A 67,734-nucleotide genomic window follows, 5' to 3' on the forward strand; every position below is an offset into this window, starting at 1 on the left:
AATTACCTCATTAACATAACAAAACACACCTCTATCGCCCTCAGCACGGGAAGTTCCAAGGGTTTTAGGAGCTCTGGGCCAGAGACAAGGATGACGACCAAAGAGGTATTTCTTTCTTCAAAAGTGTCAAGGTTGGGATTTCATGTTGTGGCTCAGCTGTAACGAACCCGACTAGTATCCCTGAGGACACGGGTTCGATCCCTGGCCTTGCTCTGTGGGTTAAGGATCAGGTGTTGCCGTGAGCTGTGGTGTGGCGCAGATCCTGCGTGGCTGTGGCTACAGCTCTGATTCGACCCCTGGCCTGGGAACTTCCATATGCCACAGTTGTGGCCCTAAAAAGAAAAAAAAAAAGGTAATATGTGGAGACAAAAGGAAAGATTTGGGGATATGAAGGTAGGAAAAACAACTCACGTTGTCACATGATATAAATAAGTAGATGTGAGAGCAGATGGGGTGGCTGGGCAACCAGGCAGAAATACCCAGGGTGGCCCCAACTTTCACTCTTCTGCTTCAGATTGTTCTTCCAACAAGACTCTGCCCAGAAATCCACTTCTGCTCCCCCTGCCCTCTGGTCTCCTCCAATCAAGAATTCCTCAATCAGGGAGTTCCTGTCATGGCTCAGTGGAAACGAATCTGACTCGTAACCATGAGGATGCAGGTTCAATCCCTGGCCTTGCTCAGTGGGTTAAAGATCTGACTGTGGTGTAGGTCGCAGACGCTGCTCGGATCTGGCGTGGCTGTGGCTGTGGCGTAGGCCAGGGGCGACAGCTTCAATTTGACTCCTAGCCTAGGAACCTCCATATGCTGTGGGTGTGGCCCTAAAAAGACCAACCAACCAACCAACAAACAAACAAAAATATGAATTCCTCAATCAACTGCACTGGGGAAGACATCTCAGATTCCAACATGGAGAAGCAAAAACATGGCTTGGACCCGGGAATCCTGGTTCAAAACAGCCTGAGAACAAGAGGCAGGAAATCAAATGAGAGAAAGTAGGTGACTGGGAGGAAATGGTTCTTCCTGCTGCAGGAAGGGCCCGTATATCCTGAGGAAGTCACATGTTCTGCAGAGTCTGGGCTCAGCCTGGCCCAGAGGGGCAACGCACACATTTGCAACATTCACAGGCAAAGCGGGTGACATCTGAGGCTTTCCGTGATCCAGACAGAACTGACCCAGGTTCTCGGGGAGAAGATTCGTAGGGGCGAGGCATGGCACCAAGTGTTCCAAGCTAGGCTTGGCAAACCCAGGTACAGACACCCGAAAAGAAGCCAGAGGGCCAGTGTGGAACTGAACTACTGTGTCTACCAGGCTGGCACCCTCGGGGAAGAACCCTGCTGTGGGGGTGGGGGTGGGCACAGGCTCAACCTTCAAGAGAATGAGGATTCCCTTTGTGGCACAGCGGTAATGAACCTGACTAGTATCCATGGGGACGAGGGTTCGATCCCTGGCCTTGCTCAGTGGGTTAAGGATCTGGCATTGCGCAGAGCTGTGGTGCAGGTGGCAGACTTGGCTCAGATCCCGTGTTGCTGTGGCTGTGGTGTATTCAACCCCTATCCTGGAAACTTCCATATGCCACAGGTTCCCCTGTGAAAAGAAAAAAAAAGTAACAAATGAAAAACAGGTAACTCACTTGTAATGAATCAAAATCAGGTTCACGCCCACTCCGACACTCAGTCAAACCCAGCGTGTTGTCCTCAGGAGAGAGTCTGCCAGTGTTTCAGTCACCTATTGCCACATAACAATAAGCTAAAATTTAGTGGTTTAAAACAACATTTATTTTGCTTCCAGATCAGCAATTTGGACAGGACTTAGTGAGAGCAGTTTATGTCTGGAGTGACTTGAAGGCAGGGAGCGGGAATCTTCTGAAGTCTCTCTCACTCTCGTGTCTCAGTTGGTGCCAGGACTCCTGCAAGGGTGTAGGGGTAGCTTCTAGGTGGCTGCTTGGGCTTCCTCACAGCATGGGGCTTGGGTTCATGATGCCAGGAGCATCCTGAGAGAGCAAGCCATCTGGGTGTGTCACCTGTTATGACTTAGCTTTGAAAGTCACTTAGCATTACCCCCGCCAGAGTCTCAGGTCTGCTAGATTCAAGCGAAGGAACTTAGATCCCATATCTTGACAGAGAAACATCAGAATCTTATCAGAAGAGGGGCACATGGGATAGGATTCATTTTTGGAAAAATACCATCTGTCACAGAGAGCAAACTAGCCCTTCTCCATCCTTAAGTTTTCATGAGTGTCAATGACAGCTGACGTCATAAAGTGAAAAGAAGTGTGCAGTCATGAAGAAATAAGACAGCAGATATAATTTTTTTTTTTTTGGCTGAACCTGCGGCATGTGGAAGTTCCCAGGCCAGGGGCCCTTGCTACAGCAGCAACAGAGCTGCTGCATTGACAAGGCTGGATCCTTAACCAAGTGCCACAAGGGAACTCCTGGCAGCAGATATAATCTTGATAAATGAGAAGTACTATCCTTTCTGCCTCTTACGCCACTGGTTGGAAGTTAGGAACGTCTCTTCTCTAGTCCAGAATCCATCTACCTGTGGGCCTGGGATTCTCATTTGGCCTGCTATTGTAAAGCTTATAAAGCTTCCTGTATTAGTTTTGTATTGCTGCATAACATATTACCCAAATTTAGCAGCTTCAACAATACCCATTTATCACTTTATGGTTTCGTAAGTCAGGAGTCCAGGGCGAGTAGTCTAGGCAGGCTTGTGTTCACGGCTGAAATGAAGATGTTAGTGGTCGGGATCTGGGGAAGAATCCGAAAAACTCCAGAAATTCTATCTCTGCAGGCGCGTTTCCAACATCTGTTCTTCTCAGCGGGGTGCTGCTAGGGAGGCTCTGACCACCAGAGGGTGTAAGAGTTCCAGCTGTGCTAGAGTTCCAGCCTCCTTCTGCCACCTTGGTCCCATTATCAGAAGCAAAAACAGTTATCGCCTGGGAATTTGTTAGAAAAGCAGAATCTCAGACCCCAAACCCAGACCTGCTGAATCAAAACTGCATTTTGTCAAGATCCAGGCAATTCGTGTGCACACTGAAGTTTGGGGGCACTCCAGCTCAATGCTTCTCCACCTTGGCTGCAGGTTAGAATCACCCCAGCAGTTTAAAAATCCCTTGATGCAAGGGCACCCCCTCTCTGGCAAGAATTCTGATTCTGATTATAAAGGTCCTGGAGTCTGGATTGCTAAAAGTGCCCCTGAGGATTTTAATGTGCAGCCAAGAGCTGCGAGTGTAGCTTGTTCCACCCTGTAAGAATGTGTGTGGGCTGTGCTTCCCCAGGGTGTAGACACTTGAGAAGGATATAAAGCCCCACCCTCAGGGATCTCCTGGAATGCAAGACGCTAGATCTCAGGGCCCTTCAGGCTCTAGTGAAGTCTGGGCAACATGAAAATGTAAAATGTGAGGCAGTGTTTTCAAAGTGCTTCAAAGACACAGGTCGACACCTGCTTCTCAGGCAGAAATTCTACGCCGCCCCCAACCATGCTGATGATGCTCCCAGACCAGTGATGGTGCCTCCTGAGCTCCACCGGAGGCTCCTTGAGAGCAGGAAATGTATTGATTCTCTCCTGCAGCGTGTTTGCTCAATGAAGCACCCTCTGCAACGTTTATGGTAACCTGGGCAGACCCCTGGCTGGTGGTGGAACCAGTGAGCTGAACTTCAAGAAAGAAGGTGCCTGAGGACAGAGGAACTTAGCAGTGTTAGAATGGACTTTTAAAAATATTTATCCAGTGATTTCCCATCGTGGCTCAGTGGGAACGAACCCGCCTAGGATCCATGAGGATGCAGGTTCGATCCCTGGCCTCACTCAGTGGATGAAAGGATTCTGTGTTGCCGAGCGCTGTGGTGTAGGTCGCAGATGTGGCTTGGATCCTGCGTGGCTGTGGCTATGGTGTAGGCTGGCAGCTACAAATCTGATTTGACCCCTGGCCGGGGAACTTCTATATGCCGGAGATGCGGCCCTAAAAAAAACAAAAAACAAAAAAACCCAAACAACAAAAAACAAAACCCCAAAAAATGTATCCTTCCTCATTTATGTAGTGCTTTACAATCCAATGCACTTTCATGTGCATTATTTCATTTTCACAAAACCCATCTGTGTCAGGTTAGAGTAGGTTAACCAGTAAAGTAGTGGAAAGCTGAGAGGTACATAGATAATGCTGAAAATTGCAGGATGAGTCAGGCAGAATTAGAACAAGAAATTGGCTTTCCTAACTTTTCTGATTTTCTAAGTGCTATTTCCAGAATGTGGCAATATCCAGCTCCCTAACCTCTTTTTCTCCACTGTTGGGAAGCCTTTCTGGGGAGTTTTTTTTTTTTTTGTCTTTTTGCCTTTTCTAGGGCTGCTCCCACGGCATATGGAGGCTCCCAGGCTAGGGGCAGAATGGGAGCTACAGCTGCCAGCCTATACCACAGCCACAGCAATGTGGGATCCAAGCCGCATCTGTGACCTACACCACAGCTCACGGCAATGCCTGATCCTTAACCCACTTAGCAAGGCCAGGGATCGAACCTGCAACCTCATGGTTCCTAGTCAGATTCGTTAACCACTGAGCCACAGAGGGAACTCCTTTTCTGGGGATTTTGAACAAATTCTTCCTTCTCCATTCTCCTCCCCCAAGCAGAGGGTTTGTTTTGTTATTCTGGAATTTTCCATTTCTCTCCTACCTCCTGTCCACCGATTTCTGTGACTTCTCATTTTACACAGAAGACTCACCACGTGTGGAATATGTTCGCAAAACACACCAGCAGTGATGATAAGGATTTCGTTGTGTTTCTTCAACGCAAAGAACTTTTTTTCCCACTGCATCGCTGGTGCTTTTATGAAATATTTGTGGAATGAATGAATCACAAAGGAAGTGAAGGGATTTGAGAACTTAAATCTGCGATGGGAAGAGGCAGACGCAGATTATTAATCCAGCCTTGGGTGTGCAGGTGGGGTGGTGGGGCGGGGGTCTAACCTATGAAGCAAGAGCTGCGAAGGATGGTGGAGGTAGAAGCACTGCCAGCACCAAGGGAAACGAGTCGGTTTCACCTCCTCATGTAACGGCCCACCCTCCTATCGGAGCTCTCTCTGGGGAGCTGAGAGGGAAAAAGAAGTCAGAAGAAGAAGTTGACTCTTTCAACGAAGTTCTTCCTTCCTGTCGCCCCTTCCTTCTGTCACGTGTCCTTACCCCTCTGGGCTAGACACCCTTCTCCTTCCTGAGCCCTGAACAGCTCTTCTCCTGCAGACATGTGAGGTGTAGGACGGGTGTGACAGGGTGGGTTCTGACTGTGTTTTTCTGTCCTGTCACAGTGTTCTGAGGCCCCACGGCCTAGGCCCACAGCTCCCAGACAAGCTACCCTTTTTTACTTTTTAGGCTGACTCTTTGGCGTATGAAGTTGCTGGGCTAGGGGTCGAACGTGGTATGTCTGCACCAAAGCCACAACCACTGCAATACCAGATCAGAGCCGCATCTGTGACCTATGCTGGATCCTTAACCCACTGGGTGTGAGCGAGGCCAGGGACTGAAACATCATCCTCATTGACACTATGTCAGGTTCTTACCCTGCTGAGCCACAGTGGGAACTCCTGGACTGGGTGCTTGTTTAAGGGGCTGCTAAATCCTCATGCTGGGACTTCGCTTCCCCATCTTGTTACATTGATTTCCCTATTTTCTCTCTCCTGGTTTACTCCCTCCACTCCTTTTTTCATTTTTTATTTTTATCTTTTTAGGGCTACACCTGTGGCATATGGAGGTTCCCAGGCTAGGGGTCTAATCGGAACGGTAGCCGCCAGCCTATGCCACAGCCAAGTCTTTGACCTACATCACAGCGCATGGCAACACCAGATCCTTAACCCACTGAGAGAGGCCAAGGATCGAACCTGCGTCCTCATGGATACTAGCTACTCAGGTTCCACTACTCAGGTTGCCACGACAGGAACTCCTACTCCCTCCTTTTTTTAGTGGAAATATCTTCCAGGAGCTCCCTGACAAAGAGTGCTTGGAAGGTTGTTATCTGAGATATTCTATGTCTGAAAATGTCTAACCCTGTTTCCAGTTGGCTGCTAGTTGATAGACGTTTAAGCTAAGTAGCATTTGTTTCATATTTCCAATGTCCTTCCAACTATGATCCTTTAACTGGTTTTTTTTTTTTTTTTTCCTTTCTGGAAACTTTTAGAACTGATGTTCTGCTGTACTATTATCATATTTTAACAACTGTGCTTCATGCTCTGCCAGCCCCTCCTACTTTTCAGTTGTGGGGTTTTTCTTGCAACATTTCTCTCTCTCTCTTTTTTGGCTGCCTCTGAGGGGTGCAGAACTTCCAGGGCCAGGGATCAAACCCATGCCAAAGCAGCAACCTGAGCCACAAACACAACAGTGCAGAATCCTTAACCTGCTGAGCCACCAGGGAACTCCTAAGATTTCTCTTTTTTAATTACAATTTTTTTAAAAATTGAATTTTAGTTGATATATAATGTTGTGTTAGTTTCAGGAGTACAGCACAGTGAAAATATATAGAAAACATATTTTCTATATATGTGAAAAGAATATATATATATATACATTTTTTTTCAGAATCTTTTCCCTTATAGGTTATTACAAAATATTGAGTACAGTACCCTGTACTATACAGTAGGTCCTTGTTGGTTATTCATTTTATTTTTTTTTTTATTTATTTTTTTTCCTTTTTAGGGCCACACCTGTGGCATATGGAAGTTCCCAGCCTAGGGGTTGAATCAAAGCTGAAGCTGCCAGCCCATGCCACAGTCACAGCAACAAGGGATCTGAGTTGCCTCTGCAACCTACGCCACAGCTGGCGGCAATGCTGGATCCTTAACTTACTGAGTGAAGTCAGGGATTGAACTTGCATCTCACAGAGAGTACGTTGGGTGCTTAAACCACTGAGCCATAACAGGAACTCCCTGGTTATCTATTTTATATATAATAGTGTGTGTGTGTGTGTGTGTGTGTGTGTGTTAAAACCAATCTCTTAATTTGTTCCTCCCTTTCGCCTTTGGTCAGTTTGTTTTCTTTGTCTGTGAGTCTCTTTCTATTTTGGAAATAAGTTTGTGTGTGTGTGTGTGTGTGTGTATTCTAAATTCATATACACACGTACATATATTCTAAATTCGTCAGCATGTGCTCCTCTTCTAGTTTCCTCTGACCCATGAGTGAGGGGAGCTCTTCATGCCCACCGACAGAAGAGGGGTGTGTGCGTGTGCGAGTGCCTGTGCGTGTGAGTGCAAGTGCATGTTGCGGGCAGGGTGGGGAGGCTTTTGTTTCTGCTACCAGGAAATCTCCCTGGGTTCCCGTGCAGTTCCTCACGCAGAGAGCTGCACGCATGTTGGAGCTGCTCAAGCTGCCTTTGCCCCAGCAGCCAGGAGTGGCAGCAGGAAAGCCCTCACAATACACCTCATAAGCTCCTTACACGTGGCTTCCTATCCCCGACTTCAGTGCCAGCCAGCTCCAGGAAAGTTCCAGCTTCCAGACGGTACATCCCACTCTTCCTATTCCAGTCAAGCGACTGTCCTTTGCCCGTCAGGAGGAGCCTCTGGTGCTTTGTGGGCTCAGCCTGAGATGCTGGTTCCTTGATCTCCCCCTAGACCCACTTGGCTTTCGTTACATCCGCAGCCCTGCCCCTCAGACCGAGGTCTGGGCTTTCCGAGTCCCCTGTAGTTACGTCGGAAGTGGAGACGGCATGCACGCTTCTAGGATGATGCTAGTTTGGCGTGATGCCTGAAAGAAAGCATTGAACAGTAATTTTATTTGTGAATATTTTAAACATAAAAATGTTAATGTTGTGGGGAAGAGGGGAGGGTGTAGAGGGCAGGAGGGAAGCTCTGGGAGCTGAGGCCTGTGTTGGTCAGCTTGGTGGTAGAGGTGGTTTTGGGATTCTGTATGTGTGTCAATAGCATCAAATCGTGTGCTGAAATAAGTGCAGTGTCTCACACATCAGTTATGCTCCAGTAAAGCTGTTAAAGTAAGTTTAATGTTGATGATACTAAAGCTTTCCTTTTTTTTTTTTTTTTTTTGTCTTTTTAAGGCCGCACCTGTAGCACATGGACGTTCCCAGGCTAGGGGTCTGATCAGAGATGCAGCTGCCGGCCTACACCACAGCCACAGCAATGCTGGATCTGAGCCACATCTGCGACCTACACCACAGCTCGAGGCAATGCCGGATCCTTAACCCACTGAGTTGGCCAGGGATCAAACCCAAGTCCTCATGGATACTAGTTGGTTCCTTTCCACTGAGCCACGATGGGAACGCCTAAAACTTTACCTTTTAAACTGCTGAGGTAAACATACATATAGTAATGTGCATAAATCTTTTTCTTTTCTTTTCTTTCTTTTTCCTTTTTTAGGGCCGCATCTCTGGCACATGAAGTTCCCAGACTAGGGGTTGAATTGGAGCTGCAGGTGCCAGCCTACACCACAGCCACAGCAATGCCGGATCCGAGCTGCGTCTGTGACCTACACCACAGCTCGCAGCAATGCGGGATCCTTAACCCATTGAGCGGGGCCAGGATTAACCCAGAATCCTCATGGATACTAGTTTGGTTTGTCTCCACTGAGCCACGATGGGAACACCAGTGTGCGTAAATCTTAAGTATATAGCAAAGTAATGTTTCCCACGCATACCACCCCGTGCACATGAAAATATAGAGTCTGTCCAACACCTCAAAAGCTCCCATGTCTCTCCCAGTCATTACCCCTTAGAGGGAAGAATTATTCTGACCTGTAGCCCCATGGATTAGTTTTAGCTGTTCTTGGACTTCATATTAATGGAAATGCATCTACGTTGATGCTTGTGGTGATAGTCTGCTCATTTTTTTTGTTTGTTTTTTGGGTTTTTTTTTGGCTGTGCCCACAACATGCAGAATTTCCTGGGCCAGGGATTGAACCCATACCACAGCAGTGACAATGCTAGATCTTTAATCTGATGAGCCACCAGGGAACTCCAGTTTACTCATTTTTCATTGCCACATAGTATTATATTTTATGGCTCTATCACAATTTCTTTAATGATTCTATTGTTGAGAATGACTGAGAACAGAGAGTGTTTACTCAAGGGTCGAGGGTACAAGAGTTGAGGGTGGCCCAAGCAGGCTTGTCAGTGTGTATCTGCGAGCTCACTGGGCGCAGTGTGTGTGGTTTCTGTGTAGAGACACCTGCTCCTTAAGCGGCCTGTGCCTCCTCTGCTCTGCCAGCAAGTTCCCCATACTGCTGCCCTTCCTTTTCTCAGGCTTGCAGGGGCGAGGCCAGTTGTTTCCTATTAAAGTGAGCCATCCTTGGAATTCTCTGGTGGCTCAGTGGGTTAAGGACCTGATGTTGTCCCTGCTGTGACTTGGGTGGCTGCTATGGCGTGGGTTTGATCCTGGCCCTGGAACTTCTGCATGCTGTGAGTGCAGCCAAAAAGTAATTAAAGAAATGAAGTTAGCCATACTTAAATTTTTTAAAAAGATTATATGCGTATGTATTTGTATATATTTATTTGGGCTGTGCCTGTGGCATGCGGAAATTCCTGGGCCAGGTATCAAACCTGAGCCACAGCAATGACACCACCACATCCTTAACCCGCTGAGCCATCAGGGAGCATATATATATATGAGTTTTTTAATTGAAGTATAGTTGATTTACAATGTCATGTTAGTTTCAGGTATACTGCATAGTGATTCAGATATATATATATATATATATATATGTATGTGTTTATATATATATATGCACTTTTTTTCAGATTCTTTCCCCTTATAGGTTATTACAAATACTGCATATAGCTCCCTGTGCTATACAGTAGGCTCTTGTCGATTATCTATTTTATATATAGTGTGTATATGTTAATTGCAAACTCCTAATTTATCCCTTCGCCTTTCTTTTTCCTTAGGTACCCATAAGTTTCTTTTCTATGTCTGTGAGTCTATTGTCTTTCTCTGTCTGGCTTACTTCACTCAGTATGATAACCCCTAGGTCCATCCATGCTGCTGCAAATGGCATTATTTCATTCTTTTTTATGGCTAATATTCCATTTATAGACATACCACATCTTTTTTTTTTTGGTCTTTTTTTTGTCTTTTTAGGGCCGTACCCGCAGCATATGGAGATTCCCAGGCTAGGGGTCTAATCGGAGCTGCAGCTACCAGCCTACACCACAGCCACAGCAACACAGGATCCGAGTCACATCCTCGACCTACACCACAGCTCACGGCAACACTGGATCCTTAACCCACTGAGCGAGGCCCGGCATTGAACCCGCAACCTCATGGTTCCTGGTTGGATTCATTTCCGCTGTGCCACGATGGGAACTCCTACCACATCTTTTTTATCCATTCCTCTGTCGACAGACATTTAGGTTGCTTCCATGTCTTGGCTATTTTTAAAAATATTTTTTTAAATAAAAGCAAAAATACGTGTAATTCTGATATATAAAATAGGAAAAAAAATTAGCCGTATTAAAGTGGATCTGTTTGGAGGGCTCTCCTTCTCACTGGTCTGATGTTGGAGCCAAATGAAATCTTTCCACTTCCTCCCTTTGGTCTCTTTGCAAGCAAGCAAGCATCGCCTTCTCATTTAAAGATTTGCCTAATAAGTGATGTGGAAAAACACCCAGAGCTAAACAAAACCAATGCGGGGAGAGGCCCGACATCCTAGAATTCTTATACTTCTAGCTGTGTTTCCCCACCATCTGGTTTCCAGCATCTCGTGCAGTGTGGTTGTTGAAATTATGAGCTATACATGCTCATTCAAACACCCTCCCACCCAGAAACATAAAATAATAGCTAAAACAGTAATTGGGCCATCGCTGTGTACTCAAACCCACATTTTGCTTATATTAACTCATTAGATTCTCTCAAAACCCTTGGAGGTGGATCATTTTCCACACTTCACAGATGAGGGCTAGAAGCTCATTGACCTCAGGGACCATGTCTATCTGTGACAATTCCCGTTTTCTAGACGGACAGCTGTCAGTGCGTATGTCCGTGGGAGGGGAGACAGCCTAGAAAATCACTGCAGTTTATCAAAAGGCTCTCCCCGGTCACTGCTGAAATGAATCCTCCAATATCTAGAAGTTTCCTTGAAGATTTCCCAGTCCAGGTGAAATACAGAATGGAAGTTCCACTGGGCCTTGGAGAGTCCTCCAAAATAGTTATTTGCTACATAAAACGTTATAGTTGGTACTGACAAGTCCTGCCAAATGTTCGGGGCCGGGGGGCGGGCGGCGGGGGGGAATATGATGCTTTACATTTTAGAACAAGCCATCCTTTCTTAGACTACTCCTGGTGTGTTTTTTTTCTTTTTTTTTCTTTTTTGCCGCCCCATGGCATACAGCAACACCGAATCCTTAAGGCAACACCAGATCCTTGATCCACTGTGCTGGAACAGGGATGAAACCTGCGGTTCCAGAATTCCCCAGGCTGTGGCTCCCGTTGCGCCACAGCAGGAGCTCCCCCTCCTGGCGGTTTTTAGGGTGGCAATAAATACATGAAATTGGCGAAAACAGGACACTAAGGTGCTGGGGAGAAGGAAGGAAGCCCTGGGAGGCCCAGTTCTTAATGCAAATGCAAATGCAATGCAAATTCATTTCTTGAGGAAAACGCGAAAAAAATCCATGTTCATCTCTCCTGCCCGGTCCTTGTCGTAGCGCCCATTTCTTGGAAACTCAAGGTCCGCCACGCTTCCTTCTTTCCCAGAGAGCCCCAAGTTTAAGGGCAGGAAATGGTCTTGGACTGAGTGTCTTTGCTCTGAGAGCAGAAGCACCAACATTTTGGCTCAGAAGGTGGTGAGACAAAGCAGAAGTTCACGAGAAACAGACGTCCCAATGGCACCTCTGTGTGGGAGGTCCAGGAGGAGGGTGGACCTCAGACAACCAATTAGCACCTGTTTTCTCGGCATCTGTTTGGTAGAAGAGGTCAGCCTAGCCCAAAGGGACACTCTTCAATATGCAAACAGAAACCTAAAGGGAAGAACAGCAGATAATTTGGGACTTTCCAGGGTGGAGGATGTGGGAAGGGATTTGTTAAAATCAGACACACATGGGGGTTGGGGGGAGAGCCTTGCATATACAGAGAGTGTGGGAGAGATTGGGTAAGAAGTCAAAACTTACCAGGTCCATACAGATACACTCAGAGAAGAAACCAGAAGTCACAGTTCGTTGGAAACAGATGCAGCCAGGAAATCTTGAAGCATCTGTGGAGGGCAAATAGCACATTATCGCTGATTATGTGTCAGAAATACACAAGCCCACACTCTCTTGAGCACCAGCACCGGAGGAGAAAAAGGAAGTCAGCACAGACTCTATCTGTTGCATCCACTCTTCACTGTGGAAAAATGCTACAGAAATGGTGCCCAATCTGGGACACCCCCCCCCCGCCTCGCCCCTCAACTCACTCCCACCCCAGCTGGGAGGAGACACTAGTGAGGAGTTTCATGGCTCTGCTACTCTCTTGAATGTGAGGAGGGTAGAAATAGTGGAATAAGAGGCAGGTGGTTTTCAACCCACAGAGGTTTTCAGATGGGAAAACCTGGGGATTTTCACCAGGTGGGGGGGTGGGATGAGTTCATGTGAAGTGTTCTTAGGTGGCCCTGCTCCGTTCGAGACTGCGTGTCCACACACTAACCCTTCCTGAGCTTCCAGGGACATCAGGTTCTAATGAGCCTTCTCTCCAGAGTCCTAATGCCAGCCATGAACTTCCCTCAGAGGTCTGTCGGCAACGTCAAAGATCAGAAAAGATAAAGATAACACGAGTTCCCTTGTGGTGCAGAGGGTTAAGGATCGGGCATTGTCACCGCGGTGGCCCGGGTGGCTGCTGTGGCTCAGGTTCAATCCCTGGCCCCAGAACTTCTCTGCACTGTGGGCTCTGCCAAAAAAAAAAACAAAAAACAAAAAACAGAAGACAACTCTGACTGTAAGCCCAAGTCCCCCATATCACTCAACTCTCGAAGACAGAATCTGAATCAAGCTCTCTTTCTCTATATATATTTATTATTATTATTTCATTTATTTATTTATTTATTTATTTTTTGGTTGCCCCGAAGCATATGGAGTTCCTGGGCCAGGGATCAGATCTGAACCGCAGTTGCAGCCTACAGCCTACACTACAGCTGCAGTAACACCAGATCCTTAACCCACTGTGCTGGGCTGGGGTCCTGGCCCAGCTGCAAAAATGCTTCTGATTCCACTGCACCATAGTGGGAACTCCTCCATGCTTCCTGAAGACAGTAATCTTGTGTAGAAAGAGAAGGGTGGGTTCTGGGAAAAGTTGCTCCAGGGGAGGGGGGGGTCTTGGGGTGAGTGATCACCATCCGAGGCTTGGGACTCCCAGGGCCAGCCCTGATCTCTGTCTGCCAGCTGCCCACTGGACCTGTCCATCGGGAGCTTGCACAGGTATCACTGACAAGTTGTCCTAAATAGAGCTCTTGATGTTTTTCTGCAAAACACATTTCTTATTTCAATCTTCCACAGCTCCCTCAGTTGTTAAACCACTGGCTGGACCCCACTTCTAAATATGCACTGACAGGTAAGGATCATGCACATTTGAGGAAAACCTCTAACATGAAGAGCCAAGAGACTCTTAAAGAAGAGCAAAATGGGAAGGCTTTCCATCCCAGACACCAAGACTAGTTGTAAAATCACATATACATATTACACATGTGAGTATATGTGGATATAGTATTTATGTATTAACATAGTGTATATGTCTGTTTATATAGGTTTATATATATAGGTGTGTGTGTATATATATGATAATTAGGTGTATGTAAGTAGGATAGTGTAAATTGCTTTTTTTCCTTTTTCTTTTTCAGCTGCCCCTATTGCATATGAAATTTCCCTGGCCAGGGATCAAATCCAAGCCAGAGCTGCCATTGCTACAGCAACACTGGATAGGATAGTGTAGTTTTTGCACAGGGTTAGACAAATGGACCAGTGAAGCTCTCTGAAAGACCCATGGATGAGTGGATGGGTGAATGGATGGATAAATAGATACTTGATGTGTGACAGAGAGGAACACAAAGACACACACAAAGAATGTTCACGGCAGCACTATTTTTAGTGGTCCAAACTGGGAATGCCTCAAATAGCCATCAACATAATCAGTAAATTAATAGTGGAATTTATCTACAATAGTTTTTACAGCTGAGTAGTATTCCGTTGTATAAATATACCACATCTTATTTATCCTTCATCTGTGGATGGCATTTAGGTTGCTTCCATGTCTTGGCTATTGTAAATAGTGCTGCTATGAATACTGGGGTACATATATCTTTTCTTCCTTTTTTGGGGGGGGCCCACACCTGCAGCATATGGAAGTTCCCAGGCTAGGGGTTGAATCAGAGCTGTAGTGAAGGCCAATACCACAGCCACAGCAACACTGGATCTGAACCGCATCTAGGACCTACACCACAGCTCACGGCAATGCTGGATCCTTAACCCACCAAGCAAGGCCAGGGATGGAACCCAAGTCCTCGTGAATCCTGGTTGGGTTCATTACCGCTGAGCCACAATGGGAACACCTGCATGTATCTTTTTAAATTATGGTTTTTTCCTCCAGATATATGCCCAGGAGTAGGATTACTGGATCATATGGTAGTTCTATTTTTAGGTTTTTTGGGGACTCTCCATACTGTTCTCCAGAGTGACTGTACCAATTTACATTACCACCAACCGTGTAGGAGGGTTCCCTTTTCTCCACACCCTCTTCGGCACTTACTGTTGTAGACTTTTCGAGGATGGCCCTTTTGAGGTTAGTGTAATTTTGATCAGCATTTCTCTAATAATTACCAATGTTGAGCATCTTTGCAGGTGCCTTTTGGCCATCTGTATGTCTCCTTTGGAGATTAGATCTTCTGCCCACGTTTTTTTATTTGATTGGAAAACTAAATATTAAAATTTTAGGAATGCAGATCGATCTGATGTTTAGGAATGATCCCTGACAAATAAGAGGGGATGAGGACTTCTGGAAGGGAGGCCAGGGTTGGGTAAGCCAGTCCCGGGGGCACTCGCAGTGATGTGCTGGCTCTCAAATTGGCTGTGTGTATGTGGGGGGGGTGAGTTATGGGGTCCTCTTTCTTGTTAAACTTGTGGGACTTCGAGGCTTCTTCAAGGAAATAAAACTCAAAAAGCCTCCAGCTGAGATAAGAATTGCCAGACCCTTATCAGCCCACCTGAATCATTGTAGCTGTTACGATGTTCCTGAGGACTCCCCACCCCAGCCACCTGGCCTACTCCTTCCTGCCTCCTGCTAGGAAAGGTATGTAGCCCACTCCTCAGCCCGCCCCTAGAGGAGCAACATATGCTCCCAACCAACCAGCAAGTATATCCAAAGACCCCATTGTTCCCCAACCAATCAGCAAGTGTGTCAGAAGACCCCATTCTTCCCTAGCCAATCAGCAGGTCAACAAGTGTATGGCAAGACTACTCCTCACACGCCTTTGGGCTGTAAAAACAGACTCGACCACGTGCCCAGAGTCAGCCCTCCCTGATTATCAAGGAAGTTGACCCACTGTGTTAACAGCATCTCTTGTGTCAATAAACTTGTCTTTCTACACTTTGGTTTAAATCTGGAAAATTCTTTTTCTATCTGCGTGCAGAGACCACAACAAAACTCACAACTGGGATACAGACATCTTTTAGCATGTGTCCATTATTATGTAATATATTGGAAAAGTGCCCAGACCTAAGCCATGGGAAATGCCAGCTCTTTACAGGCCAGGTGGAGCAGACAGAGTCGTGCACAAAAGTGAGATGGAGCCGTCAGTGGGGTGCCCTTGAGCACCAAGAGAACCCACCTGAAGGTTCAGGCCTCTAAGAGCAGGACTGGAAGGTGAGGATGAGAAAGGCTCAGCCTTGGCTGGCTGGGTGCGAGGGGGGTGGATCTCTGAGCTTGGAGGAGCAGTTCTGGGGAGAAGCGGGAACAGAAGCTACACTGTGGTGGGCCGGGCGACAGGAGAGATGGAGAAGTGGAGGCCTGGGGTGAGGGCAGCCCCTTCCTCCCCAGGCTGAGGAGGGAAGGGCCCCCCGCCCCCACCCATCCTTTCTCCCAGGAACAGCTGGCCAGAGGGGAACATGACTCCAGCCGGCTGTGCTATTCTGGCTGGCAAGGTCATGACTCCCTGGCCTGGCCAGGACTCCCCACCCACCCCGGGGTAGGGGGGAGGGTTGAAAAGGGCCTAGTCACCTGCCCCTTCCCCTGGAAGTCCCAGCAAACACCGAGAGGACAGAAGGAGGTGGAAGCCATAAGGTAGGGGTGCCTGGGAAGGATTCTGGGGTCCAGGCCTGGCCTGTGAGGTTCAAGTCTTCCCAAACCAGAGGATACTCTCTCTGGGTTCCATGGGCCCTGCTTCCCTCTTCCCCCAGCAGCTGGGGCCCAAGTTCTGCTCTGAGGACCGGACGCCACTATCTCCCCAGACACAGGCAAACCTCAGGAACGGGCCTGGCTCCCTCCCTTTGTTTGTCTTGGGAGGGGTAATTGCTGAGCAAACAAGGAAGGGAAATCCTGGATTTGGCCTCTCTTCTCCACTTGCTCAGCCATTGTAACTCAGCCCCGTGGCCTCTGGGGCCCACTTGGGCCTGGCTCCTTCCTGGCCTTGCATGAGGAGGGGGGTGGAGATGGATATAGAGAAAAGCCTGGTCTTGGCTTTGGTGAATACTCAGGAAAAAACACACCCCATCCAGGGGCATGAAGGGACGTTCCCTGCCCACTTCTGTGCTGGGTCTGGGGCTGGAGCCTCCGTTGTCAGAGCTCCCTGGCACTGGCCGGCCCCTCTAGGCTGTTGTCATCAGGATCTCTCTCCAGTTTCCAGAAGAGGAACTTGAGGTTCAGGGTCACGAAGGAGGATGTTGCAGAGGTGGGGGCCCCACCCCGACCTCTCTGACACCCGCCGGGCTCTGAACTATCAGTGGTGCAGCAGGGGGAGGTGATGGGGGGCTTGCACAGGAACTCTCCCCTTCACCTCTTTTTTTTTCTCCCCCAGAGATCACACCGTTGTCTAAGACCCCCAACTGGGCAGGCAGAGCCCTCTCCATGGCTGAGCTTCTGCCTCTGCTGCCTTGCCTGCCCCCACCAGCCCCGGACGGCAGTGCCCAGGACTCACCTGTCCCCCCAGCTGAGGGGCAGAGCTGGCAGCCACAGAGTGGCAGGGCCGAGGGCCTGGCCCCTAAGTCCCAGAGGCTCCTGGAGGTGCCCTCCATTCAGATAACACCAGCCAGTGATGAGGAGTCACCCCCCTGCACCCCACCCCCACAGCGCCTGCAGCTGCCGAGGACCCAAGACCCGGAGAGTTCACCCCAGGACAGGTCAGATGGAGGCGGTGGGATGGGAAAGGGGTTCTCTCTCTCTAGGGGTTATGCTCGGGGGTGGGTTCCCTGTGGCTCTCACTGTCCAGGTGGGGGGCTGAAGGTCATTTAGGATGCACAGATAAAAACCGTAACTGGGAATATGTGTTGGGATAACCAGCTGAGCTCGGCTGAGTGCTGCTTATCAAGACCTGAGGCAAACACCTGCTCAGTGTTTTTCAAACTGTGGGTCACGACCCATTTAAGGGCCAAGAAACCAATGGAGTGCCCTGCCACCAGCACTTTTTCCCAAATAGAACCAGGAGAGAATTGAAAAGAGCACAGTGTTAAAAAAACAAAAAAAAGGAAAGAAAAAGAACAGAAGAAAATAAAAGTGTATGAGGCACTGAATGAGTGTGGCTTCCTGTAAATTTTGTGACATGACATACACGGTTGTCCCTTGGTATCTATGGGGGCTATTCCAAGACCCCTGTGGACACCAAACTGTGCAGATGTCTCATAGAAAATGAGGTAGTATTTGCATATAACACTCACATCCTCTTTGTAGACTTTATCACTAGATTACTTCTAAGATTGAATGCAATGTAAATGCTATGTACATAGCTGTAGATACAATGCAAATACTATGTCAATAATTGCCAGCCAACAAATTCTAGTTTAGTTTTCTGAAATTTTTTTTAAATTGAAGTATAGTTGACTTACAAAATTCTGTTTGTTTCAGGTGTATAGCAAAGTGATTCAGTTATATGTACATATATACATATCTAATTTTTTTTCAGATTTTTTTCCCCATTATAGGGGATTACGAGAAATCGAGCACAGTTCCCTGTGCTATACAGTAGGTCCTTGCTGTTTTTTTTTTTCTATATAGTAATCTGTATTTGTTCATCCCAAACTCCCAATTTACCCCTGCCCCCACCCGGGAATTTAAAAGAAAATCTTTTTTTTTTTTTTTGTCTTTTTAGGGCAGCACCCGAAGCGTATGGAGGTTCTCAGGCTAGGGGTCAAATCAGAGCTGTAGCCACTGGCCGATGCCACAGCTACAGCAATGCGGGATCCAAGCTGCATCTGCAACCTATACCACAGGTCACAGCAACACCGGATCCTTAACCCACTGAGAGGCCAGGGATCGAACCCCATCCTCATGGATTCTAGTTGGGTTCTTAACCTGCTGAGCCACAATAGGAACTTCCCCATTTCTTTAAAAAAAAAAAAAAAAAAGGAAGGATCTGAAGCGAGAATGTCAAAAGGTCCACATCTATTCAATATGGCTGGGGGGAATTGTTGTACTTTTTCCTGTTTGAAATAAATTTTTCCTAATTAGACATTTTAATGTACGTCCAGAGAAGAAACAGGCAGAGAGAGAGTGCAGTGAGACAGGGAGATGGTGGAAGGAGGGCCTCTCTGAGATCCCCCTGAGATAACTGAGGGTAAATGGCAGTCGCAGGAAGAACTGGGGGAAGAGCTTCCCTGCAGAGGGAGAGCCAGTGCAAAGGCCCAGGGGCAGGAATGTGTCGGAGGAGTTAGAGGACCAGCAGGGTAGCTAGAGGCAGTGGTCGAGAGAAGTGAGAGTGGGCTGAAGAAGTTAGAGCAGGGCCTTGACACTAAGAGGAGGAATTTCCTTCCAGCTGGAGGGACATGGAGTCCCAGGAGAGAGCTGCGCCAGGAGGGCCCTGACCTGACACCATTTCACGGACTCCCTGGGGCTGTGTGTGGGAAGCAGACTGTAGGAGGCCTGGACTGCACCAGGGAGACCAGGGAGGAGGCAGTGTGATGGTCCAGGAGGGAATGGAGGCTGGGCCGGGCGGGGGGTGATGGGGGAGGAGGGCTTCCATTCTGCATAGATTTTGTGGGCTCAGCCCACTGGGTTTGCTGAGAGACTGGATGTGGGTTTGAGGGAAAGAGAAGGTCAAGAAAAGCTGAAGTTTGGGGCCTGCTGTCCACCAAAAAGGAGAAGCTGGTGGGTTTGGGGGGAAGGGAGGGGGTGTAAGGGTGGGAGAGCTGTGGGAATGGAGGTTTTCCAAGAGGCAGGAACAGCCTGTCTGGAGAGGGGTGGTGAGAAGGCTCCATGCGGGGGCACCTGTGCTCAGGAGCTGTGGGGCAGGACTCACTCACAGGCACAAGGAATCCAGGACACTGCAGACTCAGGCGGCCACTGCCAGACAGGTGCAGCTCATGGCGTCAAAGGAGGGTTGCGTCCATTTGACGTCCAGCAACGTGACCTCAGTAGTGAGTTACTTCCCAGCTTTGAGGCCCGGCTTCCTTTTCTGTAACAGGGCTGCCCCTGACCCCACTGTCAGGTGGGAGAGCTCTGACCACAGAGTTAGTGGGATTTGCAGGACTGGGGTGACTTGCCCGACCTCACAGCACAGATAAGGGCCAGGAAGGCTGGATTTTAACTTAGGCTGGGCCCAAGACGGGGTCCGCAGAGATCGAGGCGCTGGGCCTCCCTGAGAGGACAGCAGGGCCTCAGAGATGAGGAGAGGGAGGCGTCTTAGGGTCCCGCCCACTTCCCGCCAGCTGCGGTTCCCCAGGTACCCACAGCCCCAACACCTCCGTTTCCCCAATCTCCATCCCACCCCCAGCTCCGCCCCACCTCTCAGGTTCCCCCCGGGGTGGGGGGTGGGGATGCCGAGAGCGCCCAGCCAGAGTCTCAACAGGGGCCAGAGGACCCTTTTCCGGGTACCAGGGGAGCGGGAAGGGCCTGGGCGGACAGCTAGCTGCCATGGCGATATTTTGTTTTAATTAAGTCTGTGTTTTCCTCTTTCTGCGCCCCCGCCTTGTGCCCCTCCGCCCCAGGTCCATTTCTCATCTCTCTCCTTAGATCCGCTGTCTCTCTTTTTCTCTTCCTCTCTCTTGTTCTCTCTGGGTCTCTGGCATCCCAGCCTCCCCTCTCAATGTGTGTCTCTTCCTGCCCCAGCGCCCGGTCCCTCCATCTCTGATCCCTCCTCCTGCCTCCCTCTCCCTGGGGGCCTCGCTCTGTCCCTGCCATCCCTCCGTCGCCTCGGTCACCCCTCCAGCCCCGGCTGTGTCCCTCTGGCTCTCACCTCCTGCTCTCCCGCCTCCCTTCGGTCCCTTCTTCCCTCCCGGTACCGGACTCTCCGGCTAGGCCCCGCCGCCCCTCCCCGCCTCGGCCGGTCCCTCCCCTCCCTCCCGCGGGCGGGCGGGGGGCGGCGCGGTGACGCGACGGGGCGGGGAGGAAGGGGGAGCTTACGCTGCGGCGGCCTCCGGCGGCCCCGGTCTTTTGTGCGGGGCTGCGGGCGGCGGGGTCGCGGGTCGGGTGGGGGCGGCGGCCGACCAGGGCGAGGCGCCTGCCCCGCGGGGACGCCCAGCGCAGCCCAGTCCCGCTCCGCCGGGCCCGGCCCTGCCCTGCGGCTGGGCGCCCGCCGCGCCGCATCCATGTTCGAGTAAGGACCGCGGGGGGGGGGGGGAGGGGGGAGGCGCGGGGGCTGGGCGGGGGGGGGGGGGGCCGCAGCCGAGGTCCGGGAGTTGTGCACCGCTGCCGGCCGTGGGGAGGGAGGCTTAGGGGGTGGGCAGGGGTGCGCTCGGGGGCCGGCCACTGACCTCTGGGAGGCCGGCACGTCACTGCCCCGGCGCGATGCGCGATGCGCCGGCTGGCGGGGCTGGGGCCGGGATCCAAGGCTCTTCCTACCGGGAGTGCGGCCTGCGGGAAGCGCCCCCAGCCCTGCTTCGTCCCTGCCTGGGAGGCAAGAGGTGGGCGCGAGGCCGACCGGTCGTCGGGCCTGCGGTGGAGGCAGGGCAGAGACAAGTCCCCGCCGGCCCCGGCTTCCAGGCTCCGGAGGCCGGGCCAGGCCCAGGGGCAGCCTCTCCGGGTCTGGGCTCCCTCCGGCCATCCTTGTCTGTCGCGAGTCTCGGAGCTGCTGGGGAGGGGGCTTCTGCGTGGCCGCAGACCTGGTGCCTGAGATTCTCTGGGGTCGTGGGCAGGGAATTGACCTACTTGTCTGGGCCCAGAGTGTTTTCAGTTGTAGGTGTCTTGGAAGTGTGGATGCCATCTGAGGCCCTAGCGAGCAGGCAGCTGTGATCCTCTTTAGCTCTGTGTGTGATTTAGTTCCAATTCCATTGTGGCTCCATGTGTTCCTGTAAGCTCCCTGCGTGTGTCTGATTGTGACTGTGGTGTGTGTCTGGGGCTCCACGTGGCTGTGACCTGTGGTTGTATGTCCGTGTGCAGTGTACTCATCTGGTCAGACCTATGCGTGTCTGATTGTGACTTTGGAATGTGTGAACATATGTCTAAATCTCCTAGTGTGAGGACGGCTGTGATCCTTCTTGGCCGTGTGTGCATGTGTGAATGTGTGAATTTATCTCAGATTCCATCTGTGGTTCCACGTGTCACTCACTGTAAGTTGCCTGTGTGTTCAGTTGTGACTTTATAGTGTATGTGTGCATACGTGTCTGGGGCTGCGTTTGCTGCTGTGACCCTCTGCTCTGTGTGTGCCTGTAATTTACCTCTGCACCTATTAGCTCTGTGTGCAAACCCAAGTCACTTGTGTGTGTCTTTGTGCATCCAGGACTTGGTGGGTATGACTGAAACCCCTGGGGCTGTGCCTATAATCTGCTTCTGATTCTATCTTTGTGTGAATGTTCCTGTCTGTGTCCCTTTGTGACATTGTTGAGTGTGCCTGGGCTTCCATGTGAGCAGCTGGTACCCTCTGGGGCTTTGTGTGTGTACAAAGCAAGAGAGACCCCTTGTGGCTCTTAGTGGGCTTGGGACCCTCCCTGCTGAGACCTTGGGTGTACCCTTGACTCTTTGGAGCAATAATAAGTGACATTGCTCCCGTGTTATGGTTTATAAAGCATGTTCCACACGTGATTTCAATACCTGGTCCTTGCATTGTTGAGGTGTGTCCACAGCCTCCTGGAGCTGCATTATTCCTGAGTCCTTCATGACTGAGTGTCAGGGCGACAGAAGCTGATATGTCCATCCCTCGCCACGGAAGGGCAGGCCTTTGCTCTCTCTTCCCCCCTGGGGGAACACCATGAGAGCTGAGCTGACCCTAGACTTAATTTCCCTGGCTTGTGCACAGGTTAGCCGGGGTCCTCTGTCCCTGTTCTTTCCCTGCATGGCTCTCTCAGTGACTCTAGGAATGTTACGTGCCTTCAGTTGTCTGAGACTTTCTTGTGTCTGTATGTGTGAATGTAACTTACCCGGGACTTTCCCTGGATTTCTGTTCCTGGGATCCTTTGCAGCTGCGCGCGTGCGCGCGCGTGTGTGTGTGTGTGTGTGAGAGACTTCTGGGACTTTGTGGGTGGCTGTAGCACACTTGTAGCCCTGCAGGTGTGTGTGGGTAATTGTGCTTGGATGCTGTGGCTTTGTGTGTGCCTTTAATATACCTGTGATGCTGCTAGGGGGTGGGGGAGACTTAAAACTGTAGGAAACGGTCATTTGCCTGTGACACGGGCTGTGTGTGACCCCTGTTGAAGTTTCCTTTTGTGCACACCTGTGTGTGCCTCTGTCCCTTTCTGGCCAGAGGGAGCTCTCAGCCTGTCTAGGCCCAGGAAGCCGGAGGTGAGGTGTGCGCAGTGGCAAAACCGCTTTCCCTTCCAAGTCCCTGCCCCCATAACGGTCCTCCAGCTATGTCACCGTGTGGGGCTGGGCTCCTCCCTTTCCTCTACCGTGGCCTGCCTAGTTGGGCAGCCTCGGGGCTGTCAGGCTTGAACACTTCCTCTTTGTCCTGCCAAGGAGCAAGATCCAGGGGTGCAGGCCGTGCCCTGTGTGTGTCACACTTGTCCTCAGGCACCCTTCCCTAGATCTGTGGCCGCAGGGACAGGAAGACGAGGCAGGGGAGGACTGACCCTCTTTCAGGACCCTTCCCCAGCTCACCAGGACCCTCAGGGTGAAGCCTGAGCTCCTGCCCGGGGCCCACAGGGCGGGGCTATGCCCGCCTCTCCTCCTTCTCCAGCCCCACTGGCCGCCTGGCTCCTTCTCAGAGCTGCCAAGCTCAGTCCTGTCCTGGACGCACTGTTCTTACCCCTAAAACAGCCTTCCCTGGCCATCCGCCAGATCTGCGCCTTGTTCTCCAGGCTCAGCGCAAGTGCGCCCCACGCACCACCCCACCCCCACCCACTCGGCCCTCCTTTATCTCTGAGGTCCTCAGCCTGAAACATGCAGTAGACACTCCCGGGCCCCTCCCCGACTTCCCGATCAGAGAGAGGGCTGCTCTGAGTCCCAGACTGCCTTTCTCACAACTTCCTGGCGCTGCTAGTGCTGCTCCTGTGAGCCATGCTGCTTCATAGCCCTGACTGGGGTCCGAGGGATCTTCACCCCTCAGTCATTCGCATGTTCTCTTACCGATCGGTGCTGTTCCCCAACCCGAGTGTCGAGTCCCCCTGGGTAGACGTTGCAAACGTTTTGCCCACTTCTGTGTCCCCAGTTCCTGGTGCAGGGTGGGTGCTCCATACGCACTTAAGGCGTGAATGTCTGGAGTTTGGGGGCAGTTGGGGCAGCAGACTCCAGGCTAAAGTGTTGGTGCAGTGCCTGTCAGGGTCATTGTGGCATCTTGGCTGCAGGTGTGCGGGTGGTGACAGGGCTGTGTGTTCCACCGGGGAGGAAGGAAGTTTGGATAGAGCAAACAGCCAAGGCAGAGGCTGGGGGAGAGTGGGTGGGGGTGATGAGCGGGTCCAGCCCTGGCCTCTTAGCTAGAGGGAGGTGCCACCAGGGGAGGGCTCACCAGGGGGCGGCTGGCCTGACTGGGCTGTTCACTGGCTCCCTCCACGGCAGGTGGGAAGCAGACAGACAGAGGGAGCCAGGGCCAGGGATGGAAGCACGGGTACCTGGGAGAAGGCAGCTGCGAGACACTGGGGGGAGTGGTGGTGGCACAGGTCACCATCTATTTCGTTTACGTATTTCTTTTCTTTTTTTTTGTCTTTTTGCCATTTCTTGGGCCACTCCCTCGGCATATGAAGGTTCCCAGGCTAGGGGTCTAATCGGAGCTGTAGCTGCCAGCCTATGCCAGAGCCACAGCAACACAGGATCCAAGCTGCGTCTCGTTTACATATTTCTGTTACTCCACAAGGTCATTTCACAAGGATGACAAAAGCTCCTACTCTGGGCCCCATCCTGAGCAATACTGGGTCATGGTATGGTGACCAGGGCCACACCAAGGCTTGCTGTCGGGGAGCTCACAGGCCTGTGGGGGAAGTGGCAGCCCAGGGTAGTCCGGGCTGGGCTGTGGGCGGAGTGGTTAGGGATGGGGTGGGGACTGCCAGGGGGTGGCGGGGACCTGCAGAAAGGATGCAGCGTCCAGGAGGGAGGGGGTGTATGAACAAGAGTCCCAAAGGCTGCAGAAGAATTTGCTAGGCACCGAAGAAAAAGGACATTCTGGACAGAGGGAACAGCATGTGCTAAAGCTTAGCGACAAGAGGAGTTCCCATCGTGGTGCAGCGGAAACGAATCTGACTAGGAACCATGAGGTTTCGGGTTTGATCCCTGGCCTTGCTCAGTGGGACAAAGATCTGGCGTTGCTGTGGCTGTGGTGTAGGTCGGCAGCTGTAGCTCTGATTAGACCCTTGGCCTGGGAACCTCCATATGCCTTGGGTGCAGCCCTAGAAAGACAAAAAGACCAAAAAAAAAGAGAAAGAGCTTAGAGACAGAGTGGTTGAGGGACTCCCCCCTCCGCCCCAGGGTAGATAGAGGCCCCCCCACCCCCACCCCCCGGCCGCCTCATTGGAGTCCTGCCTTGAATTATAACAGCTGTGTGTTGCCTTGGGCCTCAATTTCTTCCTCTTTAAAGAGTGGTAATAGTTTGAAATGCACAGGGTGTGTGAAGAATAATAAAATTCAACATATGAAGAGCTTGCCGTAGTCCTGATACAGAGTCTGCACTAATTTGTTCAGTCCTTTGGGGTTCTGTTCAACATCTGCCTCCCCACCGGAAGGCTCATTCCCCAAGGTGGGCCCACTGTCTGGTCTCTGATGTGTCCAGTTCCAGCCAGCACGGATGATTCCTGTAGTCAGCAATGCTAATTGAGAGTTGAGCATGTGCCAGGTACAGCTTGGGGTCCTGGGGACACAGGGGCAACCAAGACCTGGTGTTCACAGTCTGGGACAGACATTAAACAAGCCGAGTAAGTGAACAGGACGAGACGAGTGTGAGGGGAGCCCGGGGCTGAGGGGGGGACGCCAGGCTGGGGAGGAGGAACAGTGGAGCTGAATAAGATGAGCTTGTGACGCTGGGGCTGTGGAAGGACATTCCAGCCAGAGGGAACGGCAGGTGCAGAGGCCTTGAGACGGGAACACAGGTGGTGAGCTTTAGGGACGAAAGGAGCCAGGGATGGTTAGAGCGAATGGGGTCACAGGGACCACACCAGGGCCTGGGCTCCAAGGGGAGGAACTTGCTTTCACCTAGAGTGAATTATACCTGCCGGGGGTGGGGGTGGGTGTGGGGGGCACAACCAGGAGGGCCCTGGCTTGACCAGAGAGGAGGCTGCTGAGATGTCCAGGAGGGAGAGGAAGGAGGCTGGGCCCGGGCACCGGGGCAGGGGAAGTGGGCAAGATAGGAAGTAATGGACAGGAGTTCCCGTCGTGGCTCAGCGGAAATGAATCTGACTGGCATCCATGAGGACGCAGGTTTGATCCCTGGACTCGCTCAGTGGGTTAAGGATCTGGTGTTGCTGTGAGCTGTGGTGTAGGTCGCAGACACGGCTTGGATCCTGTGTTGCTCTGGCTGTGGTGTAGGCCAGTGGCTACAGTTCTGATTCGACCCCTAGCCTGGGAACCTCCATATGGCGCAGGTGCAGCCCTAAAAAAAAAAAAAAAAAAAAGGCAAGGGGAGAATGGACATTGTGGATGGGACTCACTACCCGATTAGAAATAAGGGGTGAGCAATGAAGAAGATGCTTAGGTTTTTAGCTCAAGTAACTGAATGGGAAGTGGTTGTTCAATAAATAGTTATTGTTTGCATGAATTAATGAGTTAATTTTAAAAATAGCGAATGTTATTGAGAGCTCACTATGTGCCAGGCTCTATTAGAAGCACTCGACGTGCATTGATTTAACTCTCCAAACAACCAAACGAGGACATGTATCTCTCACCCCTGGATTACAGACGAACTAACCGAGGCACAGGGACTCAGGGAACCCGCTCTGGGTCTCAATGCTAGGAAGTGGAGCAGGGGTGGGGCGGTGGGGATCAATGGACTGATGGGTGCCCCCCAAATAGGCCTGTCCTCACGCCTGAGCCTGCGTTTCGCCGTGACACCCCCTCTTCCTCTCCCCTACAGCACCACTCCCCACTCCGGCCGGAGCACGCCAAGCAGCTCCCCGTCTCTCCGTAAGCGGCTCCAGCTCTTGCCCCCAAGCCGACCCCCGCCTGAGCCAGAACCAAGCACCATGGTGGAGAAGGGGTCAGACAGCTCCTCAGAGAAGGGCGGGGTGCCCGGGACGCCCAGCACCCAGAGCCTGGGCAGCCGGAACTTCATCCGCAACAGCAAGGTTGGCACAAGCGCAGGTGGGTGGGGAGAGAGGAAGGGCAGGGGGGTCCAGGGGCTCATTCTGACTCCATTCCTTTCCCTTGCAGAAGATGCAGAGCTGGTACAATGTAAGTGTCTGGGCAGGGGGTCTTGCTGGAGGGGTCAGAGGGAGGGGTCAGGGGCTGCAGGATCAAGGAGTGGGTGCTGGGGCAGACCTGTGGGGATCCCATCCTGTGTGGCTTCTTAAATGCGGGGTGACCTTGAGTGAGTTGCTTAACCCCTCTGGGCTTCTCTCTCCTTGAGAAACCATTCTGACCTTGCAAGACTGAAGGGAACATTCACTGAGTCTGTGATGCTGGTGGGTATGTGGCCCAGGGCCCGGCTTGTGCAGCTCTCGTCATGGTTTCCCTTGGGTGACAGGCAGTGGGAGCCAGAAGGGAGCTAGACCCTGAAGCCTCAGAGAGCCTGTCCCGGGCCGAGGACACTGGGGGGTGCTGGAGCTTTGTGGGATGGAATGAGGGATCCGGGTCCTCACCTCCCAAACTTCCCCAGATGCTGAGCCCCACGTACAAACAGCGGAACGAGGACTTCCGGAAACTGTTCAGCAAACTCCCTGAGGCCGAACGCCTCATTGTGGGTGAGTCCCCCGCAAGCCAGAGCCTGAGCTCCCCGTACTGCCCTCCTGGCCCTCCCCGTGCGTGGTGGCCTGGCCAGGACGGCCGTGTGACTTGGGTGTCTGCCGTCTCTCCCCTCGGCCGCCTCAGATTACTCCTGTGCCTTGCAGCGCGAGATCCTCCTCCAGGGCCGCCTCTATCTCTCCGAGAACTGGATCTGCTTCTACAGCAACATCTTCCGCTGGGAGACCACAGTGAGCCGGCCACCGGGAGGCAGGGAGGGGCCCGGGGGGGGGGAGCGCCTGGCCCTGGCCCCTCCTGACCTGCCTGTTGTCCTCAGATTTCCATCCAGTTGAAGGAAGTGACGTGTCTGAAGAAGGAAAAGACGGCCAAGCTGATCCCCAACGCCATCCAGATCTGCACAGAGAGCGAGAAGGTGGGCGGCCAGCCAGCTCATGGGGGCCCTGTGGCCCCTGAGCTTAACTGGCTCCTCGCTCCTCCCCGCTCCCCGGGGCCCCACAAGGGCACCCAGCTCCTCAGCCTTCCCTTCCTCTTTATTCTCCCAGCCCCTGCTCCCGTTGTCCCCCGAGCCGGACCCCTGCGCCCACTCTTATCTCAGGCCCTGCAGTCAGTCTGTCCCCTCACACAACTGCTCAGGGATAGTATTCATAGAAAAAGTCTATCAGTTCAGAGGCCTCCTCCAGGAAGCCTTCCCTGATACTCCTTTCTATCATGACTGTCACCTTGGGGTCCCAGACGGCTGCCTCGCACTGGTGGCCCAGACAGGACAAAGAGAAGGAAATGGGGAGGGAGGACTTCACAGCCTCCCTTTGCGTTTTTATTGGCCAAAGTGGGTCTGTTGGGGCATGGGAGACTGGGAAAGTGCCCTGGGCTTCCCTGAGCCACCCAGCCACTCTGGGCTGACCCCACCTCCTGCACTGGACTGTGTGCCTCGGGGCCAATGCCTCGGGGCCAGGGCCAGGGGCTGTCTCCCGGTCATGGTGACTCCAGGGCTGTCCTCTGCTGGGCTGGGCACAGGACGGAGATCCAGTGGACTGAGTGGAAGGAGGAGTGAGTGGCCATCTGGGGATGGAGAGCTAGGAACACAGTGTGCACGGGGCCGGGGGGAGGGTGGGGCAGCCTCCTCCTCCCTCAGCCTCGCCTCTCCCTCCTCACACCCCTCTCTCTCCTGCAGCACTTCTTCACCTCCTTCGGGGCCCGAGACCGCTGCTTCCTCCTCATCTTCCGCCTCTGGCAGAACGCGCTACTTGAAAAGGTGGGCCTGTGGAGTCCTGGGCACAGGGTTAGGGGCTGGGCTGGGGGCGACTATGGAGTCAGGGGTGCCGGGACTTGGGGGTCTTGATGGAGGACCCCTCCAGCTCCTCTCCATGGGCACCAGACCCAATGCACCTGTAGCTTCCTCTATAGGCTCCAGTGCCAGACCCTGCCCACAGGAAATGCGTCCCCACGGCCCCTTAGTCACCACCTGCAGATCAGAAATGCTCTGAAGGGAGTTTTCGCTGTGGTGCAGTGGAAATGAATCCAACTAGTATCCATGAGGATGCGGGTTCAATCCCTGGCCTTGTTCAGTGGGTTAAGGGTCCGGAGTTGCCATGAGCTGCAGTGCAGGTCGCAGATGCGGTTTGGATCCCGCGTTGCTGTGGCTGTGGTGTCGGCCGGCAGCTACAGCTACGATTCGACCCCTAGCCTGGGAACTTCCACATGCCATGGGTTCGACCCTAAAAAGCAAATAAGATAAAATACATGCTCTGAAAGTTGGGAGATGTGGGGGAACGTTTGGCAGCAAAACCTGACCTGAGTTAACATGCCTATTTGTAGTCCCATCAGCACTGTCTCATGGAACTTTGTGCCATGATGGAAGGGTGCTCCTGGTGCCTGCTGAACCCTTGAAATGTGGCTAGTGTGACTGAGGATCTGCATTTTTAATTTAATTTAATTTTTAATTAATTTCAACTTAAACGGCCACATGTGCTTCTTGAATAACACAGGTCTCTATTTACTCAATGAATGTGACTCTTCATGTGTTTCAGGATGAAAACACACTAATGCGTATGACTGGGGTAAAAATCATTGCGATTCCACATAAAGTTGTAGGATCCAGCATAAAATAGGCTCGTGCATCTCAAATTTTATTGTTTTAGGCATCCGTTACACTCTTTAGAATAGACTCCAAAGAGCTTTTGTTTAAGTGGGGTGTATCTATCCATACATATGGTAGTAGATACTGAAACTGGGAAGCTGGGAAGTTTTTGAACACAAGATACACAAGATGCATTAGTCATCAGAATGATAATATCACATAGTCTCTCAAAAACCCCACTGTACACTCATGAGAGAATAAAAGTGAAAAAGGCAAGTAACATCTTTTATTACTAATAACTCTTACCATACCTATGGCAATAATTTTGACCGCATGGATTTCCTGAGAGGGTCTAGGGGACCCCCAGAGATCCTCGGACCACACTTTGAAAACCTCTGGTACACACTGTACCTACTGGATACTAAATATAATATGGATGTTATTGGTGCTTTATTACAGCATAGACACTCTATTATCTTTCTTAAATCCATACATTTCTTTCTTTCTTTCTTTTTTTTTTTTGCTTTTTAGGGCCACACTCGCGGCATATAGAAGTTCCCAGGCTAGGAGTCTAATTGGAGCTGTAGTCACCGGCTTACATCACAGCCACAGCAACACCAGATCCGAGCCCTGTCTGCGACCCACACCACAGCTCATGGCAACGCCGGATCCTGAACCCACTGAGCGAGGCCAAGGATCAAACCTGCAACCTCATAGTTCCTAGTCAGATTCGCTTCCACTGTGCCACGACAGGAACTCCTATATATTTCTTAAAATTGACTCAAATCTTATCCCAAAGATTTTGAGTAAGGGATTTGAGATTATACTTATTTTGATAGTGAATTCTGGGCCAACCCTGAAATGCCCACTGTGGTTCCATGAGTTTATGTAGGATGCATTCAGCTATAAGTAGCTGAAAACCCAACCAAGTAATGGTTGAAGCAGACAGATACTGACTTATTTCAGAAGGCAGTGTCAGAATCTGCACTGAGGGCAGGGCAAGGGCAAAGGCAGCCAAAATGCTGGATTGAAATTCAGCCCTATGCCTGAGTGCAAGTCACGGCACCCCATTGGTCAGATGGGGACTGTCCCTCATTTGCAGCCTGCGAGCTGAGCCCCGAATAAGTAATGGCAGCTCTTAGGAGGCAGTGGGGTCCAATGGTTAGCTCCAGGGCTGGACCAGCCCCCTGGGGTCACATCTCAACACTGCCTCTTCCTAATTGGAGGACATTACCCACCTATATGCCTCAGCATCCTTATCTTAAAATGACAATATTAGCACCTACTTTACAGAATTGTTGTACACAGAAAGGGTTAGGAGAATGCCTGGCGTATGGTAACAACGCAGTGAATGATGTCAGCTGCTGCTGCTGCTGCTGCTGCTGCTGTTATTACCATCTGATCAGCGTCATCCAGCCACTCTGGCCGTGGGTGGCTTCTGAGGACACCTGGGAAAATAGCTGGGGGCAGCACAGCATAGAGGGTGGGAACATAGGCTCTGGAGTTGGTTGGGCTGAGTTGGAACCCCCGAGGTGAGCTCAAGCATGTGACAGCTCCACCGTGGGCCTCATATTCTCTGTAAGACTGGAAACTTTAACCTGCGGAAGTACTGGGAGGACCTGAGGGGGAAGGGGTGGGGGGCGTCTGGGCTCTGCGTGTAGGTCAAGCTGCCCCCTTGTGGACACCAGGGGAACTGCTGAGGCTGAAGGCTGGTGGGGCCTGGTGGGAAGGGCTCTGACCCTGAGAAGGTGGGGGCCAACCTGACATCCTGTCTGCCCAGACGCTGAGTCCCCGCGAGCTCTGGCACCTGGTGCATCAGTGCTACGGCTCAGAGCTGGGCCTCACCAGTGAGGATGAGGACTATGTCTGCCCCTTGCAGCTGAATGGTCTAGGGTGAGTTGATGCTTAGCAGCCGGTTCCAGGGGTCGGGGGAGACGGGAAGGGGTTGTGTGCAGAGCTCCGGTTCTGGGTGGACTGAGGCGGGTGTACAAAGTCTAGAAGACCAGGAGGTCTCACAGACATAGCGGTCCCACCCTGTCTCTTTCTCCCTAGGAGCCCCAAGGAAGTGGGAGATGTAATCGCCCTGAGCGACATCACCCCCTCGGGGGCAGCTGACCGCAGCCAGGAGCCAAGCCCGGCAGGTTCGCGCCGTGGCCGCATCACCCCCAACCTTTCCCGGGCCAGCAGCGATGCAGACCACGGGGTGAGCAGGAGGGTGCTGGGTGGTGTCGGGGAGAGGGACAGACTGACAGACTGGGGGGAACAGGGAGGGATTGGAGAGAGAGGAGGTGGATGGAGGGATGGGATGGAGCTGGAAAGATGGGCAAGGAAAATAAGGACCAGTAGGGAGAAAGGAGGACAGGCAAAGATGGGGACGGGTGGACAGATGGAAAGGGTGAGAAGAGAGGGATGGAGGGATGGATGGATGAGGTAGGAAACAGATGATAGACAGGACAGTCATAAGAAACCTTCTAGCCCAGGCATCCCAGACAGGCCTGGTAGAGGCTGAGAGGAGCCCTTGCCTGGGGGCCCCGGGCCCCTCGTAGCCCCGGGAGCCTGAGGTCCGCACACGACCTCCCCAGCACGGGTTTTCCTGCGCTCCCAAAACTTCCCGATGGATATGGACGCACAAGCCCTCAGGAAGGAGATGAGGTCGGACAAGGCTGGATGAAGCTTTTCTCTGCAGGCAGAGGAGGACAAGGACGAGCCGACGGACAGCCAGCCTGACGCCTCCTCCAGCCAGACAGTGACCCCGGTGGCTGAACCCCCCAGTGCGGAGCCTGCCCCACCTGATGGGCCCACCTCCCTGGGCACCTTGGACCTGCTGCCCAGTGAGGAGCTGTTGACGGACACAAGTAACTCCTCCTCATCCACGGGGGAGGAAGGTGAGGCCGGTGGCCCTGTTCATTTGTTTTGGTTATAAAAGACTCAGATGGGCTCTGCCAAGAGATGAGCGGGCTCAGGGGACCTAAACATGGGGGGTGGGGTGTCAGGTGCCCAAATGGTGCTGTTAGCAATCTGCCCACGTTTAGCTCTGCTCTGCAGGCCTCTCAGCAGAGTGGATGGGAGCATTGCTGGGCTTGCCGGGCCTCCAGGCCTGGCCACACCGCTCCCTAGCTGTGCGACTTGGGCAAATGACTCAGCCTCTCTGAGCCTCATGTTCCTCATCTGCAAAACGGGATTAGCAATAATAGTACCCATTTCATAGAGTTGTCCTTCAGAGAATTAGATGAGTTAATATATGCAAAGTGCTTGGGCCGGTTAGTAAGTGTTGGCTCTTATTTCCACCGCCAGCATCGTCATCATTATTTCCATTTTGTCTCCGCCAACTTCCTTCTCGGGTAGCTTCTACCCTGGGAGGGTAGGGAGAGCCCCAGCCCTGGCCCAGAACTTGACTCTGATTGGAGAATGAGCGCCTCCCTGAGGCCATCACGGTGGCTGATAGCCCGGCCTGGGTCACACACACCCACACACACCCCTGAGCCCATCACTGTGGATGAAAACTGCAGCATGCCCACCCCTGGCATCACTGCGACTGCAAGAGCGTGGGCCTAGGTGTGTGCTCAACCTTGAACTGATCTTGGTGGCTCTGATTGTTGGCTGGGACACGAGCCCACCATAAAGCCATCCTCATGGTGGAAGGGCCGAGTAGCTGGCTCTGTGTCAGTGTCTGCTCTGGTCCAGGAGGAAAGGAGGGGAGTTCCTGTTGTGGCTCAGTGGGTTCAGATCCCAACTAGTATCCATGAGGACCTGAGTTCGATCCCTGGCCCCGCTCAGTGGGTTGAGGATCTGGCGATGCTGTGGCTGTGGCTGTGGCCTAGGCCTGCAGCTGCAGCTCTGATTCCCTTGCCTGAAAACTTCATATGCCATGGGTGCAGCCCTAAAAAGTGGGAAAAAAAAAAAAAGAAGGAGGAAAGGAGGACAGGGCTGCCCAGCCACCCGAAAGGCCTGGGAGTGGGGAGGAGACATCATCCAGAGGGAAACAGGGGGGCAACGCAGGCAGCCTCATCCCTTGTCCTTCTCTGTCGCCAGCCGACCTGGCGGCCCTGCTTCCAGACCTCTCCGGCCGGCTCCTCATCAACTCCGTCTTCCACGTGGGTGCCGAGCGGCTCCAGCAGATGCTCTTCTCAGACTCGCCCTTCCTGCAGGGCTTCCTGCAGCAGTGCAAGTTCACAGGTCAGGGGCCGAGGTCACCCGGGTGCAGGGGGTGGGGGGGTGGGGCGGGGAGGAGACGGGCAGGGGCCCTGGTGCAGACCAGGTGGGGCCGGTGGGGGAGTTAAAAGCAGCCCCTCCACCCCTCAGCCCAGAGGGGCTCCGCCTCGTGCTCGCTGAGGGGCTTTGGGCCCACTGCAGAGCCTCTGTGCCTCCACTTCTTCTGTGTAATTCGGGTGTGATTGTAGTTCCTGCCCTGTCGGGATCTCATGAGAACTAAATGAGTTAATACAGTAGCAGATAGTGCGCATTTAATCAATATGCATTAACGAGCACACATTTCGTGCTCACTCTGTTGCCAGAGACCAGGACAGACAAACTCCCAGATCTAGTGAAAATGACAGTAAATTGATACCCAGTAAGTGTGTATGGCGAGGAGTAGCCGTGATCTGGGGAGGGGGGGGGGTGTCAGGAAAGGCGGCTGGAAGGATGTGAAATTGAAACCACGACCCGAAAGAGGAATTTTTCCAGGGAAAGCGGAGCAGGCAGGGAAGAGGAGAGGGTACCTGCAGAGGCCCTAAAGGAAGCCCCTGAGGGCTGGTGGGTGTGGAGAGGGGACGCCTTAGCATCAGGGCCGGTGGAAGGGCTGGAAACCAGCAGCATCAGGGCTGGCGGAAGGGCTGGGGACAGCAGGGAGCATGAGAAGCTGCAAAAGAGATTCAAGTAGGGGAGGGGCTCGTCAGATGGTAGTTTTTCTGTTTCTTTCCCTGTACTGATGACAGCGAACCATGCAGAATCCCTTGCAGAATGAGTAAGACTGTCTTGTGTTGGGAGCATGTATGTCCCCCGTATTATGCTTATATTCTGGAGAGACTAGACAGGAACTCAGTATCTGTCTGGGGTACTGGTGAGCCATGGAGTATTGTGGGCAGGAGAGGGACAGAGTCAGATTTGGCTTTAAGAAGCTATCCCTGGACTAGAGGTGGAGACTAGGCGTTCATGGGGAGACTGGAGAGACCAGACAGGGCCAGGCAAGGATGGGCTGAAGCAGGGCACTGTTCCCGTGGTCAGTGAATAGATGGGGAGGGGCGGTCCAGGACAAGGCCCAGGGCTCTGCGGTGAGCCTGGAGGACGGTGGGGTCACCCCTGAGATGAGGCCCAAAGAGGAGAGGAGATGCTGAGGCTAGCATGGAGCTCAGTGAGTGTGAGGGGTCCTGGGGACTTAGACTTCCAGGGGCAGGTGTTCACGAGGTTGTACGACCGTAGGTCTGAGGCTCAGACGAGAAGCCAGGACTGGTAAAGAGAGGAGACTGGGGGTACTTCCCGTCGTGGCTCGGCAGAAACAAATCTGACTGGCATCCGTAAAGATGAAGGTTCAATCCCTGGCCTCGCTCAGTGGGTTAAGGATCCAACGTTGCCATGAGCTGTGGTGGAGGTCGCAGACGTGGCTTGGATCTGGCGTGGCTGTGGTGTGGGCCAGCAGCTACAGCTCTGATTCGACCCCTAGCCTGGGAACTTCCATATGCTGCAGGAGCGGCCCTAGAAAGCAAAAAAAAAAAAAAAGAGAGAGAGAGAGAGGGGAGGTTGGCTGCTGGAGCCGATGAGATGGCCCATGAGGGCTGAGCAAGTAGGCAGGAGAGCGGCCCCAGCTCTGAGGGTCCTCAGCATCTGGCGTTTGAGGCATCCAGAAGGAGGGTGGGGATGAGGAGGAGGGGTGGGCAAGCCCCCAGACAACCGGGACCCTCCGACGAAGCCAAGTCTCCTAACGTCTGTGGGCCCAGGACTAGAGAACGGTGTCTCCTTTCTGCCCCTCCCTCCCCCAGACGTGACCCTGAGCCCCTGGAGTGGGGACAGCAAGTGCCACCAGCGCCGAGTGCTGACCTACACCATCCCCATCAACAACCCTCTGGGGCCCAAGAGCGCCTCTGTGGTGGAGACACAGGTGTGCCAGGTGGGGCAGCCGCCGGGTGGTGTGGCCGGTGGGGTTGGGGACGGCACTGACTCCCCGCTCCTCTCTGGACCCTGCAGACGCTGTTCCGGCGCGGCCCTCAGGCGGGCGGGTGTGTGGTGGACTCGGAGGTGCTGACGCAGGGCATCCCCTACCAGGACTACTTCTACACTGCCCACCGCTACTGCATCCTGGGCCTGGCCCGGAACAAGGCCCGGCTCCGGTGAGCAGGGGGCTTGGTCCCGCCACCCCCCGTCCCCCACCCTCCCCCAGCCCTGCCCTGCTCTGCCCTGGTGGTCCCGGCCCCCTCCCCTCTTCTCGACCCAAGTCAGCTGCACAATGTTGGTCGCCACCCTGGCGGACGAGCAGAAGCCAGGAACACCCCGAGGGGTCTGGCCTGAGCTACCAGAAGGAGGGAGCTGCCGCCAGCTGGGATGGGAAGGTGGGGAGGGGAGGGTTTGGCCGAAGATCAGGAGCTCAGTGGGCCATGCGGAGGTGTCTCTTAGACCCCACATGGAGCCAGATGCTGCAGCAAGATGGAAGGGGTTCAAGGGGCCTGGGATGGCAGTTTGGGTGGGCAGCGCTGGGGTAGTACTTCAGGCAGGGGACTTGCCAAGGTGGTGAAAGTGGACGGAGAAGGGGCTGCGGGCTGAGTGGGGGGCTGAGTGGGGGGACTGAGTTGGGTGAAGGGGTTAGTGAGTGGGGATCACAGGGCACCCTTGGGGGTGTCTTTTGTCTGTGAGTGATACCAGGCCCCCTCTGAATTTAGGGAGGGAAGGCAGCCCTCAGGGACTGGGATGGCAAGACGGTCCCAGACTGCCTGTCCCAGACTCTGAGCCCCTCGCCCCATTTCCCCGACCCCAGAGTGTCCTCTGAGATCCGCTACCGGAAGCAGCCCTGGAGCCTCGTGAAGTCTCTCATCGAGAAGAACTCGTGGAGCGGCATCGAGGATTACTTCCACCACCTGGGTAGGGGTCCGAGGCGCGGCCAGGGTGCGGCCAGGGTCACGGCCCGGCCGGGTGCAGACAGGCAGAGCCCTCTTCTCTTGTGTCTGCAGAGCGAGAGCTCGCCAAGGCCGAGAAGCTCTCTCTGGAGGAGGGCGGGAAGGATGCCCGGGGCTTGCTGTCTGGCCTGCGCAGGCGGAAGCGGCCCCTGAGCTGGAGGGGTCACGGTGACGGGCCCCAGCACCCGGACCCTGACCCCTGTGCCCGGCCTGGCATGCACACCTCAGGTGGGTTCCATTAGGAGGCCTGGCTGCAGCAGGGGGCAGGAGCTGGGGGCCCTGGGGTTGGGGGGCCATGAGCTGGGATGAGTCCGTCTGACTGAGGTGTTGCCCTGCAGGCTCCCTCAGCTCTCGCTTCTCGGAACCGTCCATGGACCAGGGGCCTGGGGCAGGCATCCCCAGCGCCCTGATTCTCATCAGCATCGTGTGAGTAAGGGGGCCGGGGTTTGGGGTCACACAGGCCTGGACCTGCACCTTGGCTGTGTGACCTTGGGCAAGTGCTTGGCCTCTCTGGGCCTCTGCTCCCCTGGGAGCGTGGGCTCGCCCTGTAGCAAGGATTAGAGGAGGCGATGTTTGAGATGCGATCACCCGGTGCTCTGCTCCGCCTGTCACAGAGAGAGAGGTCTGCCCTGCAGGGAGAGGGGCACCCTGGGGGGTCTGGGGGGACATCACAGGGGCCTGATGTCACCCAGGGCACTGGAGGAGCGGGTCCCCAAGGGAGGGGAAATTAGGGGAGCCAGGAGAGGGATGCAAAAGGAGTGATGTCACCTCCGTACTTCATTCAGGTTTTCTGGGCCCAGGCAGAGTGACCAGCAGCCCCAGCGAGGAGACGGCCCCGGCCCAGAGGGATGGGGTTGTGATGAGGAAACACGGCCGAGGGGACAGGGTGGGGACCGGGAACCCGAGGGAGGCTGGAGAAAGCTTCCTCCAGGCTGGGCAGGTGGGCCGTCAGGGAGGGCATCCCGGGAAATCGGAGACACGGAGCTGAGAGCCCAGAGGGCTGAGGCAGACGACAGATTCCACCGAGGCCTGGGGCAGGATGCTCAGGGGAAATGGCACTGAGAGCCTGGGCACACGCGCAGCGGCTCTCAGCCGCAGCCCAGTGAGAGGCTGTGTGGAGCTGCCAGGGTCAGGGGTCGGGGGTCGGGGTGGCCAGGATGGTCTGGGTGGCTCTCATCTCTCTGTCTCCCCTTCTCTGCCTCCGCAGGATCTGTGTGAGGTAGGGTCCAGCCTCCACCCTCCCCTTACCTCGTGTCTCCCCCCACCCCCACCCCCGCCAGCTGCAGGCCCCTCTCCCTGCTCTGTGACCCTGGCTCCCCCAGCGAGGTGGCCTAGAGTGGCAGTTAAGGGCGTGGGCATCAGATAGGCCTAGGCTTGAACCCTGACTTTGCTGCTTATGGTCTGTGTGATCCTAGGCTTGTCACTCACCCTCTCTGAGTCTTAGTTTCCTCCTCTGAAAAGAGGGGTCGTCACGGTGCCCCTTCAAGGAGTCGTGGTGTGGGTGCCTGACTTGTGGGAACCTCGGTGTCCTGACTCCTGCCTTCTGTCCTCTGCCCCCAGCCTCATCGTCCTCATCGCCCTCAACGTCCTCCTCTTTTACCGCCTCTGGTCCCTGGAGAGGACAGCCCACACTTTCGAGTCCTGGCATAGTCTGGCCCTGGCCAAGGGGTAAGTGGGCAGCCCGAGGGGCTTGGGAGCTTGGGCAGGTAGGGGGAGGCCAAGACCCCACTCAGGCCCTGTATCCCCACAGCAAGTTCCCCCAGACGGCCACGGAGTGGGCGGAGATCCTGGCCCTGCAGAAGCAGTTCCACAGTGTCGAGGTACACAAGTGGAGGCAGATCCTGCGGGCTTCCGTGGAGCTCCTGGACGAGGTGCGGTCTGGGGTTGTGGGATCGTGTCTTCAGACCCCAAGCTGTGGCAGATGCATCTGGGCCTCGCTTTCTTCCTCTGTACAATGAGGGGGTCTTCCACAGTCCCTGCCTCCCAGGGTTGCAGGAAAAAATCAGCAGGGTGAAAGAAAGAATTTGTTGGTTCTCATCCTGGGGAAAAAGTCCAGAGATCTCTGACTTCAGGCACGGCTGGATCCAGCCCCTCAGTGGTAGTAAGAATCAGTCTCTCGTACCATCTCTTGACTTGTCCACCCCCACGGGTGGCTTTGATTTGGGCATCCTTTCCCCCAAGAGGACCCAAATGGTACCTGCATCTCCAGGGTAACATCCAAAGGAAAGCGCTCATTCTTACTGGCTGCTGGAATCACAAGCCTCTCCCCGAACCAGTCACATCAGCCATAGTAGACAAGGCTTGGTTCCTGAACCCTTCCCCACCTACGAGGTGACTAAGGGGTCACATGAGGGTGGGAAAGAGGTTCTCCAAAGGTTATTGTGATCTTATCTCTGGAAGGGGTTGACCCAGCCCCCCCCCCCCCCCCCGTAGTTTGATGGCAGCATCGGTGCAGAAGGCCAGGTTCAGGTTCTGACAGGTGACCTTGTGCAAGTGGCTTCAACACTGGGGCCTTGGCATCCTCCTCTGTAAATGGGATAAGAATCGATGTTACCTCAGAGGCCACTGTGCGGATTCAAGGAGTTAGCAGCGAGTAGTGCCCGGTGCAGGTAGACACCCGATCAGTGTTCGCTGTTATTAGAGCGATTCCGCAAAGCACCTGCTCCGCAAGTGTGGGGACAGGTCAGCACAGACACCGGGCACTGGGGTATGGGGCGCTGGGGAGCATCGGGCATCGTATGGCTGCCCAGGGGCATCAGAGCCCACATGGGTGGATGATGGTGAAGATTGCTTCTGGTTACTAGGGACCCTAATGCTGAGGCCCACCTTTAGGGGCCTCCTTGCACCCGAAATCATGCTCAGAGGGAGATGCTTATGCCGAGAAGGGCTGTGCAGGGCGCAGTAGAGGGGGCATCGAGGCTGGGGTCCCATCGCCCAGAGAGGGAGGTCAGGGCCTTCTCATCCTGAGTGAAATTCTGATTATTTTCCCCGGGCTGGGGACTGAACTTGGGTCCTGGTGTGCAGAGGCACTGCTCATCCAAATTTTGCCAAGAGCACAGGACTGACTGCACAGAATAATGCTAATAGCAGACACCAGTTGAGCCAGGCTGTTCTAAGAGCTAAAATGACCAAGTGATTTGTTTCTTATCACCAGCCTCTGTGGGGGATGCTCTTGTCACCCCCACCTGATAGGCAGGAATGCTGAGGTAGAGGCGTTCCCAAGGTTGCACGGCAGGGAGTAAGAACAGCTAATGTGAGTTCCTATCCTGGTGCAGCAGAAACGAATCTGACTGGCATCCATGAGGACGCCGGTTCGATCCCTGGCCTCGCTCAGTGGGTTAAGGATCCGGCGTTGCCATGAGCTGTGGTGAAGGTCACAGACACCGCTGGGATCTGGTGTTGCTATGGCTGTGGCGTAGGCTGGCAGCTGTAGCTCCAATTCAACACCTAGCCTGGGAACCTCCATATGCTGTGGGTGTGGCCCTAAAAAGACAAAAAAAAAGAATAGCTAACGTGCATTGAGCACCTCCTGTGTGCCAGGTCTTAGGTGATCCTGTGAAGCAGGTATTTTACCAAGGGGCCTGGGCAGGCCAAGGGCTCATCCAAGGTTACCCAGTAAGTAGCAGAGCCAGAACTTGAACCCAGGCCATCTGGGCCCCTTCCACCTGCTTCCCGTGAGAAGTCAGACTGGGTGCGGGATGGCCCTGCTCTCATTACAGGATGACCTTGGCCTCTCTGGACCTTCCCCAGTTCTTCAGTTGCAGGATGGGGGTGGGGGGTGCATCAGGAGTGCTCACCCCAACCCTGCCCGCCTCTTCCCACAGATGAAGTTCTCACTAGAGAAGCTGCATCAAGGCATCGCCGTCTCAGACCCTCCCTTCGATTCCCAGCCACAACCTGACGACAGCTTCTCCTGAGGACACCCGGCCATGAGGCCATCCCTCCGAATGGACAGATGGACACAGAGGCTCGGTGGCCACTGCTGGACCGGTGTGAGCACCGGGAGCCTCCCACCTACCCCTCCTAGTGGCCCGGCCAGGGGCCACGCAGACACGGGGACCACAGAACCGAGATGCACTTTAGACCAGCGTGCGCGAGCCCAGCTGCCATCACCTGCCTCGCCAGGGAGCTGGCCCGGCCTTCGGCAGGCCCCTTGCTAACTTATTTTGCCCGGCTTGGGTTCGGGGGGATGCCTCCCGGGGTGCACAACTCCCTCAGCTCTGGGTTTAATGTATTATATTTATTTGGGGTTAACAGAGCCCCAATAAAGGGTCACAAGTGGCTGTGGATGTGCTTGTGGGGCCCTGGGAGCGGGTGGGAGCCTCCCATTGTACTCAATCCCATCGAGGCAGGGGGTGGGGGGGTCCTCCATTTTCTGGGGCCACAGTCACTGACGTGATTGGAAGTCCCTGGCACCTTTCCAAGCTTTGCACCATTAAGTTCCAGTGTGGGGGTTCTAGGGACAGACCAGTGGCCAGTGGCCTGGGTTCAGTCCTCCCTCTTGTACTTAGCAGGCATTTCGCCTGGAACAGGTCAACCTCTCTGAGCTTGAGTTTTCTTTTCTGTACAATGTGTGTGAGAAGAGCACCTGCCTCCCAGGGTTGTTAGAAGTGAGTCGTTCTTGAACTTGAGCTGCATTAGAACCTCCTCAAAAAGCAGATTGCCAAGGGAGTTCCTGACGTGGCGTAGCAGAAACAAATCTGACTGGTAACCATGAGGTTGCAGGTTTGATCCCTGGCCTTGCTCAGTGGGTTAAGGATCCAGCGTTGCCATGAGCTGTGATGCAGGTTGCAGATGCAGCTTGGATCCTGCATTGCTGTGGCTGCTATGTAGGCTGGCAGCTGTAGCTCCCATTCAGCCCCTAGCTTGCGAACCTACATATGCCACAGGTGTGGCCCTAAATTGCAAAAAAAATAAATAAATAAAAATTAAAAAATAAAAAGCAGACAGCCAGAGTTTCTGCTGTGGTGCAGCGGGATCAGCGGTGCCTCTGCAGCGCCAGGACGCAGGTTCAATCCCCAGCCTGGCACAGTGGGTTAAGGATCCAGCATTGCCACAGCTGCGGCATGGGTCCCCAACTGCGGCTTTGGATCTGATCCCTGGCCTGAAAACTCCACATGCTGTGGGGTGGCCAAAAAAAGCGGGAGGCAGAGGGAAGCAGACTTCACACTTCCAACAAGTTCCCAGGCGATGAGCATACCAATGGTCCAAGGACTCGAGAACCACTTTACAAGGAGTTCATAAGGGTGGCCCAGTGTAAGTATTCAGTAAATGTTACTCCGATGGCAGAAACACTGCAGGGAGAAAAAAGGAGGTCCTGTCGTGAGCAGCACCAAGGATACACCAGGCTCTGTGCCAAGGTCTGAGGTCCATTGGATTCTCACGAAATTAATACCTGACTCCATGAGACAGAAACAGGTAGTTACATGTCTGGGGCCACTCAGCAGGGAGGCAAGGCCCAGCCCCTGGTGTCCACACATTTAGATGCAAGGGCCTCTTTCAGGACCCCACACTAACCTGTGCAGGTGGAGGCCATCTGGACCCGTCTTACCAAAGCAGAAATGGGCCTAGAGGCAAGGTCTCTGGTCCAGACAGAGCCCAAATCTGTCTCACTCAAGCCCTGTGCTGGTTCTGGAGTGAGTGAGGGGTAAAGAGACAAATCACAGCTAGGCTGTAAGGATCTTAACTGATGGCTTAGGGTAGAGGACGAGGAGAGGGACTGGATAGGAGCAGGATGGTGCACAAGCGGCAAAAGGCAAAGCCCGCCTCTCCTATCCTCCAGCTATGTGATCACGGCAAGTTACCCATCCTTGAGCCTCAGTTTCCCATACCTGTAAAAGGGGCATAATAGTAACACCCACCTTGTAGGAAGCGTTAAATGCTATTTAATATTAGTGAAGGGCTTAGAACAGCACCCAGCTCATAGTAGGTGCTCAGGGAACGTGAGTTTGTTGCTATCACCAGGTGCCCCGACCTGGTGCCTAAGGCCTGTCCTCACTGTGCCTCTGCCTGCCACCCCCACAAGAGGGAGGGCTTGGAACAGCAAGAGAGTTATTTTCTGTAGAGGAATTTCACAGCCCAGGTGGTGCTGGCACAAAATCTCAGACCACGAAAGTGTCCGGTGTCCCTGGCTTCCTCTCCCTCTGCCCCCGGGGTCAGCCTCACTCTTGGTTCCTTTTGCCTGGCAAGCCTGGGCTGGGGGGATTCTTGAACTTCACCCCACCTAGAACTGGAGGTCAGGACCTGAGAAACAACCCTCAGCCAAAAGTCTCACTCCCGTCCTGGTCCTGAGCCAGAGCACCCACCCGCATCCGCTCCATTTAGTAGACAAGCTCTGGCCGTTGCCTGGCAGGATTCCAGAGCCACCTGAAGCCAGCCGTGTGACCTCTCAGCCTCAGTTTCCTGGTCTGTAAAAGGCAGATAATAATAGCACTTGCTGCAAATGTCTGGGGAGTTAGAAGTGGATCCAGCATATCCGAAGGGCTCCAGCATCGCAGTTATTTATTCATTTGACAATAGGTATGGAGCCCCTCCCGTGAAGGTGCTGGTGATGAAGTGGTGCACAGGACCTTGTCCTGACCCTCGGGGAGTCTGTTTTCCAGGGCTGGAGAGACAAGCAACGAGCAGAGACGCTGTATAAGGATGAGAATAATGTCAGGTAGTGACAACTGCTGTGGGGAAAAAAAAGGAAAAAAAAACCCCACAAAAAACAAAACTAGTAAAAGAGGTCAAGTCAGGGAGGGTGAGGGCCCGTTGGTCCTGAATGGACAGAAGGCCTGATGAAGGTGACATTGGCGCCAAGAGCTGCAGGAGGAGAGGACGTGAGCCCTTGGGTCACCTCGGGGAAGAACGGTCCAAGCAGAGGAGAGCAAGGGAGGAGGCCCGGAGGTGGGGATGAGCTCGGTGTGCTGGGAACAGCAGGGGCTAGGAGAGCGGTGGGGAGGGAGGAGGGGGCGGGGAGAGGAGTAGAAGATGATGTCAGAGACAAAGAGAGCAGGGGGTCGTGAAAGGCCCCCCTCTTGAAACCTGGCACGCCAGGTCCCTAGAGCAGCCTGTGGTTTGGATCTCGGGTGTCCCTCCTGCTGGGGAGGAGCCTGGAGTATGAAGCCGCCCAAGCCTGACACCGCCCCCGCCCCCCACGCCGCCCCGTGCCCACTCGGGTTCCCACACAGTGACCTCCAGGCTCGGGTGCCAGGGATCTGGGCGGGGGGGGTGTCACTTGGAGGTCCCAGGCAAGTTCCCCTCAAGATCCCAAGAGGACGACCTCCATAATTTCGAAGTCTGAAACCCTGCCCTCAAGCCGCCCTCCAAGTCCTCTTGTGACACTGGGGGTGACTTTTCGCAGACCCCGATGCTGGGGGTCCTCAGAGTCTGGAAGGCTCGGACACCCAGACCCTGCGCCCTACTCCCAGAAGCCGCGGTCCCTGCGCCACCGGGAGAGGCCGGTGCAGCGGGCGCCTCCCGGGCCGCTGCGGCAAAGGCTGGGCAGCCGCGCCCTCCCCCCGCGGTGATTCATCCCGCCCCCTCCCTCTCCCTCCTCCCTCCTGTGTCCGCCGCCGCCGCCGCCGCTGCAGTGCGCAGGAGACCGCGGCCCGCGCCCTAACGCGCCCGAGCCGGAGCGGGGCCGGGGTCCGCTCACCTGGCGGATGTGCCCGGCTGCGCGCGCCAGCGTAGCAGCCCGAGCAGCGGCGGCCGCCCGCGCGGCGGGGATGCCCGGACGCCGGGCCCCGGGGCTGGGCCCCCGGCGGTAACCGGAGCGGGGGGGCCGCGCCCCCCCTCCTCCCCCCTCGCTGGTCCCAGAGCCGCAGCTGCTGCGCCCGCGCGCTCCCGGGGACATTCTAACCGCCGCCGGGTCCCGTCGCCTCTCGCCCCGCTATTAATACCGGCGGCCCGGGAGGGGGGCGCAGCGCAGCCATGGGGACGCTGCTGGCCTTCCTGGTCGGCGCGGCACTGGGTGAGTGCACGGGGGCCGCGCACGGCCAGGGGCACCGCCAGGGCACTGGCCGGGCGGCAGGATTCTCGCTCCGGACTTCGGGCCGCGGACGAGGGCCGCCCTGTCCCCGCCGGTCCCCCGGCCCGGCTAAGTCGGCTTCAGAAGTTGTGCGCGTGGGGAGCGGAGCTAAGGAGGGCGCGGAGGTGCGGGTGGGCGCGAGCGGGCGGGGGCCAGGCCGGCACAGCTCGGCGGCTGCGGGCACCCAGCCGGGGGCGAGGAAACGCGGAGTCAGCTGCTCCCAGAGCCCCGCAGGCTGCAATGTGACACCCACAGCCGCGGGAGGTTGGGGGCGGGGGGGCGGCTGTGGGAAGGCGGCGCCGGGACCTTGGAACGCAGCGACGGAGAGTCAGGGAGAGATGGAAGGGAAGAGGTGAGAGACACAGAAGTACTCCTGAGTGCTCCGCTGGGAGACCGGGGAGATGGAAGTAAGCGGGAGACCGCGAGAGGGATGCCGAGTGTAAGAGGAGAGAGAGAGAGAGAGATTGAGGAGAGAGAGTTAAGAAGAGCAGAACGGAGGGCAGAGAAAAACTTGAGAGGCAGAGACAGAGACCCAGAGAGACATGGAGTTTAAAAAGGGCAGGGAAGGTGGAGAGAGAGGTGGAGAGGCCAGGAGAGGGGGTCTGAGCCTGAGCAAAGGACCCAAAGTGGTGGGACCTTCAGAGAGACCCCTAGGAGAGATAAAGAAGGGGAGCAGAGACAGAGTCACTCAAGGAGATGGAAAGAGACCGCAGAGGAGGAGGGCAGAAATCCCCAAGATTGAGAGAGGTAAGAATCGGGGACAAAGAAAAAGCCCCCGAGCTGGAGAGACACAGCCTTAGCTAGTGAGAGGAAGGAGGCAGGAAGGAGGTGGCAGGTGAAAATGTGGAGGAGGGACTCAAAGGGACTGAAATCCAGGGGGTGTCCAAAGGCCCTGTGGCAGGAAAGAGCTCAGAGGGTTTCAAGAAGCGAATAGGAGGATTAGCATCAGGAAGTGAGGAGCCTGGGAGCAGAGGGGACAGAGGCAGGAGAAGTTGGGGAGGGGGTGGATGGCACAGAAGCTGGGGAGCAGGGCTGGAGTGTGGGTCCATAATGGTTCCTGTGTCCACCTTCTCCTGTGAGGCCTTGCCCTCTCCTAACCCATTTCTCTGGGGCTGGCTGGTTTTGCAAGAGCAGTCATGACAGAGCTCACACGCTGCCACCTTGAACTTCTAACACAGCAGGAATTTAGGTCCCACTACCCAGCTCCTGCAGCACCATGAGCAGGTGGCCTTCCGAAGAAGGGGTACTTAGGTAGCAAAGACTGAGCCACTGACCACAGTAAGGGCTCTACTGATTTGGGGGTGTCCTGTGTGCCAGGCCCCCAACTGGTGCCTTACGTACCTTAAAGAACCTGCCCAGCAACCTCCAGAAGCAAAGATGATGGCTTCCCTCACCATTCCCCGGGGGGAAAACTGAGGCTCAGGAAGAGTGAGGGCAGGCCATGGGCGGCAGGGCCAGGCTTAGTGTCTGGTTCTGTCCACTTCTGATCCTGAATGAGGGGAAACAGATGGTTGCCAAGGGGCCCAAGAACCAACAGCCAGCGAGCCTGGCAATGCTGAGGGCGATGGGTGCCCCAGCTCGACCTGAGCCTGCTGTCCCCGCAGTGTCCTCAGCCTGGGGGGGCTGTGTGGAGGTGGACTCAGAGACCGAGGCTGTGTACGGGATGACCTTCAAAATTCTGTGCATCTCCTGCAAGCGCCGCAGCGAGACCAATGCTGAGACCTTCACAGAGTGGACTTTCCGCCAGAAGGGCACCGAGGAGTTTGTCAAGGTGCGTGGGCGCCTGGCACGGGTGTGTGGAGGGTGGGCATCTGTGTAGGAGTAGGTGGGGGGCAGGGTTCCGGGAGGGGTTGCTTGTTGGCTTTTAATAAAGCGCTGTTGCTGGAGTTCCGGCTGTGGCCCAATGGGATCAGCAGCGTCTTGGGAGCGCTGGGACTCAGGTTCGATCCCCAGCCCGGCACAGTGGGCCAAGGATCCAGCACTGATGCAGCTGTGGCTTAGGTCACAACTACAGCTTGGATCTGATCCCTGGCCAGGGAACTTCGATGCCACAGGGTGGCCAGAAAAGAAATATAAAGTAATGCGCTATTACTGATGACCTGGATTCGAATTCCAGCTTCAGCCCTGACCAGCTGATGATCCTGGGCAAGTCCTTGAGCCTCTCTCAACCTCAGTTTCCTCTTCTGTGCAGGGGCGGGGGTGGTCCCTAGCTCTGAGATCTGTGTCAGGACTGATTGAGTTCCTGTGCCCGGCATCTGGCACCTGGTTGGCACCAAGTAAATGTCACTGGAATTATTTAGTACCAGCAAAAATGTCTCAGGTGGTCATCACAGGTGGGAACCACTTTTCCAACCTCCTTTTCGCCATGTGTCGTGAGGGGGCAGCATACCCTTTTAGGGCCTGCTGGAGAGTTGAGGTCAGGCTGCCTCTCTCCCTGCCTGCAGAGGTTGTCTGGTGGCCAGGGAAGAATGGCCGAGAGTAAAGGGCAGGAAGGAGGGATGGGGGCTCCAGAGGACAAGTGAGGAACGCGTGTGTGAGCCTGTGGGTGTCAGGGCTCAGGCTCGGGCGTGATCCTGCCTGCCTGAGATTACAGCACCTAAGCCCATGCGTGTGTCCATCTTTCTGTGTGTGTCAGGGTGGTGAACAGAGTGGATTGAGGTCTTGGGGTGCTGGGGGGAGCGGGGGGGGGCGCCTGGTCGTGACCCTGCCCCCGATGCCCCCAGATCCTGCGCTATGAGAACGAGGTGCTGCAGCTGGAGGAGGACGAGCGCTTCGAGGGCCGCGTGGTGTGGAATGGCAGCCGGGGCACCAAGGACCTGCAGGACCTGTCCATCTTCATCACCAACGTCACCTACAACCACTCAGGCGACTACGAGTGCCACGTGTATCGCCTGCTCTTCTTTGACAACTATGAGCACAACACCAGCGTCGTCAAAAAGATCCACCTGGAGGTGGTGGACAAAGGTGAGTCAGCCCCCTCCGCGCCCCCCCTGCAGCAGCCAGATGGAGGGACAGATGGCAGGTAGGGGACGCGCTGGCTCTGAGCCTGGGCAGCTCGGGGAGCAGCACCTCCGTCCTGGACTCCAGCTTGGGCCGCTGTTTCCCTTCAGCCACGGAGAGGTCACGGCGGGCCTCTTCCGTGGAAGTGCTGGGTGCTGAGCTCAGCTCTGCCACCTGTGCTGTGTGACTTCCAGTAGGTGCCTCCCTGTCTCTGAGCCAAAGGAGTGTCCTGTAGGAAACAGCATGGTAGTAGCCTCTCCCTCTCAGGGCGTTGTTGGAACCCTTCCTATGTCACAGGGAGGTGGTGAGGAGTAAGAGAGCTGCTGGGTGTCAGCTGCTGGCCTGCCTGTCACATCCAGGCCCTAGTACACAGGGGCAATGATGGTGCTGCTTCTGATCATCCAGGAGCCTCAGCCCTGCCTCCCTCTCACATGGGGCGGAGATGGGAGTGTGTCCTCAAATTCCACTCTGTGTATGAACCACCTCGCAGTCTTGCTGATGTGCCGATCCTGACTCAGCAGGTCCGGGGCGGGCCCAGGATTCGTTTCCAGCAAGCTCGCAGGCGAGGCCAAGGGTGCAGGTCTAGGGCCATTCTGAGCAGCAAAGATCTAGGGTGTTATGGAATCATTTCATCATTCTGGCTTCACTGCCTTGTTGGACCCCTTCCCTGAACCATCTTCTGATTGGGTGTAAATTGGAATTTTCCAGGCTCTGTGGCCGATTGGCTTAGAGAGTCAGGGAGAGATCCCAGACTTTGGGCCACCAAAGAGCACGGCAAGTGAGTCCCGCAGAGCCTGCAGCGTGCACACACACACATCCTCATGGGCACTGCGTGTTGTCCCCCTCACTCCACAAGATGGGTATTGGCCTCGGCACCTTATGTGAAGTCCCCACCCCTGAATCCTCCCACCTGCTCTTGGGGATGGAGGCTCTTCCCCATATTTCAGATGGGGAAACAGGCTCAGGACAGTAAGAGCGTGTGGCCAAGGTCACAGAGCTGGGACCTGGATTTGAACCCAGGCAAGCCCATGTGACTGTTGTTTTTGTTCTTGGCATGATTTCTCCATCCCATGCTGTCAGCCAGAGCCTCTGGGTTTCTTTTACTAATTAGCATTTTTACATTTATTATCAAAGTGACCCAGCAGCATTTAACTCAGGAGACATGTCTGAGCAACTCTTTGGTGTAGGTGGCCATGATGGGTGGGGGCCATGATGGCGGAGCTCTGCCCATGTGGATGAGGGGACAGTGCAGTGGCTGTAACAGAGACACCCCTAAATACTGTGGCTTAAAATGTGCGTCAGTCCTGTCGCCCAAATCTGTGCTGCAGTGAAGGGTCGGGAGGCTGGGAGGCTCCGTGACGCCCTTCAGGCACCCAGGTTCTTTCCATCTTGTGGCTCCGCCTTGCTCACCATGCCCTCTGCATCTGTTCTCGGGCTTAGGCTCGCCCGTGACCCATAGAGCCTCTCTTTTTAAACATCATCTACCACATTATACTATGTCCCATAGCCGCTGTTCCTATATTTATCAGAACATAGAGCTCTTTCTGCTCTCTTCTCAGAATCTGTTTTCTGCATCACCCACCATATCCCAGTGGTTTTTATCCACCATATTATAGCATTTTTAAAAACAGTACCCACTGTAGTAGTAGTATTTTATGTTATGCTAGAGCGTGTAGCATATACTCACAGTAAATATACTGTTTTCCCACTAGCAAACATAGGACAGTATTTTTTAGCGTAATCCATCATATGAGGGTATTTTTAATCTTATCAACCATACTATCCTATTTTGTATCATTACCAACCATGCTATCGTATTTTGCAATATTCTCAATCATATTGTGGTTTTAAAATTTTTACTTGGTATACTATAATATATTCATAATTACACATCATACTGTAATTTTTTTTTTACTTTTTTAATAATTAAAGTATGGTGGATTTACAATGGTGTGCCAATTTCTGCTGAACAGCACGGTGACCCAGGCATACATCTGTACATTCTTTTTCTCATGATATCTTCCATCATATTCTATCCCAAGAGATTGGATATAGTTCCCTGGGCTATAGAGTGAGACCACATTGCTTATCCATTCTGAATTGTACTGTGGTATTTTTAACACTATGCATCACTCTGCAGTATTTCCTTCATTCCTAAGGATATTCTTGTACTGTTGGCATCACGGGCCTTGCCATATTCCTTTTTATCATAATCCACTGCCTTACTGCAGTTTCAACAGTCTCTATTGCCTCCTGGTAATGACCCCTCAGCCATGGACTCAGCCATGGACTGAGTCATTTTCAAATGGGTGGGTGCTGGTGGTGAGGCCTTCACTGACCGGCAGGGGTGCCGAAGGTGGTAGGAAGCACCTGGGGGTCCCCCACCAGGAGTGATATTGGAAGCTGGGGACAGGAGAGAGCAAACTGTATGTGGACACACCCAGTATGAGGGGGGAGGTGGTTTTTTGTTTTTTTGTTTTTTAAATGCACTTGCAGCATATGGAAGTTCCCAAGCTAGGGGTCGAATTGGAGCTACAGCTGCTGGCCTACACCACAGCCACAGCAACCCAGGATCCAAGCCACGTCTTCGACCTACACCACAGCTCACAGCAACACTAGATCCTTGAACCATTGATCAAGGCCAGGGATGGAACCCACGTCCTCATGGATACTAGTTGGGTTCGTTACTGCTGAGCCATGACAGGAACTCCTGGGTGTGTTGAGGTGAGGCGGTATCTGAGGCTGGTGGGATATCCAGTCTGCAGAGATGCGGGCTGGGGCTTCAGATCTGGGGGCTGCCTGTGTGGGCGGAGAGGTGAAGCGCTCAGAAGATATGGGGTTTTTGTTGTTGTTCTTTTTTTTGGCTTTTTAGGGCCATACCCGCGGCATATGGAGGTTCCCAGGCTAAGTGTCGAATCCGAGATGCAGTTCCTGGCCTACACCACGGCCACAGCAACACAGGATCAGAACCGTGTCTGTGACCTATACTGCAGCTCACGGCAGTGCTGGATCCTTAACCCACTAAGTGAGGCCAGGGATCGAACCTGCAACCTCATGGTTTCTAGTCAGATTTGTTTCTGCCGTGCCACAATGGAGCTCTGATTTGGGGGTTTTGAAGAAATCAAAGATCTCCCTGGAGAAGGTGCCCCTGCCCCTTTGTGACCCCTCTGCCTCGGTTCCTCATCTGCAAGGTGGGGGAACGACAGTCCTGCCTCCTGAGGTGTCTGCGTGGGTCGATGGAGACGGCACTCGACACCTCGAAGCCGTTTCCAAGTCCCTCCCTGGCTGTTTGCAGAGCAGATGAGCGCTCGGAGCTGCGGTCACTTACACCCGGGGTTGACTCCTGCTCTGAGGGCAGTCCTGGCTGTGCATCCTTCCCCTCTCTGACCTTGTCCGGAAAATGGGCTAGAGAGCTGTGCCTGCCATTCTCCTCATCTGATGGGGAGCGCAGGAGATATGAGATTACCTGAATCCCTTTGGACGTTGAGTTCCAGAAACAGGAACGCGAATTCCGCGATGCCTGAGCTTTATCCAACGTGTGTCCGACTCAGTGTGCTTCTGGAGGTCAGCAGACGTGGGAAGCCTGGACTGTCTCTATCCTGGGGGTTGTTTCGGAGAGTCAGGGAGATGCTCAGATAAAGACCTCAGCACGGGGCCTGGCTGCAAGCATGCATCCCCCGCCTAAGGCCCCTGGTATCTTCGGGGTGGAAGAACACACCAGCAGACGAGGTGTGGCACCCCGTCCCCCGCTCCTCCTCCTCCTGCAGGCAAGCAGGGGAGAAGCAGCCAGCCCGACACCCGCCTCGCCGTGGCCCAGAAAGCCTGGGTGCCATCTGCACCAGGTGGAGCAGCAGCAAGTGCCCACTCCCGGGGGGAGGAAGACCGTGTGAGGACAGCGGGGAAAATGAGATCCTGGCCGTCCAGGAGGAGAGGGCCAGGGAGGGCAGCGTGGACACCTGCGACATCCGGCCAAGGACGCCACAGTGGCCTTCCACTCTGGTCCCCTGGCTGCACATGTTCCCTTTACGGTTTAAATTTAGGCTCGGTGAAAGGAAGCTGGCCTTGTCAAGAGCCAGGGCTGCGGAAGTGCTAGCGGGTTTCTGGAAAACATCAGTGAATAGCCAGCACTTAGGTGGGCGGAACCACGCATATTACAGATGTAAACTCGCTTCCTCTTCCTAGCAGCCTTGTGGGAAGGCAGGAGGATCATCCTTATTTGACAGAATGGGAATAGAGGTCCAGAGAGGTGGAGTCATTTGCCTGAGGTCACACAGCTAGTAAGAGGCAGAGATAAGACTTGAACCCTGACAATCTGGCCCCAGAGCCCCTGCTTTTAACTACTGTGCCGAACTGCCCCAATAATAACAGTAATAATAGCACATATGCATCAAGTGCTAGCTCTGTGTCAGGCACTATTCTGAGGACTTTCAAAGCTTCATTAATTCTCACAACACGCCCACGAGGGAGATATTGTGATTATCAACCTTTCACAGATGGGGAAACTGAGACCCAGAGAGGTTGAGTCACTTGCCCAAGGGCACACAGCTGGCACGTAGCAGGGCCAGGATTTAAACCTGAGCCTTCTTGTTGCAGAGCTACAACTCTGGGGCACATGCAATCCCCTGAACGACACAGAGACACACTCACGTTACACAAGGAGGCAGGTGGAGGGTGATCCCGGAGCCCATTTAAGGCTCGTTATTAAGAATCATAGTAACAGGAGTTCCTTCCCATTGTGGCTCAGTGGTTAACTAGCCTGACTAGTATCCATGAGGATGTGGGTTCGATCCCTGGCCTCCCTCAGTGGGTTAAGGATCCAGCATTGCCATGAGCCATGGTGTAGGTTGTAGATGCTGCTTGGATCAGGTGTTGCTGTGGCTGTGGTGTAGGCTGGCATTTGCAGCTTCCATTTGACCCCCTAGCCTGGGAACTTCCATATGCCATGGGTGCAGCCCTGAAGAGAAAACAACAACAACAAAACCAAGAATCACAATAGCAATGACTCTAGGGAAGCCTCATGTGCAGACTAGGCCCAGGGAGGTCAAGCCACTTGCCCGAGCTCACACAGCAAGCTCGCGGCACACGCGGGGGACCGCCTGACCCTGCCTGGTCCCTGCAGCCAACAGAGACATGGCGTCCATCGTGTCTGAGATCATGATGTATGTGCTTATTGTGGTGTTGACCATATGGCTCGTGGCGGAGATGGTTTACTGCTACAAGAAGATCGCTGCCGCCACGGAGGCTGCTGCACAAGAGAACGCGTGAGTGGGGTCGCCGAGGAAGGGGAGAGGCATCCCAGAGCACCCCGTGCTTCCCAGAGGGGACCCCAGGCCGAGGGGGGAGGCGGGCAGAGGAGCAGCCCAGGGCGCCATCTGCCAGCCCTGAGCGCTTGGTGGCAGGGATGGGACGAGGCCCTGGTCCCAGCCCCTCCCCCTGGGTCTCTGAGCCCCCACTTCTTTCGGGACCAAGGGTTCAGACCTCGCGTCCTCTGCCTCAAAGATGCAGGTCTCCAGGCCCCAGCCCTTTTTTTCCCCCGGGACCCACGAGTCTGAGCTCCCCGTCCCTGCCCCCTCGGACTCAGGACTCCAGGCCCCCAGCCTGGGCTTCTTTCAGATCCCTAGGGTCCAGCCTGCAGCCCCCTCCTCTCTCTGACTCCCTGCAAGCCTGGGACAGAGACCTCAACCCTCCTCAGTCTCTGGGGCGGGGTGGGCCAGACTCATGCTGGGGTCGCTGTACACCTGGCCTTTGCCCCCACAGCTCGGAATACCTGGCCATCACCTCAGAAAGCAAAGAGAACTGTACTGGCGTCCAGGTGGCCGAATAGCCCCGGTAAGGTGGGTGGGTGGGTGGGCGGGCAGGGCCTGGAGGGCCCGGGAGGTGTCAGCTCTTAGGTACCTGATGCCCTGTCTCTCCCTCACCTTTAGGCCCCGGGCTCCGCCTCAAGGAAGAGCCAGCCCTAACGGGGAACATCCGGGCACAGCCTGCCCCCAATGGGGGTTGGCCATTCCTGGGCCTCCACAAGACTCAGAGTCCTGCCACCAGAGCCTCCAGGGTGGGAGGGGGTGAGGGGTTTGGCTCGCACCCCAATCCAGCCTTCCTCCTCCTGCCCCATCGCCCACCCGCGCCATGCATGATGGGTAAAGCAATATTGCCGCTGCCCCCGCCCCTGCTTCTGCTGCCTGTTTGGGAGGGGGGGCGGTGAGGTGGGGGCAGCGGCTCCGCACCCCTCCTTCTTGCTGATTTGCACACACTGGCCGCTTCAGACATGCACTACTGGGGCCCGGCCCTCCCCCGCCCCCTCCCAGCCCAGCGGGGCTGGCGTTGGGCTGGACCGGCTCCGGGCAGGGGGTTCTGGGACCCACTCCGACCCCCAGCGACACTTCCCTCCCTGCTTCCTCTGGCTGGACCTGGGGTCTCCTCTCCCTGTGATGCACTCTTGCCCCAGCCCAACCCGCCCTCTCTCACCAGCCTTGGATTGTGGCCACTTAGAAAGGGGCCCATTCAGCCTCGTCTCTCTTTACACAAGTAGTTTTGTTCATGGAATAAAGATTCTTGGACTTGACTCATAGTCTCGCTCGTGAGCCCAGTCACCTTCTCCACTCCCTCCAAGTTCAAGGGTTTGGGGGAGTCATTAGCGGGGACCAAGGGTTTCCGGGGAGCCAGACAGGAGCCAAGGAGGTGGATTTGTAGCCAGAGGTTGCCGGGGTGCGGGTGGGGGGTCGTGGGGTAGGGGGGACAGTGATGAGGGAGAGGGAAGGAGAAAGGAGACTACGAATGGAGAGAGAGGGAGACCGGAGGCTGGGCAGCGCCAAGGCTGTGCTAGCATGTCTCCCTGTGGGAGGCTGTGGCGCTGAGTGGAGCAGGAGCGTGGGACGAGCCGGTAGGCCCGGTTATGCAGGGACCGCCCATCTGGGGTGAGCAGCGGGGGTCTGACTGTGTTTGGGTGCACGGCTGTCCACAGGCAGGTGTCTGCTGATGACCCTTGTGTGTCTGGGTGTTTATCTGACCCTGGGGTCTGACGTGGATGACGCTTGGCTGCTGGCGGGACAGTGTGTCTCGGCCTCCGGACACTTCCGGCCACTTGGCCTGGGCCTCAGCCCTCAGTGCTGCCCTTTCCGGGCCAAGTCCCCATCCTCCCACCCCCATCTAGGGCTTCCCAGCTCCAGAGGTCACTGCTGCGGGCAGCACAGAAGCTGCCAAAGCAAACCAGCCCCCGTGACTTGTAGGAAAGCAGCTGGGGGGCAGGGGCTGGGGGAGAGGGGAGCTGGGGCTGGGGCTGGGCTGGGGGACCCTGGAAGGGGCTGCGGCTGGAGTGTAGGAGGGGTCTGGGGCAAGGGCTGGGGTGCTGGAAGGGGCAGGGATGGACAAGGAAGGTGTTCGGCCTGAGCTGGGGTGGAGCGGGGGCTGGGGAGGTGGCAGGAGAAGGGGTGGAGGCAGGGTGGGCTTGGGGCAGCTGGGTCCCTCCAGCTGATGCTCTGTCTTTGGCTTCATATCTCCTGTCTTCTGTCCTCGTGCACACCCCCAGCCTGCTGTCTCCCCAGACTCACGGCCCTCAGGCCCAGCCTGTCCCTGCTCCACCTCCCCTCAGACTGGCACACCTGGGCCCCCTCCAGGCCGGAGAAAGCAGGTGGCTAGGCCAGCCTGGTCCGGCCCCTGCAAACCCTGCCCCACCAGCCAGGTGGCCTCCAGCACTGCCAATCCCTTTGCCCTGCCCCTCCCCGCCCCTTCCCCCGCCTCCGGCCCAGCCCCCTCCTCCTCAGGTAGGCAACCAGGCCTAGCAGGCCCCACGCCGCCGCCGCCGCCGCCCGCTGCCTCTGCCTCCGGGGCCTCCGCCGCTGCGGGGCCACCATGCTCCTGCCCAGGCCTGGAGACTGACCCCTAAAACCGGCACCGTGTCTCAGCTCTGCCCCCACCTGCCGGACCCCAGGGTAAGGACCAGGGTCCTCGCCTCCAGTCCCCAGAACATGGGTTCTGCACCCCCACCCGACCGAGTGTCCATCTCCCAGGAGAGGGGATCCCAGGGAACCCCAAGAGTGGACTGACCTCTCTCCTCTAAGAGTTCCAGCCCCCTCTTCTTCAGACTCCAGGATCGGGCACCAGTCCTCCCTCAAACCCAGGAGTCCAGGCCCCTAAGCCCACCCCCACCCCCATACGGCATCCTGGCCCCCAAACCTCCCTCTCCCCAGGACCCAGGGAGCTCCTCCCTGAAATCCAAGAGTTCAGCCCCTTCGTCCCCTCCCCACTCAGGCCCAGGCATGGGGTCCCCCAGCCCCGTAAACCCAGATGTCCCCCCCCCACCCCAGCCGCTGGTCAGACACTGACCCCATCCTTGAACCCAGCCCAATCTGCAACCGTGATCATGGTGTGCTCTGGCCGGGGCCCAGGCCCTCCAGCCTCCCTGGATGGGCGCCTGGGACTGGGGGCACAGGGGCTGGGCCGGGCACCCCCAGGCCCTGCCTCCCCCCTCATCTCCCCACAGGTCCCGCCCCGGCCCAGGAGGTCAGCCGGGGGATCATTAACTAGAGGCCGTGACATGGCGGAGAAAGAGGGTGAGTCCCCCTTTCCCGGAGCCCCCGCTCCGGCGCTGCTGACTCCCCTCCCTGTGTGCTCTCTTCCCCAGCTCTCCGCCCCCTGGAACCCCCTCTCTCTGGCACCCCTCCTGGGCCCATCCCCCATCCCCACCCCTCTGAAGCCTCCGCCATCTGATTAACTATTAACCCAATTTTCCATGGGGCTGTGCCACCTCCTGCCTCCCCGCCACCCCCCATGCCCTTCCTGGCTCCTTGTCTCAGTTTCCCCTCATCCCCCAGTGGCTTCTCAGCGGACTTGTCCTCTCTCTACCGGGGGCCAAAGTGGGGAGACTAGTTGTCATGGTCAAGGACACGGATTCGGGAGTCCTGTAGACGGCCTGCTTTGCAATCTGCTTCTGCCGCTTTTTACCATGGAATCTTGTGACAGTGCCATCTTTCCTCTGGGCTTCAGCTCAACCCCCGCGCCCCCTGCACCGGGTCAAGCCTGGATTCTCATGCTACCTTCCTACCCATCTGCGTGAGGTTGTTGGGAGCATGGAACACACACGAGGCACCAGCGTGGCGCTCCGCGTGTAAGACACACACGGTGTACCTGAGCTGTCATGGTCGGCCAACTCGGAGTCCCAGGGACCCAAGACCCCCACCGATTCCAGATGTTCCTCCCACCTCCTCACATGGCGGGCAAAAGAGCAGAGCGAGGACTTTGGACTCAGCCTGGATGGATGGAGAGGGAAGAGACAACAGAAACCGCCCCAGGGGTGGCAGGCACTTGAGAGCTCACGGAAGCCCCTGGTGGGGGTGGGGAGAGGGCAGCCTGGCTCCCTTTGACCTCCTCCAAGCTCAGGAGCCAGCTGGATGGGCCTCATGAGGGGGAGCCTCTCCCTGTCCCCCAGCTGGGGCAGACTCCCGCTCTTCTTCCTGGAACCAGGCTAGCTGGGTTCTTCCCGTCCCAGGCAGTAGCTGTGAGGCCCCCAGCAAGCATCTTACCCTCTCTGGGCCTCATTCCTTCCCCTGTGCAATGGAGACAGTACTAGAGGCCATGTCACAGGGAGGGGTGAGGATTTAGGTGCCATGAAAGGCAGGAAGCACTGAGTGTCTTGGCTGACATGATGGGCGAGGACCACTGGCCTCCTCCTCAAATATCAGCACAGACAGCAAATCAGACCCCAGCCCATTCTGCAGTGGCCCAGAGGGAACCCAGGCTCCCAGGGGCTCGGGAGAAGGCACTGAGCCCTTGCTGAGCAGGAGGGCAGGTCCGGCATCTTCAGGACCATTCCTTCCTGGAGCGCCCTGAAGGGGGTCACCAGGCCTGGGGCCCATGGGGGAATGAACCAGGGAAGAGAAGCAAGAGCATGCCCAGAAGGATGGCCAGAGACTGGCCTGGGACAGAGAGAACAGGGCACCCCTGGGGCAGCTTGGGCTTGGGGGGATGCCCTGCTGTCATGTCACACCTTGACAGACTTGGTGCTGTGATTACTTGCTGGGTGACCCAGGGTTGGTGGCTGCACCTCTCTGGGCCTCCTTTCCTCATCTGTAAGTCAGGGATGGTGATAACGATAAGTTCCTCATTGCAAGGATTTCGGGAAACAGCAGGAGGGGGTTAGGACAGGGCTCGGGTTGGGTGCACTTCTGAGAGCCGTCATGGCCACAGTTGTGCTCATGTCTGTGGTACCATCTGTGTTAAAGTATGCCCGACGCCTGGTTCCTGGTGCGCCCTGGGGACTTAGAATCCAGGGGGTGTTATCTGAGTTGACACTCAGGATGAGAAGGGAGGGCCAGGCAGAGGGAAGGGCAAAGCTAACTGCTGGAGGGTGACATCTGCCGGGTGTGCAGTGGCACGCAGATAATTTGGTGTTTCTGAAAGTAAATCTGGAAATGGAGCTGCGAGGGTGATGAGGGTGCGTGCTGGACCAGGGTCTGTTAGTGCTCATTTTGGTAGAAGCAGGCTGATGCGTGGGCAATTCTGGGTCTCTCCACAAGATGGCGCTGGTGGTTATTCTCTGTTTCTCTTTTCAAGTTGGATTTGACAAGTCCTGTGGTTTGGGTTGCTTTTTGGAAGCTCCATCATTTGTCTGATAAGGACCCATATGCTGTCTGGGAACTTGGGGAAACAGATTCAACCCCCAAATTTCTAATAGCCATGCTCATATCCTAGAAGGGCTGCAGGGGGCTGAGGGCCTTAGACTCGGTCCTGGGGGCAATGGGGGGTCTCAGAGGGTTCTAGGTACAGAAGGGACAGGCTGGCTTTGGTGTTTAGGAAGGCCCTCCCAGGCTTCCATGTTGAGGCTGAGCCAGAGGGGGAGACTGAGCCTGGGGTTGGATGGAGCAGGGGGCAGGGCGGGGGGAGAGAGGACAGGAGACACTCAGGCCTGTAGCTGTGGAGGGAGGGAGGCATCCTGCAGACGAGGGACAGTCCTGCAGATGAGGACCTCGGAGGCGGGACCTGGGGACTTGGGGAGACACTGAGGCCAGTGTGGGACCTGGGAGGGTGAAGGACCTAGGGGATTCGAGAGCAAGGCATCTAAGAGGCTGCAGGAGCCCTGATCTGGGACTAAGGGGAGTCTAGGGCTGGGGACAGAAAAGGGGAGCAGACTGTGGAGGTGGGTGAGACAGACGGAAGTGGGGATGCACGAGAGGGAGGGGGTTTGAACCCCAGATTTCAGGGAGTGTGTGGAGGGTCAGCAGGTGGAAGAGGAGGAGGATCAGTTGCAGGCAGTAGCTCAGAAGTCAGGGGAGGAGAGGAGTTCCCACTGTAGCTCAGAAGGTTAAGAACCCAACTAGTATCCATGAGGATGCAGGTTCAATCTCTGGCCTCACTCAGTGGGTTAGGAATCCCAAGTTGCTGTAGCTATGGTGTAGGCTGGCAGCTGTAGCTCTGATTCAACCCTTAGCCTAGGAACCTCCATATGCTACAGGTGTGGCCCTAAAAAGACCAAAAAAAAAAAAAAAGAATTCAGGGGAGAGATTTTTGTTCAGGAAGCTGGAACTGGGCGTGTTGAGGACAGATATGGAGCTGTTGATTGAGTGGAATTTTAGAGACAAAGAGCCGAAGACATCATTTGAGAGGGATTTGCAGGCAGATGGTGGGGGCAGATCTGTCCTGTGAGAAGCCCAGGGCAGCTTCACCCCCTGGAGGAGCAGAGAGAAGAGCCTCAAGGAGAAGCTGGGGAGTCCCAGCTTACGGAGCCCCACTGCCCCAAGGAATCACACAAAGATGCTGCCTCGCACACAGAGAGGATGTTTCCTGCCTCGGCAAAGATACACAGTGAGGGACCCAGAATGAAGATGCTTTTGATCCCACCGGAGGAACCTCTTGGGGGTTGCCCGAAGCCCCCCGAACCTGGGGGCTCGGAACAAGTTCTCCTCTCTCCCTAAGAGACACAGGCTGGCAATGCTTCCCACCCCAGAAGACGCACAGAGCCTCTAGGCTGGGTCCGAGTGACCCAAAGCTCAGGCACATCTGGAAACAAAGGAACCAGGGATTTCCCATTGCGGCTCAGCGGGTTAAGAACCCACCTATCATCCATGATGATGTGGTTTCCATCCCTGGCCTCGCTCAGTGGGTTAAGGATCTGGCGTTGTCATGAGCTGTGGTGTAGGTCACAGAAGCAGCTTGGATCTGGTGTTGCTGTGGCTGTGGTGTGGGCTGGCAGATACAGTTCCGATTCGACCCCTAGCCTGGGAACCTCCATATGCCCCAGGTGGGCCCTAAAAAGAAAAAAAGAGGAAGAGAAAGGAAAAAAAAGAAAGAAAGGAATTAGGACCAGCCTGACGGCCTGGGGAGCCAGGACTCCCACTGGAACCAGGAAAATGATTGGGGACGGGGCCTGAGAGGCCCTCCTCAGGGAGACAGGGTGGGGTCAGCCAGCAGGGACTGGGCAGGCCTGGCCCCCTGGGCCCTCTCTGGACGGAGGAGTGCCGTGAAGGCAATGGCTGGGCTCTCATATTCTTAAGACACTCAGACAGTCGTCCTCCCAGGAAGATCCTGGGCTGCTCCCTGCTCCGTCCTGGGTGCTGGGCTGGCCCTGTGCCCATCGGCCATACTGCCACGACACAGACAGGAGAGCTGGGAGGGCCTCGCAGATGCCAAGGGTGGTCGGGCGCGTGCCAGTCCCGGCAAAGGCTTTCAGCTGTCTCTTCTCTTTGGTCTTCCCACGATCCCTAGCGAAAGGGTTGGCTTTTTGGCCCCAGGGCTCCTGTTGCACTGGGAATAAAATCTTCTCTGTGGGCTGCCAGGCCTCCCCAGCTGGCCCCAGCCCTGGTCCCACTGACTGCTCCAAGCTCATGCCATTCCGGCCGCATCAGTGGCCTCTCTTGCCCTCTAACCCGTCATGCTTATTCTTGCCCCAAGGCCTTTGCCTATGCTGTGCTCTCTGCCCGCCGTGCCCTCATGGGAGCTCTGTGCTTGTCTGGCCTCACCCTTCAACTCTCAGCTCAAGAGTCACTTCTTGATTTGGGGGTAGGGGGCCTCCCTGATCACCCACAGAACACCTGCTGCCCCCAACCTGCATTCTTTTTTTTTTTTTTGTCTTTTGTATGTGTGTTTGTGTGTGTTTAGGGCCGCACCCGAGGCACATGGAGGTTCCCAGGCTAGGGGTCGATCCGAGCTGTAGCTGCTGGCCTATGCCACAGCTCACAGCAACGCTGAATCCTTAACCCACTGATTGAGGCCAGGAATCAAACCTGTGTCCTCATGGATGCTAGTCGGGTTTGTTAACTGCTGAGCCGTGATGGAAACTCCCTGCATTATTTTCTTTATAGATTTTGCCACAATCTGGACGTCATCTCATTCATTTACTTGTTTACTTGCTTAGGTTTCCCCTCCGCACATGAGAATGTGAGCTCTCTGAGAGCCAGCATCTCATCTGTCTTGTTTGGGGACTTATCCCTAGAGCCTAGAAGGGTGCCAGGTACACAGTGAATGCTCCATAGGACAATGAATAAAGCCCCATTTTACTGATGAGAAAACTGAGGCCCAGAGAGGTACAGGGAGCTGCCCAGGACCACATAGCTCCAAAGATTTAAAAGTGTTGATTGGAGTTCCTGTTGTGGCTCAGTGGTAATGAACCCAACTGGTATCCATGAGGACATGGGTTCGATCCCTGCCCTCACTCAGTGGGTTAAGGATCCTACGTTGCTGTGGCTGTGGTGTAGGCCAGCAGCTGCAGCTCTAATTCAACCCCTACCCTGGGAACTTCTATTGGTGGGTATGGCCCTAAAAAGACCAAAAAAAAAAAAGTGTTTATTGAGAACTTGCTATATGCCAGGCACCACAGTGTGGGGAGGGGTAGCATGGCTCAGCAGTTGCACTCTTGGGCCCCAGAGCCAGATCTGCCCAGGGTTCGGGACTCCGCTGCCACTTCCTGGCTGAGTCACCTTGGGCAGGTGACTTCACTTCTCTGAGCCTCCGTGTTCCCTGCCCGAAGTATGGGAATCTTAATGGAGATAAGGACTGGATACGTTAATGCATTCAGAGCAGCACTTGGCACCTGAAGCATCTGATAAGCGTATGGCTATTATTATTACTGAAAAGAACTTCCAAGTGTTATTTCTAGAGGTGAGTGCTAGGTGGATGCTCCTTCAATAGATGAGGAGGCTGAGGCTCAAAGAGAGGATGCCACCTGCCCAGGGTCCCAGGCAAATACCTAAAACACATGATTTTCAGTGAGGACGGCGAATTTCCAAATGTAGATTCTCAGCCTTCAGTGGCCACTTTGACCTTGATGCTGTATCCTTTGAGCGGGTTCTGGTCTTGGGACGGGGTTCCCAGGGCCAGAGAGTCCGGAACAGCAGAAAGAAACAAGGCCGTAGGAAATGCCAAAAAGCAGGGAGGAGAGCTGTCAAGAGGGCAAAGGTCAAGGGTCATTCCAAGAAGCTCTGGGAAAGTTAGCAGAAGGAAGAGGTCCAAGAAAACAGGGCGCAGGGTGATGAAGGAGACTCAGAAGCGCAGCGTCATTGGGAGGAGAACGTGTCCTAAATGCCAGGAATGCAGGCAGGGAGGGTGGCAGCTGGCCCAGCCACGCCCCTTCCCAGCTGGAACCCTTGGGGGGCTGGACACCTGGTTGTCCTTGCCGCAGGGGACAGACAGCCCTGCCAACTGCTGGGCCCCAGGAAACTGGGCCCGGGCATGGCAGACTCAGGCGCGCTCCGTGAGCCCTGGGGGGGCAGGGCGGAGCTGGCCCAGGGCCCAGATCCGGCTGCGGAGAGGACAGATCTGGCAGTGGCCCCAGCATGTTGTCTCTTGCAGGTGGCCAGCCTGTGTCATGCTGCTCCGGACCCAAGGTAGCAGCTCTCACTGTGGGGACCGTGCTGCTCCTGACAGGCATCGGGGCAGCGTCCTGGGCCATTGGTGAGCGTGGACGGACCCCTGCGCCTCCACCTTCCCCTGCTCCCTGCGGCCCCCAGCCTGCCTGCCCTCACCTCTGCCTTCTCTACAGTGACCGTTCTACTCAGGAGTGATCAGGAGCCGCTGTATCCAGGTGAGCAGAGCAGTCTGGCTCCCTCTCTGAGCCCTGGAGGAAACCCGTACCTGGTGGGAACCCAAGGAAGAGATTTTCTTTGCTTTTCTTTTGATGGCCACACCTGCGTTTTCTCGGCCAGGGGGTCCAATCAGAGCTGCAGCTGCCAGCCTCTGCCACAGCCATGGCAACACCAGATTCAAGCTGCATCTGCGACCTGTACTGCAGCTTATGGTGACACTGGATCCTTAACCCACTGAGACAGGCCAGGGATGGAACCTGCATCCTCACAGAGACAATGTCAGGTCCTTAACCCACTGAGCCACAACTGGAACTCCTCAATGAAGGGATTTTTTTGAATGAATGTAAGAACGCCTGCAGGAATGCTGGTGGTGCTCATGCACTGATATTGAGGGCCTGCCCTGGACAGGTGGTGCTGTAAGCGCTTAATTTGTCTAACCCCGCGTTTTTCAGACTCTGTGTTATCCATTAGGGCATCATGAAATGAGTGAGTTGAGAATCACATTTTAAAAAGTATGAAAAAAAATAATAAAACTAAAAGGTATGAAACAGAATCAATTAAAAAATATCAGGGAATTCTCTGATGGCCTAGCGGGTTAAGGCTCTGGACGCTGCTGTGTGGTGCAGGTTCAGTCCCTGACCTGGGAAGTTCCATGTGTTTCCAGCGTGGAAAAAGAAAAAAAAAAAATCAGTGTGCATCTCTCTCAATAAGAAAAATTTTGTTAATCTTTTCTTTTGCTTTTGTGAAGGTGGGACTCTTATTCTCTCGATTTGACAGATGGGGAAACTGAGGCTTAGAGCAAGGCCATTGTTCACCCGAGGAAACAGAAGTTCGGGGCTACCTCAGAATGTAAAAATGTGTTTCTTATTGCGGGACGTGGTCAAAATGTGTCTGAGAGGTGCCTTGTGAATTCAGCCAACCTTTCCAGCTCTGCTTGGAGGTGGCTGTGGTTATTGGCCCCGTTTGCAGATGTGGACAGAGCACCAGAAGGACACGCAGCTGGTCATTGATGGGGCGAGGGGTAGCTCTTGGACTTGACTGGTAGTGATGTGTCTGCAGGCAGGAGGCAAGGAACAGTCACACTAATAAAGAGATGCAGGGAGTTTCCTGGCAGTCTGGTGGTTAGGACTTGGTGCTTTCATCGATGCCACCAGAGTTCAATCTGGTTCTGGGAACTGAGATCCCATGTCAAGCTACTGCACGCTGCAGCCAAAATAAATAAATAGATGCAGATGCTGAGGATGGAATGAATGAGCGAATCTTCCCAAAGGCCCACTGCAAGCAGCTGTTCCATGGTCCAGGGCAGCAGGAAGAAAAACAAAGTTGGGGAGTTCCCGTTGTGGCGCAGCGGGTTAAGAACCCGACACAGTGTCTGTGAGGATGTAGGTTTGATCCTGGCCTCGCTCAGCGGGTTAAGGATCTGGTGTTGCTGTGAGGTGCGGTGTAGGTCATGGATGCCGCTCAGATCTGGCATTGCTGTGGCTGTGGTGTAGGCTGGCCACTACAGCACCGATCCCACCCCTAGCCTTGGAACCTCTATATGTTGCAGGTGCAGCCCTAAAAAGAAAAAGAAAAAAAAGAGAGAAAGAAAAGGAAAGTTGGGTGATGGGATGCTTTTTTCACTCCCATGAGCCTCATCTAATTTCATCAAGGACTTGGCTCACATTAGGAGAAGAAGTGAACATCCAGGCCAGCAAAGTCAACAGCAAGGTCACTTAGAGAGAATTACCTGTGCCAGGCATGGGCCTCTGGGCCTTGCAGGTGTTAATCCATTAAAGCCTTACCACAGCCCATGTTTTTTTTTTTTTTTGTCTTTTTGCCATTTCTTGGGCCACTCCCATGGCATATGGAGGTTCCCAGGCTAGGGATCTAATCGGAGCTGTAGCCGCCAGCCTACGCCAGAGACACAGCAACGCGGGATCCGAGCCGCGTCTGCAACCAACACCACAGCTCAGGGCAAGGCCAGATCCTTAACCCACTGAGCAAGGCCAGGGATCGAACCCACAACCTCATGGTTCCTAGTCGAATTCATTAACCACTGTGCCACGACGGGAACTCCTCCATAGGCCATTTTAATGTGGGGAAACAAGGTGTGAAAAGACGAGGTGGCTTGCTCCAGGTCGCTGGGATCAGAATCTAGGCAGCCTAGATCCAGCTCTTGTGCTGAACTGCTATATTCTATAGTGTCTCAAGATATAGCCCAGTGAGTGGCCATAGGGACCACCTACACCAGGTCCTAGGTGCAAGACTCTGCACAAGATCCCTGTGATGTGGGGCTCTGCTCATCACCCCCATTTTGCAGATGGGGGACACTGAGGCCCAGTGAAGTGAACTGACCTGCCTGAGTCTGTACATAGAATAGATGGCTGGGCAGGAGGGTGATGTGCCTGCTGGAGGGCCCTCCATGGCTCCCCACTTGCATTGGGCTAAAAATCCCAACTCCTGGGGGCTCCAAGGCTGCTAGGGTGCAGGCCCCTCTCTACTCTCACCTCCTGCTAGCTTCCAGCGCCCCTCAGGCTCCAGTCCGTGGGCTGCTCTCACGCCTCCTGGCACCACAACCTTTGCTCAGCCCCTCTTCCCTGATCACACCCGAGGCAGGTTTCAGCACCGTCCCTGCTGGCCAAGCTAAGACTCACACCTGCCCTGCCCTCTCTGAGTATCAGTGGCTTTTTGTGTCTTTTGTTTTCTTTTTTTTTAGGGCTGAGCCAGAGGCATATGGGAGTTCCCAGGCTAGGGGTCAAATCAGAGTTGCAGCTGCCAGCCTACACCACAGCCCCAGCAACTTGGGATCCGAGCCCCATCTGCAACCTACACCATAGCTCACGGCAACGCCTGATCCTTAACCCACTGAGTGAGGTCAGAGATTGAACCCACATCCTCATGGATCCTAGCAGGGATCGTTAACCACTGAGCCACAAAAGGAACTCCCCTTTTTGTGTGTTTTCACACAGGCTTTAACTTTTCTGAGCAGGACTTTTCTGTCCCCAGGCTCCATGCTCCCCCAACCCCATAGCCATCCTGCCACCCCTGGGGGAAAATTTTACCCCTGGTGAATTTCAGGAGGGCAGCGCATTTTGTTTCCCTGCCCCAGACAGTGTCTGGCTCATAGTAGGCGCATAGGAAATCTTGGCTTAATAAATAAGCATGGGGACAAATGGCTGAGCTGAACCAACTTGTCTTGGGCCTCCAGCTGGAAAGGAACCAGGCCACGATTCAGACCTGGCTCTGCCCGACGCTGGTACCTTGCGCTTCCATTATACTTGGGTTTTTCAAAATCTCGGGGAAGTTACAAAACGAACAAACAAAAACAACCCAGAAACGATATTCCCCACCTCACTTTTCTGGGATGTTCACACCTCTAAATAGATCAGGCGATTTGGTAAGCAAACCAGATGACCCAAAACATACTTTTTGCATTGCTGAAAATAATACAAATGAAAATAAAGAGTTTAAAAGGAGAAAAAAATGGCCCAGAATGTAGCTTTAAAAAAAACTTGGAGGGGGCTTTCGCTATTCCCTGCTGCCTCCCTCTGCTCCTCCCTCTAAATACATCCAAAAAGTGACCATCTTTTCTGAAGCCTTATGCTTTCTGGAAATCACATTTCTGGAGCATCAAGAAGTCATTTAAAAATAAGAATTTGGGAGTTCCCATCATGGCTCAGTGGAAACGAATCCGACTAGGAACCATGAGGTTGCGGGTTCCATCCCTGGCCTTGCTCAGTGGGTTAAGGATCCAGCGTTGCCGTGAGCTGTGGTGTAGGTCGCTGACACGGCTCAGATCTGGCGTTGCTGTGGCTGTGGTGTAGGCCAGCGGCTACAGCTCTGATTCGACCCCACCTCTATATGCTGCAGATGTGGCCCTGAATAGACAAAAAGACAAAAATAAATAAATAAATAAAATAAAAATAAGAATTCGCCCCCACCCCCAGTTTGTGTTGCGAACCCCAAGTTTTGGTCTGGGAATGCAGAGGGTGGTGGGTACCACCCAGTAGAGGTACCAGGCCTCCCCGCTGCCCTCTTCCCCTCCCCTCCCTACCGACTACCACCCCCCACCCAGAGCAGAAGGCCTTGACTGAGGCAAGCTCCCAATCTGGGCCATGGTTGAGGCTATTCAGGGGGTGGGGGGAACAAATGAGGCTAAGGAAGTAGGCAGGTCAGCAGGACTGGATTCAAATCCTGGCTTTGCCAGTTCTTAGCTGTGTTCCCCTGGCCAAGCATATTCTCCCAAGGCTCAGGATCCCCCGCCGCAAGGTGAGCATAGACATGGCCTCTATGTCCCAGGATACCCGCGGGATTTAAAGAAACCCCCAGGAGTTCCCGTTGTGGTGCAGTGGAAAGGAATCCGAATAGGAACCATGAGGTTGTGGGTTCAATCCCTGGCCTCGCTCAGTGGGTTAAGGATCCAGCATTGCTGTGAGCTGTGGTGTAGGTTGCAGATGCGGCTTAGATCCCACATTGCTGGGGCTGTGGTGTAGGCTGGAGGCTACAGCTCCGATTCGATCCCTAGCCTGGGAACCTCCATATGCTGCAGATGCGGCCCTAAAAAGCAAAATAAATAAATAAATAATAAATAACCCCCCAGCCTACTGACAGCCCCAAGAAACAAAGCCAGTGTTATTATTACTGTGCTATTGTTGTTTAACCGTCAGGAGGGGAGTGGCTGGAGAGGGTGTCTAGGGCAACGTTAAAAGCCTGGGGTTGGGAGTCACTCAGGCCTGAAGGCAAATCCTCCCTCTGCCTGTCTCTGTCCTTAGCAGGACAGGATTCTCCCCGGAAGTCCTGCCTCCCTGTGCCCAGATCTGCAGGGCCGGAGGAAGACCGCTCAGCTTGGGTGTGACCTCACTAAGTTCTTCCTAAGAGGATGCCAACTTAAGTTTGCACCAGAGTCACTTTCCCAGAACGTGCTTGCAGAACCCCAGTCATGCAGGAGGCTCAGGAGACAAGGGGTTCACAGGCCTACCCGGCCCCACCTTCCCCATCTCAGTCAACGGCAGCCCCATCCTTCCAGTGGCTCAGGCCAAACACCCTGGAATTGCCCTTGACCCCTCTTGCCCTCACGCTCACGTCCAATGTCTCAGCAGATCTTAGGGGCTCCACCTATAAAATCAATACAGAATCAAAACTTTTGGAGTTCCTGCTGTGGCTCAGGGGGTGGGTTTGATCCCTGTTCTCTCTCAGTGGGTTAAAGCA

General features: G+C 54.7%; 3 protein-coding genes and 1 long non-coding RNA gene across 13 annotated transcripts in view; 3 read left to right on the forward strand and 1 right to left on the reverse strand.

Moving 5' to 3' along the window:
- Positions 1-1,752: 1,752 nt before the first annotated feature.
- On the reverse strand, positions 1,753-20,412 carry LOC125134285 (uncharacterized). Of its 4 annotated transcripts, none has more exons than XR_007136602.1 (4): positions 19,392-20,317; positions 12,087-12,169; positions 7,413-7,720; positions 1,753-2,938 (listed from the first exon to the last, which is right to left on the reverse strand). It is a non-coding gene; the product is annotated as an uncharacterized LOC125134285 (long non-coding RNA). The 4 variants fall into 4 exon arrangements; XR_007136601.1 differs by lacking the exon at positions 1,753-2,938 and adding an exon at positions 20,324-20,412 and having other exon boundaries at positions 6,781-7,720; positions 19,392-19,744; XR_007136600.1 differs by lacking the exon at positions 1,753-2,938 and adding an exon at positions 20,324-20,411 and having other exon boundaries at positions 6,781-7,720; positions 19,392-19,726.
- Positions 15,714-40,803, forward strand: GRAMD1A (GRAM domain containing 1A). Of its 4 annotated transcripts, none has more exons than XM_047793384.1 (20): positions 15,714-15,804; positions 16,955-17,276; positions 26,516-26,726; positions 26,812-26,832; positions 27,257-27,341; positions 27,469-27,572; positions 27,659-27,754; positions 28,514-28,594; positions 31,200-31,312; positions 31,472-31,622; positions 32,106-32,304; positions 33,452-33,595; positions 35,395-35,513; positions 35,600-35,742; positions 36,384-36,487; positions 36,577-36,750; positions 36,861-36,948; positions 38,083-38,190; positions 38,273-38,393; positions 40,347-40,803. In XM_047793384.1, the coding sequence occupies exons 2-20, from the start codon at positions 17,005-17,007 to the stop codon at positions 40,437-40,439; spliced, it is 2,427 nt and encodes an 808-aa protein (XP_047649340.1). In that variant the 5' UTR covers positions 15,714-15,804; positions 16,955-17,004; the 3' UTR covers positions 40,440-40,803. The 4 variants fall into 4 exon arrangements, with proteins under 4 accessions (XP_047649340.1, XP_047649341.1, XP_047649343.1 ...); XM_047793385.1 differs by lacking the exon at positions 15,714-15,804 and adding an exon at positions 16,158-16,221; XM_047793387.1 differs by lacking the exons at positions 15,714-15,804; positions 16,955-17,276 and adding an exon at positions 20,525-20,683.
- Positions 40,804-44,093: 3,290 nt separating this feature from the next.
- On the forward strand, positions 44,094-54,095 carry SCN1B (sodium voltage-gated channel beta subunit 1). 3 transcript variants are annotated; one of them, XM_047791749.1, is made up of 6 exons: positions 44,094-44,476; positions 46,138-46,304; positions 47,257-47,497; positions 52,653-52,794; positions 53,291-53,362; positions 53,458-54,095. In XM_047791749.1, the coding sequence occupies exons 1-5, from the start codon at positions 44,437-44,439 to the stop codon at positions 53,355-53,357; spliced, it is 657 nt and encodes a 218-aa protein (XP_047647705.1). In that variant the 5' UTR covers positions 44,094-44,436; the 3' UTR covers positions 53,358-53,362; positions 53,458-54,095. The 3 variants fall into 3 exon arrangements, with proteins under 3 accessions (XP_047647705.1, XP_047647706.1, XP_047647704.1); XM_047791750.1 differs by lacking the exon at positions 44,094-44,476 and adding an exon at positions 44,877-44,940; XM_047791748.1 differs by lacking the exon at positions 44,094-44,476 and adding an exon at positions 45,018-45,280.
- A 1,191-nt stretch (positions 54,096-55,286) lies between these two features.
- Positions 55,287-67,734, forward strand: part of HPN (hepsin) — a 21,016-nt gene continuing 8,568 nt past the window's right edge. Inside the window, exons 1-4 of one of the 2 annotated variants that reach the window (XM_047791870.1) lie at positions 55,287-55,461; positions 56,013-56,082; positions 62,312-62,413; positions 62,502-62,543. In XM_047791870.1, the coding sequence (XP_047647826.1) occupies positions 56,067-56,082; positions 62,312-62,413; positions 62,502-62,543 (160 nt within the window). In that variant the 5' untranslated portion in view covers positions 55,287-55,461; positions 56,013-56,066. Of the gene's footprint in view, positions 55,462-56,012; positions 56,083-61,978; positions 62,214-62,311; positions 62,414-62,501; positions 62,544-67,734 lie in introns of those variants that run through there. The other variant, XM_047791869.1, reaches the window with a different exon arrangement.

This window comes from Phacochoerus africanus, chromosome 8 (genome assembly GCF_016906955.1).
Source record: "Phacochoerus africanus isolate WHEZ1 chromosome 8, ROS_Pafr_v1, whole genome shotgun sequence".
Lineage (NCBI taxonomy): Eukaryota > Metazoa > Chordata > Mammalia > Artiodactyla > Suidae > Phacochoerus > Phacochoerus africanus.

Coding starts and splice junctions, on each gene's coding strand:
- SCN1B (XM_047791748.1), top strand. CDS start 45,076: ATGGAGTTTAAAAAGGGCAGGGAAGGTGGAGAGAGAGGTGGAGAGGCC. Junction 45,281..46,137: donor AATCCCCAAGATTGAGAGAG/GTAAGAATCGGG, acceptor CTGTCCCCGCAG/TGTCCTCAGCCTGGGGGGGC. Junction 52,795..53,290: donor GCTGCTGCACAAGAGAACGC/GTGAGTGGGGTC, acceptor TTGCCCCCACAG/CTCGGAATACCTGGCCATCA.
- GRAMD1A (XM_047793384.1), top strand. CDS start 17,005: ATGGCTGAGCTTCTGCCTCTGCTGCCTTGCCTGCCCCCACCAGCCCCG. Junction 33,596..35,394: donor GCAGCAGTGCAAGTTCACAG/GTCAGGGGCCGA, acceptor TCCCTCCCCCAG/ACGTGACCCTGAGCCCCTGG. Junction 36,751..36,860: donor GCCTGGCATGCACACCTCAG/GTGGGTTCCATT, acceptor GTTGCCCTGCAG/GCTCCCTCAGCTCTCGCTTC.